Below are 59,038 nucleotides of genomic sequence, written 5' to 3' on the forward strand. Positions count from 1 at the left end.
ACACAGATAGACTATGACTTTGAGGCCAGCCTGGGTTACCAAGTGAATTCCGGGTTAGCCTGAGCTAATGAAACCCTTTCTCAAAAACAAAATACCGGTCAGGGAGAAGGGCTCAGTGTGTAAAGTGGGTGCTACACATGTATTGAGGACCCAAGTTTGGGTCCTCAGCACTCATGGAAAATCTGGGCCCTGAGGCGCACCAGTGCAGCCTTGAAAACACAGCCTTGGCATGGGGGCAGAGACGGGTCAATCTTAAGGAATTTCTGACCACCAGCCTGGCCAAATAAATAGTAAACTCCAGGTTCAGTGAGAAACCTTGTCTCAAGAAAGAAAAAAGAAGATGAAGGAGGAGGAGGAAGAGGAGGAGGAGAAGGAAGAGGAGGAGGAGGAGGAGGCAGGCCCATCTCTGAGTTTGAGGCCAGCCTGGTCTACAGAGTGAGTTCCAGAATAGCCAAGGTTACAAGGTGAGACCCTCTCTCAAAAATGAATTTTAAAGAAAGGTATAGAGCAATCAAAAGAGACACCTGGACTCTACATGCACATGCAAAGACACACACACACACACACACACACACACACACACACACACACACACACACACACACACACACACACACACACACACACACACACACGGCTTACAAATAAGTTGATTTAGGAAAGCAAAATTCCCAGGCAGGTCAACAGGTTCAGCCAGTGCAGGCTGCCTGGCTCCTGAAGCCCTTCCCTACAATTCACAATGCGGCCTGCTACAAGTTCCTTGGTCTCTCCGTGCTTCATTCCCAGAAATGTCAGATGGTTAGAACAGGGCTTGCTGCTGAGGGAGCTGCTGCAGATGGGGGCTTGGGGGGGGGCACTGCACTGTGGGTATGGGGTTAAATCAGCTGGTGAGGCCCAGAGAGGTGAGGTATGCTGTCCCAGGAACTTAACCGGGGACTTAAATTCACCTGGTACCTGCTGCTCCTGTCTGGGAGTCCTAGTGTCTAAGACCATCGAACAGAGTTCACACCACATGGTGTTTCTGCATTGCAGCACCTTGCTGCTCTGAGCCAGTGGAAATCTCTAAGAAAATAATGTCAAATCTCTAGAGATTGAGAAGCTGGCCAGGTGTTCCCATAGTGTAGACCAGCAGTTCTCAATCTATGGGTCTTGACCCCTTTGGGGGTCAAATGACCATTTCACAGGGGTCACCTGAGACCATCAGAAAACACAAATGTTTACATTATGATTCATAACTGTAGCAAAATTACAGTTCTGAAGTAGCAACAAAAAATAATTTTATGGTTGGGAGTCATCACATGAGGAACTGGATTAAAGGCTGGCAGCATGAAGAAGGCTGAGAAGCACTGGCGTAGATTGACAAGCAAGATGAAATGGCACCTGGGCTGGCCACCCTCTCATGTACCACATACACAAGCCAGAAAGAACCTTGGGAACTCCTTTGGGATGAACTCTCAGGGAATTGAGTCTCTGGGTTCCTGTCTCCATGCCCAGGTTTCCAAAGATGCCTCCAGGGATTGAGAAAGGGAAGCAGGTGGAAGAGGCTGGGCGTGGGGACAGACAACGGGTGGGAACAACCCCTAGAAACTTCAAGGACTGAAGAGCCTCTCTCTGCTTTGGAGACAAATCAGTTGGAAGCTCTCTAGTGGAGTGTGGCGAACGGGCATGGAAGTTAGAGGTTAAAGGTGGCTTCAAAGAGACAGGTGCTTTTTCTCTCCTTGTTTCTGAGAAGTGAGAAAGGCACTTTGCACTTTAGACAGGCAAAGTTTTTTCTTTTCTTCTTTCTTTCTTTCTCTCTCTCTTTTTACTTTCTTTCTTTCTTTCTTTCTTTTTTTTTTTTTTTTTTTGGTTCTGAAGTATATCTTTCTTTATACCCCAGACCACACCAGTGGGTTGCCAAAACTCATCAAAAAAAAAAAAAGAGGAAAAATTACTTTTAACTCCCCTCCCTCTTCTGTTCCTGCAGGGAGAGGTAGGAAACCCTTAAATCAACGCACTCACCAAGCTTGCCTTTTGCACCCACTTGCCCCTTCCCTCCCCAGAATTTGGCATTTGGTGGATTCTGGATCCCTCTGAAGGCTTTTTCTAAATCCAAGACTTGGAGAATTTTGTTAACAAGGCAATAAAAATAACTATTGTGTTATGGAAGGCACTCAAAGAGCGTGTGTGTGTGTGTGTGTGTGTGTGTGTGTGTGTGTGTGTGTGTGTGTGTGTGTGTGTGTGTGCTATGCATGCACCCACTCTCTCCTTAAAAAAAATAAAACAATGTTTCTTTAAAAGTCTATGTCTGCAAATGCCATTAGAAGTGGGTATAGGGTTTCTGATGACAATGTTGCCTGCTCGGTTTTGGTTGGAGGGGACCGTGTGTGAGTGGGTTGACCCCTCCCTCTCCTCTCTCACATTTCACTCCAGAAATTTGTCACTCTCTCACCACCGCAGGATTTAAAAGTGTGTCTGGGCAACCGGGTCCAGCCCTCCGCAGGCATTCCACTCAGGGTCCCCGGGAAGAGAGCTTGTCAGTGTGGGTGGGTCAGAGATAGGACAGTCAAAATGTTTAGCGCCATAGGCACCAAATACATGCACAAGGGACCCCGATAGTCAGCGTGTGTCAGGGAAAGAAAGACAGGTGTGGGCATGCACGTGTGTGTTGCTGCCCACGTGTTTGTAGACTTGGAGGCAAAATTTTGTTTTGGTTCCTAGAGTAAATTTTCCATTCAACATTTTCCTCTACTATTTAGTTGGGCTTTTGTTTTGTTTTTAATTACAAAACTCTGAATAGAAAAAGTGCAGTGCAAATACCTTTGAACGGACTGAGGCGAGCAGCAGACAGCAGATGGATCCCGTGGCCAACAGCTGCGTGAGGAACCCCCACCCCCCAGCCCCGCTCTGGGGCTGCCTCCGAAACCCCCACTCGGAAAGCAGCAGCACTTCAGGGCTGTCCCATTATCCACCAACCCCGTTTTCCTTCCACCAAAAGTCAGATTTCCCAGCGACAGCAGCATACCCCGACTTCTCTGCTTCCTGCCTGGCAGCCACTCCACACAGCCTGCCCCGGGCCGAGCGCATCTTCAATGAGCAACATCCTGCCTTCCCACAGACCCCTGACTGGCACTTCCCCATCTCTGAAGCTGGGCAAAGGCTCAACCCAGGCCCAGCTGGGAGCGCCAGAGAGATGGGGGCCGGCAGCCCAGGCCTGGTGGAGGGCACGGGAGGATCCGGTGAGGACTACATGGTACTTCGGAGCACTGCCAGTGAGCCGGAGAAGAAATCATCTAGAAGGAAAAAAGAACGGTCAGGTAGGTGGTGGGAAGGACTTACCATTCCTTGACTGTGTCACCCTGGGCAAGTTGTTTGCCCTCTCAGAGCCCGGGGGCCCTTACTGTAAACTTCAGAAAGTTTTGTCTAACTTACTGAAGTGTAGGAGAAGGCTTATACTGTAGGAGTTCTAGAATTCTCTGGTGATGGTTTTTTTTTTTTTTTCCTCCAGCATTTCTGGGTCTCTGCAAAGAATGTGTGTGAGAAAATGGCATTATGGGGTGAGGGAGGTTTTGGAGGATACATGAGATGGAGCTAGGCTGCCTCAGACTCACCACCACCACACTCTAGTAGCCTCCAAATGGTCCCAGAGTCATAGCTGAAGTTTATCATTCAGCCAGGACTGAGGCTTGGGGGTCAGGACTGAGGCTGGGTCTGGGTGTCCACCGAGAGAGACCCAGGTCCCTATATCAGGAGCCCAGAGGCAGAGGAGCAGGTCTGTGTCGGGGATGGGAGAGATGAGGGGGAGAGTGTGTGTGGTTTGGAGCAAACTGCCCAGAGGTATCACCACACAGAGGTGGTGCCTGTACTTAGCAGACAGCTCACCTTGACAAGGTCTGGTGGGGCCTCAAGGAAGTCTGTGCAGCAAGGAGTTCTCTTTGGGGACCACATCAGACTTGGGAAAATCAGAGAGGCAGATGGATGGAGGCAAGTGTCAAGTCCAGCCATGTCAGGGAGTATGAAAAAGATGGCCCCAGAGGTCAGAGATAAAGCATTTCTTTCCTCCCTGGGTTCTCATATTCCCATAGAGCCCACCCACCCCCTAGTCACCTTTTGTCTGGTCCCCTGCCTTCTCTCCGACCTTGCCCAAAAAGCGAACTGCCCCTGCCCCCCAACACTCCTGATGGGTATTGCCCAGTGACCTGACGGCATAAAGAAACACTCTGTGCCCAATCAGATTGGGGAGGCACAAAGGAGAACTTGCTGGGTTTCCCTTCGTCAGCCCCTTGACCTAGTGGACATATCCGGAGTGTCCACTGTTTGCCAGAGCACTAGATCCTAGAAAAGACATCTTGTCTTTGGAAAACTCAGGCTGAGAGGAAGAGGAGGGTGTGCTCTGAGGTGAAGGGGGGGGGCATGGAGTGAAGAAAGGAAATTCCAAGCGGTGGGAACTACGTTCAGCAGTTTTTTTGTTTTTGTTTTTGTTTTTTGTTTTTGTTTTGAGTCCCACAAGTTTGCAAAATGGGGACTTCAGGTTTTGTTGGCATCTCCATTCCACACTGTGAAAAGGGAGACAGCGTTTGAAGGAACACAGTGTCACAAGACCATAATCCCAGGACTCAACAGACTGAGGCAGAAAGATCTTGAAGTCCAGGTCAACCTGGACCTTTCTGTTTTGGAGGTGAAAGTCTCTCGTCTGGGAAATCAGACAAACCAGATTTGGTCCTCTAAGAAGTGAAACGAGCTCCAAACTGCACACCTTCAGAAAAGTCCCCACCCAGCTCTCACATGGTATCTGATCCCGAGGTTTGAAGATCCTTCTAGATGTACTGACAGTGGGTGGGGATGATCACCGTGCATCCTCGTGGCTAAGGGAAGGGACCCTTTAGAGCCCCAGTGGTTAATTAAACCTAGCAGGTGGGATCAACCATTCTAACTCAGCTGAGCGAATCATTCGGATGATACCGGTCCCACCTGGGGCTACAGGTCTCTCCTTGGCAGTGCCTGTTACTCTTGCTCCTCCAGTTCTGTTGGCATCTTGCAGCATCTAGCCACTTTCCAGTAGACTGAGGGCCAAGGGTGTGGGGAAAGGAGCTGGGAGATTTCCGGGCTCAAGCGAAGTCTCCGAAAAACCCAATGGACCATCTTCCCTTCTGGCAGGTAGCCAATAGCAGGGCTTTAGAGAGTGAGCATGTGCGTGGCTCATCAGAAAGTCAGCCTCTGACTTAGAAAGATTGTCATTCAAGGATACGATAGACTCTGATGACACCCTATGGAAGGTCTCACCAACCAGGGGGAGCAGAAAGGATATGTGATAGGTAGGGTTCTAGTTGAGGGGGGGTGTTAGGTGAGGAGGGGAGGGGGAGGGAACTGGGATTGTCATGCAAAACAATCTTGTTTCTAATTCAAATAAAAAAAATCTGCAAAAAAGAAAAGAAAAAGAAAGATTGTCACTCATGGGGGCCCTGGGTCCTCTCACTTGGGCGTCTTCCAGATCAGCAGTGGAAACAGGCAGCAGGAGTGAGGCGGGGTGGGCTGACTTTCCCTCCATCCTATGTGGCTGGTCAGTGGGGAGATCTTTACTACCCAGGTGCTTGTGTGTCTGCTGCTGGAATTTAACTGCAGAGGAAGGAGGAGGCAGGAGGGTCAGCTTCCTAAGGGCCTCACGGGCGGGGGTGGGGGTGGGGGTTTGTCACAGGCAAGGCTCACAACTGACTAAAGAACCTGGAAATTTCAAAAGAGACAAACCCACAGAAAAGCCCCCAGTTACCCCAGGATCTGACGTCATCTCAGATCCTTTAATTAATGCTTTTTGTTGTTTGTCATAGATTACTGTTCCGGGCCTGGGAACCCAACCTAGAGCCTGGTGCATGTCTGGCCAGGGTTCTACCTACGAGCCACATCCCCAGATATTTAATTTTGATTCTCGTTTGTTTTGTTTTGTTTATTTGAGACTGGGTCTCAGGTAGGTCAGGTTGGCCTCAGACTCACTACGTACCAAGGCTAGCCTTGAACTTCTTGATGTCTCTACTTCCCAATGTAGTCAAGTATTGCTTATATTGATTGCTGGGGTTTGGGGTGCCAGTCCAGGGAAGTTGACCAGCCTGGACCACTGTGCTTCATTGTCAGGTAGCTGGAAGGATAGGGTCATTGCAACTTCGGGAAAGCTGTTACCTTCTTGCAGTCTCTTCTTCCGGATCTGAGAAATGGGACTGTAACAATGTTACTTAACACCTAGAGCAGCTGGGAAGGTTAAGTGCAGCGATCTAAACAATTGACATTGCTTCTGGGGCATAATGAAAGCCCCATGGCAGCTGTGGCTGGTATCAAGTCCATATTTCCTGAACTTAAGCCTTTAGAACAGTGGTTCTCAGCCTGTGGGTTTCGACTCCATTGGGGTGTCAACAATTCTTTTCTTAGCAGTCACCTAAGACCACCAGAAAACACAAACATTTACATTACAATTCTTAATAGTAGCAAAATTACAGTTACGAAGTTAGCAATGAAAATAATTTTAGGGTTGGGGGTCACCACAACAGGAGGAACTGTATTAAAGGGTTTCAGCATTAGGAAGGTTGAGAACAACTGCTTAAGGATACAGGATGAGAGCTGGGGGTGGAGCTCAGCCGGTAGAGTACAGGAGCATGCCTGAAGGTTTGATCCCCAATACCTTCATAAATAAGATGTCATAGTGAATGCCTGGTATCCCAACACCTAGGAGGTGGAGGCAGGAGATTCCTGGGTCGGTGGGATATATGAACTTCTTGCAATCTTTTTGTTCTAAACTCCAGTAGTGATCAATTAGTGCTTCAATCAGAGCTGTGGAGGTAGGGGTAAGGTTGGGTGTTAAATTGTGTCTCACACTGGCTGGCCCAGGAGGCTCCAGCCACAGACTATGCTCCCATGTCTATCACCAGAGCCCCCCCCCCCCTCACCTTGCTCCCCTTGGAAGCAGAGGCTAACTCTGTAAAAGACAAGAAAGCCCCTCCTCCACCCTACGAGGTCTCTGGAGACCCGCAGTGCAATCTTATCTTACTTACCCCCAGCCCTGGCCTGGGTTGCTAAAGTCCTCTACTGGCAGGGACAGCTGTGAAGCCACTGTGCTGTTTTCCCCTAAACTGTCAGGATACTACTGTAATCGTCTTTAATTTATGGGAATGAGAGATTTCTTGGTGGCTTCCTGACAGGGTTCAAGGGAAGGTTGCGTGTGACCAGCGCGGCTGCCTCTCTGCCTGGGAGCAGCACTAGGCGCCCTGAGTCCGAAGGCCACCATCTTCAGTTGGCCACGCAGCGCCTTTGTCAGCCTCAGCTTCCTTCAGCGCCTGGTCCTGCGGGTCCTGGGACCTGGTCCTGCCTGGAACTCTATCCTCTAAGGGCGTCTCTCCAACCTTCATTATTCTCTCTCTCTCTCTCTCTCTCTCTCTCTCTCTCTCTCTCTCTCTCTCTCTCTCTCCCACTCTCTCTCTCCTCTCTGCTCCCTCCTCTCTCACTTTCCTCAGTCTTGTCTCTCCCTTACTCCCTCCATTCCTACCGAGTCACACCTTGTGCTGGCCTCACCACACACCCTGCCTTTTCCTCTTTCCTCCCTGACTTGGCCCCTTTGCCCTGGTGTTTCCTGTCCCCCAGTCTACATATTTTAATATCCAGCTCAAAAGTGAGCCTTTCTGATCATATTTTCTCTCTGTTTAAAACCTGTGGCTATAACTGTACACAGCATCATGTCAGTGACTATGATACCAAAAAGTATCATAGTTAGAAAGCTTCAACTTTGCCACATGGTAACCACACCTGAAATCCCAGCAAGCTGGGATAGGAGGATGGCAAAGTTGAGGCTAGCCTGAGCTACACAGAACTGTTTCAAAACAAATAGGGAAGCTTTAGATTGTAATGTGGTTCTAGAACCTGAGCCAGTTTCCTGGCTGTTGCTTGCAGCTTTGTAAAGGGACTTGACTGAGATTTCTTAACGCGGACGATGTTTTGGAAGTCTTTTTTAATTCTTGTGGTCCAAAACACACAACAGAAAATTTGGCATCTCTACGATTTTGAAATGACCTTGTATAGCAACCAACCACAGATGGATTCTTATTTCCAGAATCATTTCTTCTTGCAAAATGGAGCTTCTCTTTGGATTAGATTCCCCCAAACTCCTGGCGGCTACTTGACTCCCAGTAAGAGTTTGGGAGTTATAGGTACCTCATACATGGACTCACGAAACAGTTGTCTTTTTTGTTACTGTCTTATTCCACTCTGAGGCTAGGACTCATATGGGGTCCATACTTGCTGAACTGGTCAGTCCTCAAGGTTTCATTGACATTGTAGCACATGCCCAGAGTTTCTTCCTTTTAAGAACGAGTAGTGTTCCGTTGTGTGTTCTTGCCACATCGCCCTTATCTGTTCGCCTGTTGGTAGACTTTTAGGCTGCTCCCATCACTAGGCAATTATGAATAATGCCTCAGGAAACGTGTACATGTATCTCTTTGACCCTGTATTTTCACTATTTTTTGTTTTTCATTTCAGATGCACACTCACAAGTAGAACTGTTGGGAGATATGGTTTTTCTATATTTATTATTAAAAAAAATCTGTGTGCATGTGTGTGTGAGTGCACATATGCGCATGTACCTGTATGTTAGGTAGCCAGAAGGGGCGGTCAGTTCCCTCAGACCTAGAGGTCCAGGCATTTGCAAGATTCTCGGCTTGTTATCTGGCTGCTGGGGTCCAGACTTCAGTCCTCATGGCTGCTCAGCAAGTACTGCTGAGCCATTTCTCCAGGCCTGTGTTTAATTTTCTGAGGACCTTCAGACTTTTTGTCCTAGCAAGTGTGCCATTTTGTAGTCCCCTCAATAGTGCATCTCGAGAGTTCTAGTCTCTTCACATCTTAGACAACACTTTTTGCTTTCTGGTTTTGTTTGATTGCAACCCTCCTTCCCTATGCATGGGGTGGTGGTGGGGTAGGGGTGGGGGCACAGGTGTGTCACAGAATGGATGCGGGAGCTGGAGGACAACTTGCTGGAGTCAGGTCTCCTTGACCATGTAGGTCCAGAGGATGGAACTCAGGTCCTCAGGCTTGGCAACAAGTGCCACCACCCCCTGAGCCATCTCCCTTACCGTGTTTTATAGGTGGACTTTTCTGTCCCACCAGCCAGCTCTCAAATAACCATACAGAAACTTATTATTAATTATAAGTGCTCGGCCAATAGCTTAGGCTTGTTACTACCTAGCCTCTTGAATTAATCCATTTTTATTCCTTTACTTGCTATATCCCATGGCTCGTGGCTTGTCACCTCATTTTGTACATGTCCTGTTTCCCCTGCATCTGCCTGGCCACTTCACCCTTCTTATTCCCATCGCTCTCTCAGTCTGGCTCTCATGCCTGACCTCTTCCTGCCTAGCTATTGGCCAATTGTCTTTTTATTAAACCAATGCGAGCAGCACATCTTCACAGTGTTCAAGGATTATTCCACAGCACCGGGGTTTTTGTTATTGTTGTTGTTGTTGTTATTGTTTGTTTTGTTTTTGCTTTTGTTGCCTGTGTTTTGGGGATCTATCAAAAAAGACATGGCCAAATCCAAAGTCATAAAGATTTGGCCCTCACCTTCCCCCAGGGAGTTTTATATTTGTAGGAGTTGCATTTGGGTCTTAACCCATCTTATTCATTTTTATTTGATGTGGGGTAAGGCCTCAGCACCATTTTTTTCTCTCACTGCAGTCATTTTTTTAATTATTATTTTTATATCCTGACTACAGTTTCCTCCCCTTCTTCTCCTTTCAGTCCCTCCCCCTCCTACCTCCCCTCTGTCGCCCGTATCGACTCCTCCTCCATTTCTCTCCAGAAAAGGGCAGGCCTCCCATGGATATCAAACATGGCATATCAAAGTTGCAGTAAGATTAGACACCTCCCCTTGTATTAAGGCTAGATGAGGCAACCCAGCAAGAATAAAGGGTCCCAAAAGCAGGCAAAAGGGTCAGCCCTGCTCCTGCTATTAGGAGTCACAAGAAGACCAAGTTACACAACTGTAACATATATACAGAGTGCTTAGGTCAGTCCCACGCAGGCTCCCTGCTTGTCAGTTCAGTCTCTGTGAGCCCCTATGAGACCAGATTAGTTGATTATGTGGGTTTTCTTGTGATGTCCTTGATCCCTTTGGCGTCTATAATCTTTCCTCTCCCTCTTCCACAGGATTCCCCAAGCTCCACCTAATGTTTGGCTGTGGGTCTGCATCTGTTTCTGTCAGGTGCTGGATGAAGTTTCTCTGATGACAATTGGGCTAGGCACCAATCTATGAGTATAGCAGAATATCATTAGGAATCATTTCATTGACTTTTTCTTTGTTTTACCAGTCCTATTTGGTTCTATCCTGGGCCTCTGGACTTCTGGGTCCTGGCCCAGAAATATCAGGGGTGGCTCCCTCTCATGGCATGGGTCTCAAGCTGGACCAGTCATTGGTTGAACACTAGCACAATTCCTGCCCTACCTTTACCCCAGCACATCTTGTAGGCAGGACAAATTGTAGGTCGAAGGTTCTGTGTCTAGTCTGCTTCCCGATCTTTCCACTGGAAGTCTTGTCTGGTTATAGGAGATGGCTGGTTCAGGCTGCATATCCCCCGTCGCTAGGGGTCTTAGCTAGGGTCACTCTGGTAGATTCCTGGAAGTTTCCATTGCACTAGGTTTCTAACTCTTTCTTAAGATGCCTCCCAATTCCAGTCATCTCTTCTAGTACTCTCTCCCCCCATCCTCCCCTCACCTGGTCCCTCGTGTTCCCATCCCCACCTTACCCTATCATCCACTTGAGATGTCTATTCTATATTGCCCTTCCCAGGGAGATTCATGTGTCCCGATTGAGCTCTCTTTGTTACCTAGTACCTAAGGGTCTGTGGATTATAGCATAGTTACCCTTTACTTTATAGCTAATATTCACTTATGAGTGAGTGCATACCATGTTTTTTTTCTCTGGGTCTGAGTTACCTCACTTGGGATGATTTCTTTTTCTAGTTCCATCCATTTGACTGAAAGTTTCATAACATTTGTTTTAGTAGTTGAGTAATCTTCTATTGTGTGAATGTACTATATTTTCTTTATTCGTTCTTCAGTTAAGGGGCATTTAGGTTGTTTCCAGTCTCTGGTTACTATGAATAAAGCCGCATGAACATAACTGAACATGTGTCCTTGTGGTAGGATGGAGCATCCTTTGGGTATATGCCCAGGAGTGGCATAGCTGGGACTTGAGGTACATCAATTCCCAATTCTGAGATTCTGCCATATTGGTTTCCACAGTGGGTGTACAGTTTGCACTTCCGCCAGCAGGGGAGGAAGTTCCCTTTGCTTCACGTCCTTGTCGGCATGAGGTGTCACTTGTGGTTTTTACCTCAGTCACTCTGTAAGATGGAATCTCAAATTCATTTTGTTTTGCACTTCCCTGGCAGATAAGGATGTTGAACATTTCTGTAAGTGTTTCTCAGACATTGGAGATTGTTCTGTTGAGAATTCTGTTTATATCTGTACCCCATTTTTAATTGGATTATTTGGTTTGTTGATGTCTCGTTTCTTGGATTCTTTATGTATTTTTGAAATTAGCCCTCTGTCAAATGTGGGCTTGGTGAAGATCTTTTTCCAATCTGTAGGCTGCCCGTTTGTCCTAATGACAGTGTCCTTTGCCTTACAGAAGCTTTTCAGTTTTATGAGGTCCATTTATTGATTGTTGATCTTAGTGCCTGTGTTATCAGTGTTCTGTTCAGGAAGTTGTTCCTGTACCAATGTGTTCAAGGCTATTCCCCACTTTCTCTTCTATCAGGTTCAGGATATCTGGATGTATGTTAAGGTCTTTGATCTACTTGTACTTGAGTTTTGTACATGTTGATAGATATGGATCTATTTGCATTCTTCTACATGCCAAAATCCAGTTACACCAGCACCATTTGTTGAAGATGTTTTCTTTTTTTCCACTGTATAATTTTGTCTTCTTTGTCAAAAAAAATAGGTATCCATAGGTATATGGATTTATGTCTTTGGTTCCATTGCATTGATCAACCTGTCTGTTTTATGCCAATACCATGCAGTTTGTTTGTTTTTTTTTTCTATAGCTCTGTAGTAGAGCTTGAAGTCTGGGATGGTGATACCTCTGGAAGTTTTTTTATTGTGCAGGATTGTTTTAGCTATCCTTTCTCAGCCCATCTATTATTTGTTGTTTGTTTGTTTGGTTGGTTGGTTGGTTTTTCAAAACAGGGCTTCTCTGTGTAGCCTTGGCTGTCCTGGAACTCGCCCTGTAGACCAGTCTGGCTTCGAACTCACAGAGATCTGGCTTCCTCTAGCTCCTGAGTGCTAGGACTAAAGGTGTGCAATTTGTCATTTGCATATAGGAAGGCTACTGATGTTTTTGAGTTATTCTTGTATTCAGCCACGTCACTAAATGTGTTTATCAGCTGTAGGAGTTCCCTGGTAGAATTTTTGGGGATCACTTACGTAGACTATCATATCATCTGCAAATAAAGATACTTTGACTTCTTCCTTTCCAATCTGCAGCCTCTTGATTTTCATTTGTCTTGTTGCTCTAGCTAGAACATCAAATACTATATTGAATGGATACGGAGAGAGTGGACAGCCTTGTCTTGTTTCTGACTTTAGTGGAATTTCAGCACCATTTGTGTGTGTGTGAGCATGTGTGAGCTCGAGAGTGTATATAGTTTCCCCCTTACCATTTGTTGCAGAGCTGTTATTACTTCCCATTGCTTAGCCTTGGCCACCTACTGAGGATTAACTTCCAGCCTCCCTTCTCTATCCCACTCTGCTGTCTTAATTTCAGTTGAGCCTCATAGCTTTATAATATGTTCTGAAATTAGAAGGCCCAAGGCCCCCAGTTCTCTTTCCTTCTGAAGATTATCTTGGCAATTTGGAGTCCTTTGACATTCCATTTTCATAAGAATTTAAGATTTGGGGGCTGGAGAGGTGGCTCAGAGGTTAGGAGCACTGACTGCTCTTTCAGAGGACACAGGTTCAATTCCCAGCACCCACCTGGCAGCTCACAACTGTCTGTAACTCCACTTCCAGGAGATCTGACACATTCACACCAATACACATAAAAATAAAGTTAAATAAACTATTTAGGGCCATGTTAAAAAATGAACTTAAGATTTGTTTATGGTTCCAAATGTCATTGGGATTTTGACAGGCTTTATATTGAATTTGCTATGGTGCTCTGCAGAGTGTAGACATTTTAACAATATTGTCTTCTAGTCTGTGAACACAATGTCTTTCTGTTTATTCATGTTTAATTTCTTCCAGCAACATCTCATGGCTTTTGGGATATAGTTCCTTGGTCTCTTTAGTTCAACTTATTCCTAAGTACTTTTGATGATATTACTTTAACTTCCTTTTGGGGTTGTTCATACATTTAGACACAGTGACCTCACTATTCTCTTTTACAACCTTGATGAATTTATCAACTCTAAGTTCTTGCTGCTTGTGGGACCCTTAACATTTCCCACCATGCAAGGCTGTGGCATCTGTGAAGATAATTTTACCTTGCTTGTTTTTTTAAAAACATTTTTTTAAATTTTTACTTTTTTGTGTATGGGTATTTTGTCTGCATGTATATCTGTGCACCATGTGTGTGCAGTGTGTGTGTAGGCCAGAAGAGGGCGTCAGAGTCCCTGGATCTGGAGTTACAGTTAGTTGTGAGCCACCACGTGGGTGCTGGGAACTGAAAACAGGACCTCTGCAAAAGCAAAAAGTGCTTTTCATGGCTGTGTCATCTCTCCAGCCCCTTGTTTCATTTTACATTTCTTTTCTGGCCTGATGTCTTTGTCTGAGACTTCCAGTGCTATCTTACTGGATGTGGCACGGATGGGTGTCTTTACCCTGCTCCTTATCTTGGAGGGGAAGCTTGAGTGTTTTCACTGAGTATGATACTAGTGGCGAACTTTTCATCATGTAGGGACTTTATTGGGCTGAGGTCATTTCCTTCCATTATGAGCATCCAAGAATTCTCTCTCTCTCTCTCTCTCTCTCTCTCTCTCTCTCTCTCTCTCTCTCTCTCTCTCTTTAAGATAGGGTCTCATTCGGTAGCCCTGACTAGCCTAGAACTCAGAGATTCCCCTGCCTCTGCCTCCCAAGTGCTGGAATTAAAGGTGTGTGCCACCACTCCCAGCAAGAATTTTTTCTTGACCTCCCTCGTTTCACTCTTGGACTGTGCCATATTCCTAGCTCCATGGTGTCATCATGTCATCAACCCCAGTTGGCCTTGCATCCAGAGTCACTTACAGACGCCTGTGACTCTACATCTTCCCTCAAATGGAACGATCCAGAGGGCCAGAAGGAGGTCAGATTCCACTGTTAGGCCTTCCTGGTGACAACGTTTGCACACAGGAGGCGCTCTCTTAATGCCTACTTAACTGCAGCCTAGCATTCCTTCCTTCCTTCATTCAGTCATTTACTCTTTATTGTCTTGCCCTCTCTCTGAGAGCATGCCGTGCTGCCTGGCATGAAGGAGTCCATCCTGTGTCTGAAATGTGTCAGGACTCTGGGAGTCTCGCCTATGAGGGTGTTTTCCAAAGCAACAAACTTCAATCCTAAAACCGACCCAGAGTCAAGGTGCATAAATATGTGAGCTGGGCTGACTGAAGGACCCTCCATGGGGCTGAGGGTCAGATGAGCCAAAGCACCCTTCTCTCTTCACAGTCTCTCCCTCGGGCAGGCTGCATCCTGGGTGACTGTGTACAGTGACCTGAGCTGGGTCAGAGCCATTGCCATCTGCTCTCAGCCAGGCCCACTCGGTTCTTGGGTTCACTGGTGATCTGTCACTGCAGTGAACTGTGCTGAGCAGGAAGAGTTTTGCGGGATGTGTAGCTTTTGCTGCTCCTCTTAATCCATCTCAGACCCAGAACCCCCAGCAAGGAGAAACCTTAGGGCCCTGCATGGCCAGTGTGGGAGGAGAGAGCAACTCTATACTTTGCCAGTGTCCCTCGGGGTGTCCCTTGCTTCTTAGTTACAGTTACTGCCCTGTTCTTACTCTGAAAAACAGACCAGGATCCAGACAGTGCCCTCCCTCACCCCCTGTCTGAACTCAGAGACCTGAGCACAAAATCCTGCACCTGACCCTGACCAGGCACAGCTGCAAAGTTCTAGAAAGAGTAGGTTCCTGCTGAGGCAGTAGATCCTGCTGACCATCTAAGATGGGAAGGTCTAAAGAACCCTTAGGCCATGAAAAGGCCAGCCAAAGGGCGGCCTTAGGGCTGTCCACCATCGTGGCAGGGTAGAACTCAGAGGCTGCTTGCTTACTGGCCTGTCACTCTGGCTTGGAAAAACCAGGGACACCTGGATGCAGGGAGGAGGGACTGATTTAGAAGCAGCTCTTATGTTCCTTGCTGGCGCTGGAGGCAGCCCCTTACCCTACCTAGTTCCCTCTTTACCCTCACACTGGTCCTCCCTACCCATTTCTCTGCCTCTGGCCTGGACACACCCCATCCTTGACTGTTTTGTGGTATTTTCCTGTTTTCTTTGCTCTCAAGTGTAAAGGAACTGTGTGGGCAGTGGCCCTGGGTCCTGAAGCCCACACTTCCTTTGGTGACAGCAAATGATGACATCTGAAACTTAAAAACACAAAGCCCAGCACTGCCTGTGCCTTTCCAGTTCATCTCAAAAGCTGTTCCCCAGGCTGTGGATGTAGCTTAGTGACAAAATGTTCACCTGGTTTGTGAGGACCTGGGCCTGTTCTCTAGAAATATGCTCAAGGTGGTGGGGTGGGGAAGATACATACGCACAACGCACGCACGCACGCACGTACGCAGTACACACACACACACACACACACACACACACACACACACACACACACACACGCGCGCGAGTGATGATGCTCCCACCTCCATTGCCATCACCGCCCCCTGCTGCACCCATCCTTCAGCTCACTGCACTTTGGGCTCTTCTATAATCTCCACAGCCCCTCACAGCCTACCTGGTCCTCCTCTCTCCATCCCAGCAGGGACTCTCAGTGAAGACTACCCTGGCACCAGACATTCGGTCCCAGAAGGATCTGATGCTCCCTCCCTGCTGTAAATTCCCTGGCCCCACCACCTGGTTTCATGTCTTTTCACGCACCTTCAGGGTTATGGTGGGGCCTAGACATTGGGATGGTGTAGCACTTGGTGAAAAAGCCAAGCTGAGCTCAGGAAGACAGGCAGGTCCCAGATGTGAACATGTAGCTGGCCTCTCACTGTCTCTACCTGCTTTGGGGGACTTTCTATTCTCCTTCTGCAGCTAAAGGTATCAGACCCGAGGGGTGTGGCCAATTATCTGCTTTGAGACAGCCCAGGGAACCACAGACTCCTCTTCCAGAGGGCTTGCCCAGGTATCACCCCAAATAGATCTTTCCTTTCTCCTCCCTGGGGAGTCCCACTGAGGCACACCTAGACCCTGACCCAGACATTGTCCCCAGAACACTTTGAAGTACACAGCCTCTCTGCTCATCTTTCCCTGAGATAATGTGACAAATGACTGTCGCCTTAAACTGACCCCTGAGACAAGCCATGTGGTTTTGGGGCCTTAATCTCTTTATCTGTTCAATGGGCTCATGTATATCTTTCCTGCCTCACAGAATAACTAACAGGAGAGGCTGGGGTGTGGCTCAGTGGAAAAGCACTTGCCTGATACATATGAGCTCTGTGTTCTGTCCATAGCACTACAAAAGAAAAAAAAAATAACATTACCAGTGAGAGACTATAACAAGAAGCAGACTGACCTCTATGTAAATGACTTCCTATCAAGGAGACCTGAGTTCTGGGCCCCATGCTACCACTAACTTGCTGTGTGTCCATAGGCAGACCCCTTTAAGTCCCTCTGCTCATCTGTAAAATCAGCAAATGGCATAAGATCATCCCCAAGTCCCCTTTTCTTCCTGCTCCACCATTCTGTGATCCAGGTGTCCATTTGAAAGCCCAAAAGAAGTTTCTGTCTGGGAGAAAGAAATCCTTTATTCACGGAGAAATGCTATTTGAATATAGAGCATAATGCGTTCTGCCTGACCTGTTAGAAATTGTGCAAAATGGTGCTGTAGAGTTGGGAGCAGAGGCGTGTTCCCCTGAGTCTGTCTACCCTCTCGGTCACCCTGATAAGGCCGTCTGCTGGCTTCAGGAAACACTGCCAGGTCTGACAGCTACTTCTGAAATGATCTCCCCAGGCTGATGTAAAAGCCCGTGGTGGGAGCCGCAATCACACATACATCCTGTTTGCATTTCTTTGGGCACTACTGAGTCTCCCCTGTGGTTCTGCTTGATCTGAGAGCTGTGCAATTGGTGGGGTGGGGGCAGCTCCTCACTACCACAGAGGAAGCTGGCAGTGTGCTCACCTCCTCCCTCCACCGTCCTGAACAGTGGATAGTTACTCTGTTACAGTGCCTGAGTCCCATGGAAGGCTCTAGCAATAGCAGCTGATAGTGGCCACAGCTGCTGACCTATGGAAAAGAAGTGGAGATGGGAAAAGGGGGCTCCAAAGACAGATGTTTGAAAGTCACCCTTAGCTTCTGCCTGTATTTCCCATTCTTGGGAAGCTGAGGTGGAAGGTTCAACATAAATACAAGGACAGTTTGAGATACATAGTGAGCTCTGGGACAGCCCATGCCCTGTTTCCCGTCTTGAAAAGGAAGGAAAAGAAGGATGGAGGGAGGGAGGGACCGAGGGACCGAGGGAGGGAGGAGAGGTAGGCAGGTATGCATGAATGCATTCTTTGTACACAGATCTGGGGATGTGGTACCCCCTGATCACCTTCTCTAGGCCTATGAAATCGTCTTGCAAGCATCATGTCCAACAGGATGTCTCCTGCCAATTCTTTCAGACAGGCTCAACTGTGTGCCAAGCATCATCTAGCTGGATAACTTGTCACCAGTCTCATTTTGCTTTCTGAGAAGCCTTATGCTCATGATGGATGTAGCTATTCTCTTTTTTTTTTTTTTTTTGAAATGAGGAAACTGAGGCTTGAAGAACTGCAAGGAGTCTCATCTGAGGTCAGGATGCTCCTCCCTCCCCTGGGCCAGGAGCAGAAGCTCTGCATGCAGAAGAGAAACTCCCTGGGGTATTCTGATCTTTGGGCTGAGGGCCATGGAAAGATGAGAATGTGGTTTGGGACAAAACAATGAGCAAAACACCAGCTGTGACTCAAGGGGGCAAAAACGACAGGCTAAACAAGAGTGTCTAAGGCTGGAAGGGCCTCCAGTTCCTCCAGGCCAGTGAGGAAAAGGAAAGGAATTAGGGGAAGCGAGCTCATGACTTGGGCAAGCACGCTGACATCAGTTCTTCATTAGAATGAGGATCCCATCTAATCCTATTATTTTATATTCAGAGAGACAGATCCAGAAAGGGGAAGGCAGGAGACTCTCAACAGAGATACACTGTCTAGGGGCTAGAGATGGATTAGGGGCTATGAGCAGAGGACCAGAGCTCGTTTCCTAGCATCTACATGGAGGCTTGCACCCTCCTGTAACTGCAGTTCCAAGGAATAATGTCCTCTTCGGGCCTCCGTGGGCATCAGGTACACACGGTACACAAACATACATGCAAGCAAAACACCCACGTATACAACATTAAAAAAAAAGAATGCTGTACTCTATGACCAGGATGCATAAGTTCCTTGAATGCAGTACTGTGCACATGAACTGTGTGTGAATCTGAGCCTGCCAACTGTACCTCAGGCTGGGAGAGTCAGGGGAGGTCTCACACATCTTGTCATGCTAAAATGTTGCAGGCTTTTTCATACTGTTGCAACACAAATTCCCACGCTCTTGCTCCTACTTCTGGCCATCTTATTATCTGTGATAATGAAAAGAGTTTGTCCTGCTCTGGGAAATTGATCAGGGACACAAGCGTCCTCATTGTGGGAGGAATGATGCATTGAAATGTCAGAACCCAAATTTGAACAGTGAGATGCAGGAGAGGGCCTGTCTCCATTGCAATCTGTCCACAACAGCTTCAAAGGGGTCCCCTCCCTCTCTCCCAGATCTTCTTTCTAGGAAGGGTTGTGTTCAGGACTTAGGGGCATAGGCATTGTTCCATGAGGTATGGTGCACTCAGAGGCAGGCCTGGGGAAAGGTGGATGTGGATAGAAATAAAAGTAGTGACTTGAGGAACCACAGAAGTGATGACAGGCTATGCTCCGTTTCCAGGCCCTGCCCTGCCTGGGTGTATCCGGCCTGAAGATGGAGACCTGAGGTCAGGGTTGAGAACCTTGGCTTTACTCAGGGGGATCTGGATTCAAATCTCTCTTCTCTCACTTAACCACTGCTAGGTAAGCTCTCAGGCCTCTTCTATGCTTGAAAAGTGGTCACAAGCTAAAAGAGAGCATTGACAGAGAATCTGGGCTAATCCACACAACCATGCCAAGAAACAGGGGTGATCAGAGTAGCCGCTGGCAGTGGGGCTTTGATGGAGATTGAGGGCGTGGGCCCATCTGACTGCAGAGAGCATGCCAGCTGTCAGCCACACATGCTGGCACTGAGAAGGCTGAAGCAAGAGAATCACCATTTTGAGACAAATCTGGGCATCGTGAATTGACCCTGTCTGAGAAAAATAAACAGATGAGAAAAAGTCAACTTTTATTAGTCCCATCCCAGATTTTTTTTCAATAACAGCGTCTCATGGAACTGAAACATTGGAACAATTAATATCTTGATGTTTGCCCTATAACTTAGGTTTTAAGAGCATTCCCACACACATTAGTTTATCCAGGTCTTCCCGAAGACATGGAAACCAAGATTCCTGTGTTGCGTTTTTTGAGAGTATAGCCTTGGCAAGCCAGGCATGGTGCATTGACCCAGCACTTGAGAAGTGGAGGCAGGAAGATGAATTCTTCCACTGCCGTTCAAGCTTGAGGCCAGCCCGAACATGAAATTCTGTCTTTAAAAAGATTAGCTTTGAAAGTAGGTGCTTTATTTTCTCCACTTTCTTGGGAAAAAGATCAGTTGAGATTGAATCCCCATTAAAACTCCCCTGGCCCATCCACTCCCTGCAACTGCGACAAAGAGGGGCTGGGAAAATCCGTGGCCCCGGGACAGGGGTTCCCCAGCTTCCTGGCCTCAACTGGCTGAGATGTACTTGGGGAGGCCTTCGCATCCGCTGCTTCGTGACCGACACTGCCGGGCTTGCCGCCAGGAGGGTTAGTGGCGCTGGCAGTGGCCAAGGCCAGAGGACTCCTAGGGGACCCGCCCCGGGGCTGCACATCCTTCCAGTCCAGACCACGCTGCGGCTGCTCCAGCATCCATGACGGGTCTGGGCCCACCTTTTCTGGCCAGGAGCCAGTGGCTGGCTCACCCCCTCCCTTAGCCTGTGGGGGGACTCCACCGTGGACCCCATTGGGAGGTGAGCGCCCTCCCCCACCCCACTCCTGTGACTTCCAGCCACCCTCCTGGTTTCTCCCCAGCCCAGACAGCCGGATGAGGAGATGACAGCTAAAAAAAAAAACCTAAAGTACAAACAGGTTGCCTGAGAGGGGAAGCAGCCAGGATCAGAGTTACAAATGGGATCTCAGGGTTCAAGTGGGGTCCCCAGCCATCTCCACAAGTTGGCTTCGAAGCTGAGGGTGTAGTGCTTTCCCTTGCCTGACTCATCGGGCCTGCATCCTTTCCTGCAGGTGCTCAAAGTCTCTGAGGACTAAGGACCTCAGCTAGGTGTGTACCAATGTAATTAGATAGAGCACAGCTCGCATAAAACATATTTCCTGACCCAGGGTCTCCAAGACTAAAAAGAGGTATGGAAGAGAAAGCCCGATGTCTTATGTCCCCCTGCCCAGGCAGGAAGGGTTCCTGTGGCAGTTGACTGTCCAGTCTTGTTAGTTGTTAGTTAATTCTACAGATGTGTTCGTCCCCTGCCTATGGCCTCTGTCACTACAGCTGTCAACGGAGAGGCACAGCCAGCAGCCAGTTCTTGAAATAGGAAGGCCTTTTCATTCTAGATGCAGTCTGTCCATCTGCACCAGACTTCACAGTCTGTGAACTGTGAACAAAACTATCTCATACTGGGACAGTGTATGAATCAAATCGCCTGGGTCCTCCCCCACTTAGCAATTAGGTGAATTCATTCTTGTGTTTGGTCTGTAAAACATGATCAATACTGAAACCACTCAGTTGGATTAGTGTGGAGAGGATGAAGCAAATGCAGGTAGGGACACTGTTTCCTGGCCCTGTCATGGGTCAGGACTGAACCCCTATGTCTAACAGAAGCCCAAGAGTTCCAGAAGGTTCTCCAGACTTGCCCTTCTGGAGCAGACTCCAGTGTGTATGACCAGCTTCCCTGTCCCGTTGACACTGCTGGGGCCCAGGGAATATTCCAGCAATCTGGTCTTAAAGCAGTGGTGTATAACCTTGACCCTGCACCGGAATGATCAGGAGGGCTTGTCAAAACAGGTTGCTGTGGGGTTGGGGTGGGCGATGCTTCAGCTTTTAGCACTAACTGGGTACAGAGACTTCAGTCAAGCCCAGTTTCATGTGCCTTGGAGAAATCTTGTGGGTGTGTTAGGGGGAGGGGGTTCTGAATGCACCTGAGACTGGGACTAAAAATATTTCTTGAGCATCTTAAGAATGACAGAGGCTGGGGCTGGAGAGATGGCTCAGAGGTTAAGAGCACTGACTGCTCTTCCAGAGGTCCTGGGTTCAATTCTCAGCACCCATATGGCAGCTCACAAACTGTCTGTAACTTGAGTTCACACCAATGCACATAAAATAAAGTTAAATAAATCATAAAAAAAAAGAATGACAGATGCCACAGAATGCTGCCCAGCTATTTAACGGACTAATGGAAGGGAACTGAGTCCCTGGCGGCTCATTCATGTCTCCTCCATTTGGGGCCTTCTCTTCACAGACAACCAGGAGAATGGAGGAAAACCGGAAGGTAGCAGCAAGGCCCGGAAGGAAAGGACCGCCTTCACCAAGGAGCAGTTGCGGGAGCTAGAGGCTGAGTTCGCCCACCATAACTACCTGACCAGGCTGCGTAGATACGAGATCGCAGTCAACCTGGACCTTTCAGAGCGGCAGGTGGGGTCCCTGGCTTGTCAGAGCTTCTCTGCTGTCCATTCATCTCCCGTTACATGGCCCCTGCCTGAACACCGTTCCTTTCCTCTACCCAGCCAGTGGTTCTCAACCACTACTGTGCCTGACAATCAACCATCTCAGGGAGAATTATCAGAGTTCTACTCATGGAGGTGACTGTAATTGGTCTGGGATGGAACTTAGGCAGCCCAGGTTTTCAAAGGCCTCCCAGGTAACTCTCATGTGACCAAGGATTAGAACAGCTGAGATCTGATTTCCCCCAAACTTGAACCAGCATTTGCCTCCGATTCACCTAGGCAACTGTTCAAATGGAGATTCTGAAAACCAAGTGTTGTGGCACCTACCTGTAAACCCCAGCACTTGGGAGGTAGAGACAGGAGGATTGTGAGCTCAAGGCTACCCTGGGCACAGGGCACTGAGTCCAGCCTAAGGAACTATCTTCAAGGAAATCAAAAGATGTGCTGGGACCGGACGTTGGTGGCGCACACCTTTAATCCCAGCACTCGGGAGGCAGAGGCAGGCAGATCTCTGTGAGTTCGAGGCTAGCCTGGTCTCCAGAGATAGTGCCAGGATAGGCTTCAAAGCCACACAAAGAAACCCTGTCTCGAAAAACCAAAAAAAAAAAAAAAAAAAAAGATGGGGCTGGGGATGTAGCTCACGGGTAGAGTGTTTGCCTAGCATGCAGGAAGCCCTGGGTTTAATCCCCACATCACAAACAGGGCATGGTATCATGTCTGTAATGCCAGCACACTGGGGAGGCTGAAGTTAGAGGACCATACGTTCAAGGCCATCTTTAGCTGCATAATGAATTCAAGGCCAGCCTGAGCTACATGAGATCCAATTTAAAAAAAAAAAAAAGGGTAAAAATCTAGATTCCAGGGAACAAATTTGCAGTAATAATGAGTAGAACTGAGAATCTGCATCTGAATTAGTTCCCAGATATACAGCTGGGTCCTGGGACACTGAGGACAAGTTCACTGGCCCTTGGCTTGGGCATTTCCTTGAAGCATCACACCTGCTTTTGTGTGTCATGACACAGGTAATAACAGCATTTAATGGCAGTCTCCAGTTGCTAACATGCTCTGCAAGGGTGTTGGGTTTTGAATCAGAAGGCTTAGATTCAAATCCTGCCTCTGCCAGCCACATCCTGGCCCCTGTGACCTCTGGGTTTCCATCTCTGCAATGGGATCATAATGCTAACATCATGTGATAACGAAGGTCAGATCTTTTTTAAGAAATGTGTTAATCAGAGCTATAGAAACGAAAAGGTGATTTGTCAGTGTGGAAGGATGAGGCCGATAGTTCTGTTCTTAGTCCTTTGGGGAATAGAGGCTGGGAGATTGGGGGCCTGTGGTCAAGGAGCTGGCAGGACACATAAAAGGAGGGGCAAAGCAGAGCAATTTTCAGAGACTCCCCCGCTCTGCCTGACATCTGGAGACGCGGGAATGCCACATCTGGGCAGATCTGTGTGTTCTCTCTTCCCTCTCCCTCCCTGGATCCATGGCAGGTGGAGAGCAACAGGTGAGGACTCCAGATCTTGGACCTACTTGAGCTACAGCATGGAGAGGGGTCACCCTGGTCCTGGAGTGACCCTACTCCTTTCTTTCTTCCCTCAGGTCAAAGTGTGGTTCCAGAACCGGAGAATGAAGTGGAAGCGTGTGAAGGGGGGTCAGCCTGTGTCCCCTCATGAGCAGGACCCAGAGGATGGGGACTCTGCAGCTTCTCCAACTTCAGAGTGAGGTGCTCCAAAAACCAAAACGCAAGAGAGACTGAACCCCCCTCCTCCTCCCTCCACCCAGCCCCACCATCGCCTCTTCTGGACCAATCCAGAGAAGCCTCCCAGCATGTGGGACCCTTGAATTCCCCAGAGGTTGTAACCCCTTCCCCAGGACTTCAGCTTCCCACAGTCTCTTGAGCTCCACTGTGCCTGCTGGTCTGGGGAAATCTAGGCACAGCATTTGGGACACACTTTTTCTGGGTCTCTTGGCTGCTACCCACACCCCCTGCCATCCTCCTCCTACATCAAGGTCTCCTCTGGGTCTGGCCCCCATCTGGCCTGTGCAGAATTCCTTCCTTGGTACCAGCTGGTGACTTGTGAAAGAAAAACCCTCTCCAGATGTTCACACCATTGAGCTGAAGGCTAGAAAGTGGCGCCTGTATCTAAGGATGCAGAGGATAACACAAGAGCTGATGGATGGGCATGACCTAGACATGTGGACCTCAGGGAGAGAAAGTCCTAAGGCTGCAGTCCCCTGTGCTCTCCAAGGACTCTGAGTACAAACGAGGGCAGGAAAGCAGTCCCTCTGCCTCCATGGGATGCCTCTTGGCCTATCCTGGGTGTTCCCAAAGGCTGTTTTGTGAGAAGTCCCAGGTTCACACACATGCACAGCTCAGACCTCAGACCCAGCTTCTAAGGGTGCTGCTGCAAGGGTTGGTGGGCAAAGAGCCTTGGGCAACAGCAGCCTTGGAAGAGACTCCTATGTGCCTCAGCATGAGATGCTGGGTCTCCCAGTCCCAGCTTATGTTGCAGGAGGTCAGCAAGTATTTTAATTTCTTGCATATAGATTTGATCATGAATGTTGAAAAATAACCCCCAGTCCCCCCCCAATACAAAGCTGTGGAAAATGATTGTCAACCGGGATGGCAGGTTAGAGCGTGTATCATTTTTCCTCTCAAGTATACTTCATGTTTTTTTCTTTTTCTTTCTAAGATTACATCAAGCTAATTGTGCAAGGTCGATTCACGTTGTAAGAAAATCCTCAGAGAAATAAATCAACAAAAAATGCAAGGTTTCCAGACTTTTTATTTATAGAATTTGGAGCCATGGATCTCATGTGTAATCCTGATTCCCATGTAATGATGACCCAGACAGTGTCTAGGAGGAAAGAGAGAAGTCACTTAGACCAAAACTCCTCCCACAGGTTCTTCAAAAAGTGGGTGCCAGGCTGGAGAGATGGCTCAGGGACTAGGAGCGCTTGCTGCTCTTTCAAAGGACAGAGTTCAGTTCCCAGCACAGACATCAGGCTCAGGTAGTGCACAGCTGCCTTAACGCCAGCACCAGGGGATCTGATGTCCTCTTGCACACCAACATGCATCCATTCTCCCCCTCCCCCTCCCCCTCTCCCTCCCCTCCCCCTCTCCAGCTCAAGCTATTCTACTTGGTGATTTTCCAGACAGTGAGAGACTTTGTTGGAGGAGAAAAAAAGTGGGGCTGGAGAGATGGCTCAGTGGTTAAGAACACTGGCTGCTCTTCCAGAGGACCCAGATTTGATTTCCAACACCCACATATGGCTCACAGCCATCTGTAACTCCAGTTCTGCGGATCCAACACCTCCTCTGGCCTCCTTGAGTTGTCACACAGTGCACACACATACATGCAGGCAAATACCCACACACATAAAATAGAAATTAAAAAGAAATTTAAGTGGATAGTGCCCAGGAAATGACACCTGAGGTTATCCTCTTGTTTCCACATGTGTGTGCACCTACACACAGGTTCACATACATACACCTGCACACACACAGAGAAGAATTAGAAATTATAGCAAAATAGGCTGGTGATACAGTTCAGTGAATGAAAGCCCTTGCCACCAAGTCTGACAATCTAAATTTGGTCTCCAAGACCCACATGGCAAGAGGGAGCTGACTCCTGCAAGTTGTCCTCTGACCCCCCACATGCTCACTATGGTACATGCACGTGTGTGTGTGCGCGCGAGCGTGCACACACACACACACACACACACACACACACACACACACACACGAATAAATAAATGCAATTGTGTAAAAGTGACCCAACTACTTTTCAATTGGAGGGCAATGCCCAATGTTGGCCAACAGCATTCATTTCTGAAACAGAAGAAATAATCAATCATTGTGAGAGTTGTAATTCCTCAAAAACCCTCACAGTGACTAAGTCTATGGAGTCTGACAGTGAAATCAAGGTTTGCATACACATCACACAAATGCTCTCCAGGTTCTTTTGCACACTCCCTGTGCCCATCTCCTTCTCCATCCTTTGATTGATCAATGCAGGATGAACTGTAGCTGGGGCCAACTGCTCTTCATGTTGGTAAAACCACCCACTGAGTATGGCGGCATTTACCTGTAATCCCAGCACTTGGGAGGCTGAGGCAGGAGGATCAGGAGTTCAAGGCCAGCCTCGGTTACATCAAGAGTTTAAGGCCAGCTGGGCTACTTGAGAACCTGCCTCAGAGAAGAGAGAGAGAGAGAGAAAGAGAGAGAGAGAGAGAGAGAGAGAGAGAGAGAGAGAGAGAGAGAAATGGGATGCTAGAAAAGCTGAGAATCCTGTAGCTACCCCATCCACAAAAGCCCCAGTCTTGCACTGAAGGTGCAGAAGATTCATTCAGTCCATGAAAGACTGAACTGATGTCAGTGGAGGATGAGGGTGGCAGCAGCAGCAGCAGCAGCCATAGATACACACTCAGCCAGACAACATGACCCCTCCCGGCCTTTCTATATTTGATCTATCCATTGGAAGGTGCTGTCCACTCTCAGGGTGGGTCATCACGCCTCAGTTCTTTTTGGAAACTCACTCACAAACATGCTCCATGTTCTCTAGATGATTCCAGATCCTAGCAAGTTGACAATCAAGATAATCCCTGGTACATGGCTTGGATCTCTACTTTTGCATGGAAATCTTGTCCATTAAGAGCTATGTTCTCTCCAGCCATGCAAAGGAGCCTGTGCCAGCTAAGACCTCCCTGCCAGTCACTAGTGAGGTGAGTGTCCTTGCATACTCTCTGGGCCACCTCACATGTTTCTTTGTTCCTTGTCTGCCCCTCCTCAAATCCATTTCCCACAAACACCAAACCTATTCACATTTTTATATACCTTCAAAATGATCCCAAGCCCACACCCCCCTCTAATGCTGCTATGCCATCTGTAGCTGCTCTTCATCTGTGTCTTCCTGTCTTGTGTCTGTGCATTTATGGTCACTATTTCAATCTATCATTCTTTTATTTGGAAGGAGGGGAATGTATTTCTCTGACCATTTTATCCCTAGCTACTGGTGTGATTCCTGAAACACACTGCATCAAAATATAGGAGTGGAATGGATGGATGGACAAACAGATGGATAAATGAATAGATGATGGATGGACAGACTGATAGATGGGCAAACTGTATACGAATGGACAGATGGATAGACAGGTATAGGGACAGATAGGATGATGGATGGATGGATGGATGGATGGATGGATGGATGAGGGATGGATGAGGGATGGATAAGCCAATGGATGAATAGAGGAATGGATGGATGGGTGGGTGTGATGGGAAACGTCCTTCTGTATATGTGTTTCTCTTATTGGTTGATGAATGAAACACTGTCCAGTAGAGGCAGGAAGATAGACGGAGCTAGAAGACGAGTAGGATGCTGGGGAGAGAGACAGAGAGGCACAGAAAAAGGAAGCCATGTAGCCAAAAGAGGAGTAACAGATCTGGGCATTCTCCAGTAAGCCTAGACCATGTGGAAATTCATAGATTTATAGAAATGGGTTAATATTTAAGACAGAGCTAGCCTATAAGAAGCCCTAGCCATCGGCTAACAGTTTAATAATTAAACTTTTTAATCATTTTTGTGCTTATTTGGGGCTGAAGTGGTAGCTGGACCAGGCTAGGACAAGAAACTCCAGCAACATGGGCGGATGGATGGATGGATGGATGGATGGATGGATGGATGGATGGATGGATGGATAAATGGCTATGTGACTGGATAGATGAAGAAACTGTTAAATTAGTGTTAGTTCTTGGCTTCTTGGCTCCAAGACAAATAGACCACTAACTGGAAGCTATGATCTGAAGATCAGTTAGACAATGAGACACAGTCCAGGCTTTCAAGGATCACAAATCTGCAGACCAAACCCTTAGGGAGGGGACACCAGCCTGATTCTACAGCCTAGGAGAACTCTTTCTTACTGTAGTCATGGGACCAAGAATCTCTGCCAATAACTTGTTCACCTTCCCATTGCTGTCTGAAGTTAGGACAAGACTTTTTCCCTTTGACCCATGCTTGGCAAAGAATCAGCTTCCAGGGCCTGACCCCTGCCACCGACAAGCCTCAGGAGCAATGCCTGATAAGAGGCTTGTCAACCATTTCCACACATCTGGAAGGGTGATGCTTAATAACTTAAAGGTGACATCAGGGTTGGGAGTCATATCCGATTGAACACAGAGAGACATGACCTAACTCGTCTCTCACCATGGTTCTGGCTGCGAGAGCTTGTCTTTATTAATTTCCTCACTGGAGCTGCTGGCTCAAAATTCCAGGCTGTCCCTAGAGCTGGGGCCTGCGGCTGGGCTTAACTCCAGCATGACTAGGAAGGCAGCAGGCTGAGCTGGGACTGAGAAGGGCACCCACCATGGAGTCAGAGCTCTCCTTGGCTGACATTGGTTTCTATCACCAAACAGATGTCATGCTTGAGGGAAGCAAACCCATGTTTTCTGAAGGGTTCCTGGATCACATTGCAGGTTCCCTGGTGGCTACAAGGATGGTTTTCTTTGTGCTCTTAAAGGTGATTTAAACCCAGTTTTCCAGGAACACAAATCCTTTCTAAAGCACCTAGTGCACCTGGCTAGAGAGCTGCAGGCTTGTGTCTGAGCCTGTGGCTGTCTGGGGGAGCAAGCTGGCTTCAGTTATTTTCCTTTCACATTCTGCGCTGTAGGCAGAGAAACCCAAATACTTCTTTGCCTTCCCCCTCAGCTCCCACCTTTCATGTACACATGGACACACACACACACACACACACACACACACACACACACACACACACACACACAGAGGCACACACACAGAGGCACACACACACACACACACACACACACACACACACACACACACACACACACACGCTCGAACCTCCAGACTGACAGGCTTAGGGACCAGCACAGGCTCTGAATGTACTGAACTGTGTGGTCTTCATAAAGTCATCTACCTTCCCTGAGCCTCAGTTTCCCTATCTGTAAGCCCGTAGAGGTTGTGGTACTTAGAGGTCATACTGTATTTATGGCAATGTGAGGATGAGAATCAATAATTTCCCGATAGTATTTCCCTAATATTGACTGCCTGTAAGTCTTGGGTACAGTGAATGGAGGCAGACAGATAAGTGGAAGCAAAGCCAGGCTGCCTCAAGGATGGCAGGGTCACATCTGTACAATCTAGCACAGCACCCGGCTCAGAGAGGGCCTTTAGTGGGCATGAGCTCTGCTCCTTGCCTCTCCTCATTTAGACTTACAACCAACCAGTGAGGCCTAGGGAGAGGCAGCTTCTTTGGTGATGGCCCTTGGTAAGAAGGAGAGAGTAAGGCAGAGGCAGGTGGATCTCTGTGAGTTCGAGGCCAGCCTGGTCTCTAGAGCGAGTGCCAGGACAGGCTCCAAAGGAGAGAGTAAAGGCCCCAAAATGCTGACTAGCAGCATCCTCCCAAAAAGTCTGTCAGCTGCTCACTCAGTCACTGTCGTCTCTCTCCAGGCCGCTTTCCCTTCCCTCTGTCTTCCCAGGGCTCTGCTGTCTGGGATCCCATGAGTCTTTCCCAAATAACCACCTTGTAATAGATCTCGACAGTGGTGTAGAGACCTTGCCACGTGGGCGAGTCTCCCCACAGCTGTGGGAAGTAAGTGTGAAGCTTCCGTCTCTTGTGGGAGAGCATGGGACTCAGCCTGTTTTGAGTTAATTTTTAGGGCCTCTCAGGGCTCCGGTCAGAGCCTTGCAGTGCCTAACAGGACTATGAGAGGATGGAGAAGGATGGAGGACCCTCAGCCAGGACCAAGCTCTTTCAACTCAAGAATTTGTGACCCTTCTAAGGGCTGTGGCACAGGATGCGGGGCCTTCATCCCCCAAATCCCCTCCCCCGAGTCTCCCAGCGGATGCCAAGGGTGCAGGGGAGGATACAATGCCCTTCTTTGTGGGGGGATCCGGGCCGGCAGTCAGGGAGGAAATTAGACAGTGCTTTTGACAGCAGTTCTGTCTGGGGTATCTGTGAAATATGGGCCAGAGGGGCTCCTTCTCGAAGCCAGTCATGGCTGCAGACCACCCCCATCCCACTCTGGGCAAAAAGGACATTGCTTGTTTGGAGAGAAATGATATATGGCACTCACCTTCCTCTCCTCCTCTCTTAAGGGCTGGAGGGAGCTCATGGCTGATCCTGGTAGGTATATGTCTATGTGCATGTGCTTACACACGTGCGTGCGCACTCGGGTGTACTGCATGGCTGCTTTTGGTGTTTGTTTGTTTCTTCTCACTCTGTGGTCAGAGAAAAGGGTTATAAATGTTGGGCCAAGTAGAACAAGGAGGTGGGGAGATAGCTTACCATGCAAGTATGAAGACCTGAGTTCGAATCCCCAGAACCCATGTAAGTCTGGAAACGGTAGCATATGTCTATAATCCCAGTGTCTCTATGGTGAAGTCAGGGGCATAGACAAGAAAGTCCCTGGAAGCTCCTGGGCCAGCTCAGTGATATACTGAGTAACATACTCAGTGACAAAAAACAAAGAGACTGTCTCAAACAAGGGCCAACACCTGAAGTTGTCCTCTGACTGCCACGTGTGTGCCGTAACACAGGCATGGTTTATATGCACTCTACAGTGATGCATGAGAGTACATACATGCACATACTCATATGCCTGCACACATAAATAAATAAATATATAGCAAGATGTCACCCATTTAGCATCCATGCCTTTACATAGACTTGGCTGACGACACACAGGAACTGGGGACTATACAAGATTATTTAGAGAGCTGTGGCATGAGAGGATGAGGAGGCACTCAGGCCTCTCATTCTGTCTCCTACACCCATCCGTCTCACAAGGTAGGAACTGTTTCTAGGGTTGGAGCAAAGCTCTGACTCAGGAAAGCTCCTGGGGCAGCTGTGGCCTTTGGCACCTCCAGTAGCCCCTGAACCATTTATCTTCAAGGGAGGAAGTGAGAGATGTTCCCACACACACACCCACCTCCTTTGTGGCCAGCCGGGTCTCCACATCTGGGCCACAGCTGGCGGCTGAGCTGCCCATGTAGACCCACTCTCCCCCAAAGGACCAGAAGAAAGAGCTATCAATAAATATGCTCCAAGGGCACCTCGGTTTCCCCTCACACTTGAACTCTCAAGGGTCAGCCTCAGTTTCCATGTGGCTGAGCTGGGGCTGAGAGTAGGAGCAGCCCAGTCTTCCAGGAGAGGTGATGAAAGAGTCGAGGTGTGGAGATGTTGAGTGGTCCAAAGATTGGCAGCTGGGGGCATCTCCACCATTGCTGCAGATGCCAGGGATGCTGTGAGTGCAAAGAAGAAAATGAGTTCTGGACATGGCAGCCAGAAAGGGTCCTTTCTTCCCACCCACCCACCCCCACTACCCACCCACCACCACCACCACCACCCACCAAGCCCCTGCTGAGATGGGCCGGTAATCTCAGGCTAAATAGCCAAGAAGCTGAGAGGGGGAGGGACTTGCACAGGGTCCAGTCTGTGTGCTGGAAACGGGGCTTGATGTTGTATCCCTTTAGCTATTGTGCAGCTCAATTCCGGCTTCTCGGGAAGTCATGTGGAGCTACGAAACTGTAAATCGGAGCTTGCTTTCTGTCCATTTGTTTGCTCTCCTGGCCTGGCTGCCAGAAGATTGGGTCTTTTGAGCAAGTCCTTCACTTTTCTCTGTCCTTGTTGCCATCAGTTTTTCCTGTACTGGGGGAGCTGGAATTCTCTCCCAGGAGCAAGACAGTCCCATGAAGAACGCAGACGGCAAGCCTGTGTCTGACAAACAGGCTTGAGGTCCTTAAGAGGAACAAAGAAAGCTGCTTCTCAAAAAAAGTCGATGCCAAAGCAGAGTGCAGTGATTTGTACGTATACTCCCAGCAATGAGGGGGACAGGCAAGGGGATCTCAAGTTAAAGGCAGCTTGTGTTAGACACTAAGTTCAAGGCCAGTTTGAACCACACAGAGCGATCCTATCTAAAAAAGAAAGAAAAAGGAAAAGAAGTAGGGGCATGGGGAGATGGCTTAGCTGGTAAAGTGATTCCTGTGCAAGCGTGAGGATCTGAGTTCAAATCCCCAGCCTCCACTTTAAAATCCAGGCACAGAAGCTCGAACTTGTAATCCCATGCTGGGTAGGAGGAGACAGAGGGATCTATAGGGCTTGCTGGCCAGCCAGGATAGCCAAACCGGTGAAGTCGAGGTCTGGTGAGAGACCTTGTCTTTTAAAATCGGGGCTGGAGAGATGGCTCAGTGGTTAAGAGCACTGACTGCTCTTCCAGAGGACATGGTTCAATTTCTAGTACCCACATGGTGATCAACAACCATATGTAACTCAAGTTCCAGAGGATCCAATGCCCTCTTCTGGCTGCCAAGGGTACTGCATGCACACAGTGCACAGACATACACACATGCAAGACAACCACACACATGAAATGAAAATAAATAAATCTCAACAAGGTAAAAAAAAATCAAGCAGAAGGAACTGAGGAGATGGTTTGGATGATAAATGTCCTAATCACATAAGCCTGGTGACCCAAATTTGATCCTCAGATTCCCACCGCACCCACAATAGCTGGGTGTGTGTGTGCTGGAGATAAGGCTCAGCAGTTAAAAGCATGTACTGTTCTTGCAGAAAAACCAGGATGGGTTCCCAGCACCCACATCAGGAGGCTTCACAATCATCTGGTACTTCAACTCCAAGAGATCTGAAACCACACAGAGACACACATACACATAATTAAAGGCTGGAGGCTGCAGAGACGGCGCAGCATTAAAGAGCACTGGCTGTTCTTCCAAGGGACCCAGGTTTGATTATTCCCAGCACCCACATGGTGACTCACAGCCATCTGTAACTCCAGTTCCATGGAGTCCATGAGTGTGAGGCACACATGCAGTTTTACACAGACATGTATGTGGGCAAAACACCCATACACATAAAATAAAAATTAAAAATAAAAGCTTTAGGCTCCTATAATTTTACTGCTCCTACATGATAACAGTTTAAAAATAAAATAAATTCCCTTTTAATAAAAATCCAGATGGGAGGGCACACCTCTGTAATTCCAGCACTCCTGTGGCAAGATGGGAGATGGAGAGACAGGAAAATCACTGGGAAGCCTGCAAGTCAGCTAGCCTGGAAAACAGAGCCCAGCAGCAGAAACAAGAGTCCCCAAGGCAGAAGGTAACAACTGAGCCACTGAAATGTTTCTCTTACTTCCCCACAAACTGCTGTGGCCTGTGCCCACCTAGCCATGGAAACTTGCACACACACACACACACACACACACACACACACACACACACACACACACACACTTTTGTTTGTAAATCTGGAAAGTGACTGAGGAAAATAACTGATAAGAACCTCTGACCTCCACATGTACACTCATACGTGAGTATACATGACCGAGCACACGAGTGCACTTACATAAATGTGAATACACACATAGCAAAGTCTGTGTCAAGAAAAACACAATTCTCTCTGCCTCCCAAAGGAATCTAGGAGAGGGGAAAAACAAAAACAAAAACAAAAACAAAAACGCCACTATGCAGAGTGGAAAGGACCTTGGAGATCATCTCATTCAGTTCCTCTGACTCCTGGGGAAACTGAGGCCCACAGAGAAAGACTGGTTTATGGTCACACAGGGCATTCAAGATAGACTTCTGACTGTCCCCAGACTCCATACCTCTCTACTGTGGCCTCGTTTGGGCCAGAAAAGGGCCTAAGTGCAGTGGGGGACCCTGCTCCTACCAGTTGGAGGACAGAAAAGGACATGAGAAAGGGCTGGATAACAGCATCTAAGGCCTGACTGAGCTCCCACTCTTCTGAGCAGGGTCTGATGTCCTAGCGAGCAGTCTGATCCGCCAGCAGAACCAGGCTGGCTGGCGCTGAAGGCCCCTATCTGTCTAGACTGTACTGGCCCATTCTGCAGAGAAACTAGACTCAAAGGGGGGCTGGGGCAAGCAGGATAGCCTCAGAGGTCCCCGACAGCTCCGGAAGTCTGCACATAGTCTCTGGAAGACAGAGAGGTGTTGTCTGTGCAGAAAAGCCATTGGACATTTCCGTGTGACGGTGACACAAACCATTCCTTCCTCCATAATCACCCCTCACTGCTGCACTGGCTCGGGGCAGACAGCCTGCAGAGAGTATGGGCTTTATTTTAAAATCCCTCTTGATTTTTTTTTTTTATATCCCTGTGAATGCCTGAACTCCCAAGCAGAGGAAAGCATTTGAACCTGTCCTTGAGTGTGTTGCTGGTGATGTGATGTCCCAGACGGGACTCTGGCTGGACTCAGCTGCAGGAACAAACCCCCACTGATGTAATTTGAAAGAATAACCTCCCAATTTCCCCATCTCCCTCTGCTGGATGCACCTTATCAAATGACAGGAGAAGCCAATGTTTGGTTAAATGGTTCGGAGGTTAATTCTCAACAGATGGGAAGAGAGTTTTCCTTTATCCCCTTCCCTTCCCTTCCAGAGGATCTGGTCAGCTCTCCTTGCTGGATACATGACGCTGGTGAGAGAGGGTGGGGAAGGACTTCTCCTCATCATGCCCTTAGCTCTCCAAGGCCATCTATTTTCCACTCAGCCACCATTGGCCCCTTATGTGGTCTCTGTGGGACCACACTGTAGACAGGGCCAACCAGGTACAGATTTCAGCTTTTCCATGGCTCCAGAAAGTTCTATAACCTCCAGGTACCACCCACGCTTGCTTCCTCCACCCTCTAGCATTTCACTGATCTCTTTTCTGTCTGTATGGGTTATGAATTTGCCAATTCTGGATTTTTCATATAAAAGGAATTAATTATAGGGTTAGGGGGAGAGATCAGTTGATCAAATGCTTGCCATACAAGTGTGAGGCCCCGAATTCAATCCCCAGAACCCCGTGTTTAAAAAAAAACAAAAAACAAAAACAAAAAAACCTAGGTATACTTGTAATTCCAGTGCAAGGGAGTTGGAGGCAGGTGGACATCTGGGGCTTGCTGGCCAAGTAGTCTATTCCATATGGCAAGTGAGAGACCTTTTCTCAAATAAGAAGGCAGGGGCTGGAGAGATGGCTTAGCAGTTAAGAGCACTTGGTGCTCTTGCAGATGATTCAAGTTCAGTTCCCAGCACCTACCTCAAGTAGTTCACAACTGTCTGAAACTCTATTTCTAGGGGATCTGATGCCCTCTTCTGGCCTCCTAAGATATCAGCATACATGTGGTATGCACACACATGTACACACACACACACACACACACACACACATATAAATAAAAATGCTTTTAAAACAAAAGGAATGTGGACAATACCTAAAGAGCAGCATTCAAGGTTGACTGCATGTACGTGAACTCACACAGGCACACACACACATGCATACATACACGCACACACACAGAGAGAAAGAGAGAGAGAATTATAAAACATGTAGTCGTCTGTGTCTGGTTCCTTCTGCGCGTGTGAGTGTGTGTGTGTGTGTGTGTGTGTGTGTGTGTGTGTGTGTGTGTGTGTCACAAGGTCTCACTAAGATGACTTTGAACTTATGATACTCCATTTCTGAGTAATGAGGATGAAAGGTGGGTGCCACCACTCCTAGCATTTTACATGGTTCTGGGGGTCACTCACTCTGTAGCATAAATTAGCACTTCATTCCATTTTATGGCAAGGTAATATTCCATTGTGTTTACATACTACATTGCATTTATCCATTCATCTGCTGATGAACACAGGTTGTTTCTAGTCTTATTTTATTAAAAAATTCTTGTACAAATTCTGGTATGGACATATTTTATTACTTTTAGGAATATATTTTAGAAGTAGAATTGTGTGCCAGATGTGGTGGCACATTCCTTTAACCCCAGCATTTGGGAGGCAGAGGCAAGTGGATCTCTGTGAGTTCCAGACTAGACAGGTGTACATAGAAAATTCCAGGATATCTGGGACTGCACAGAGACCCTATCTTTTAAAAAGAGGAAGAAAAATAGAAGGAGAAAAAGAATTGTGGGTAATTTCTCTCTTGGATATATAATTTATCACAAACAATTTTATGTTTAAGTTTTTTTGGGGGGTTTCAAGACAGGGTTTTTTCAAGACAGCATTGGAGGCTGTCCTGGAACTAGCTCTTGTAAACCAGGTTGGTCTCTAACTCACAGAGATCCACCTGCCTCTGACTCCCGAGTTCTGGGATTAAAGGCGTGCACCACCACCACCCGGATCATGTTTAACTTTTTAAAGAAACCACCAAACTATTCTTCAAATCAGCCACCATACTTTCTAGTCTCACCAGAAGTGCCAATTTCTCCCTATCCTTGCAAGCACCCTCTTCTTCTTCTTCTTCTTCTTCTTCTTCTTCTTCTTCTTCTTCTTCTTCTTCTTCTTCTTCTTCTTCTTCTTCTTCTCCTCCTCCTCCTCCTCCTCCTCCTCCTCCCCCCTCCTCCTCCTCCTTCTTTTTCTTCTCCTTCTCCTCCTTCTTCTTCTTCCCCTTCTTCCCTTCTCCTCCTCCGTCATCGACAGTTGTTGTATTACTCCTTTAGCAATCTCAGCAGATGTGAAGGGGTTTGCCATTTTCCTTCTGTGGCAAAACACCTGACAAGGAGCAACTCAGGAAGAAAGTATTTATTTTTTTTCTCACAGCTTCCTGACAGGGAGACACTCCGTTTTCCTGGGGGTAGGAGTATATCTTGCTTATATCTTGGCCAATCAGAAGAGGGAGGGAGAGAGATAAAGGCAAAGATTAGATTGTAGCACAGTCAGGTTATAACCCCTAAAATCTGCGCCCCCAGTAATCCAATTCCTCCAGCTAGGCTTCACCCCCTAAAGATTCCCCTGTCTGCCACATCAGCACCATGAGCTGGGACCAAGCTGTCAGAGACATGCACCTATAGGAGACATTTCACACTTAACCGTAGAGTGCACTGTCGTTGACTATTTCTTCATGATCTCACTATTTGTGTATCTTCTTTGAAAAAAACATCCATTCAAGTTCATTGCCGTATTTTAATTGGATAACCTTTTTGTTGTTGAGTTGTAAGAGTTCTTTATATTGTCAGGCTCTAAACCAATATCAAAGCACAAACCCTGCCTCCCATTCTGTAAGTTGTCATCTCACCTTTTTTTTTTAAGATTATTTATTTAATGTGCATTGGGGTTTTGCCTTCATGTATGTCTATATGAGGGTGTCAGATCCCTTGGAACTGGAGTTACAGACATGTTCTGCATGGAGTTGCTGCCATGTGGGTGCTGGGAACTGAACCCGTGTCCTTTGGAAGAGCAGTCAGTGCTCTTAACTGCTAAACCATCTCTCCAGCCCCAATCCTCTTACTTCTTGATGCTCTTTGATGGACAAATGTCTCTAGTTGTATGATGTCTCATTTATCCAAATTTTTGTTGCCTGCGCCTTTGGTGTCAAGTCTAAAAACCACTGCCAAGTCCAATGTCATGAACACTTGCCCTTCTATTTTCTTCTATGTTTTGACTTTTATGTAGGCTACATGTCTGTATAGAGTTAGTGCTGCACAGGGTTAGAATTCATCCTGCTCTTCTGTGTGTAGTTGTCCCAGCATTACTCACTGATAAGACTATTTTGCTCACCGAATAGTCTTGGGAACCTTGCTGAAAATCAGTTAAAATATACATTTTCCCCCGGTTTTTCAATATTTCATTGTTGTCAAGACACAGTCTTGCTATGTATCCCTGTTGGCCTTGAATTAGACGAGGCCCTTCCACCTCAGCCTCCCAAGAGCTCAGATTCCCAGCATGTGCCCCACGCCCAGCCAAAACTCTCAGTTGTGTCCCATTGGTCTGTGTGTCTTTCAACTTTTTTCTTTCAATATTGTTTTCATGACAGAAAACTTATCACAATTTCATGTGAAGTCAAGAATTCAAATTTTCATTTCTTTTTTTAAGATTTATTTGTTATGTATACAATGCTCTGCATGTGTCCCTGTAGGTCAGGAATGGGCAGCAGATCTCATTACAGATGGTTGTGAGCCACCATGTGAATGCTGGGAATTCAACTCAGGACCTCTGGAAGAGCAGCCAGTGCTCTTAACCACTGAGCCATCTCTCCAGCCCTCAAATTTCATTTCTAATGAAACAGCTGTTGAGATTGTGATAGAAGTAGCATTGAATCTTGTGTTTGTCAGTGTTCTTCAGAATCAGTAGGCAACAAAGATGCATGGGTAAATGGAGGGATAGGTAGGTAGACAGATAATATAGATGAAGATAGATAGATAGATAGATAGATAGATAGATAGATAGATAGATAGATAGACAGACAGACCGGTGGATGAGAAGGGTTCATTAGGTGATTTTTACCATGTGATTCCAGAGACTGAGAAGTCCCACTACATGCTATACACAAGCTGGAGAACCAGCAAAGCCAGCACTATGGCTCAATCCAAGTCTAAAAGCATGGCCTGACATGTGACCCCCATGCCTAAGAACTTGATGGGGGGATGAACTGGTGCAAATACAAGTCCAAAGACCAGAAAACCTAGAGTTCTGGTATCCAAGGACTGGAGAAGGGTGTCCTGGCTCCAGAGGAGAGAGAACTTTCCTCCCCTCCTTTGTTTATCTCAGACTCTCAGCCCAGTGGGTGAAGCCTTTCAGATCTGGTGGGGGCCGTGCGTCTTCCTTACTCAGTCCACAGATTCACAATCCAAACTCTTCTGGAAACATCTTCACAGACGTACCTAGAAGTAACTATGTGCTGGCTAGTTTTATGTCAAGTTGCCATAAGCTAGGGCCATTTGGCATATGAGAAAGCCTCAACTGAGAAAATGTTCCCATCAGATTGGCCTGTGAGCGAATCTGTGATGTGTGTCCTTCTTCCTTTCTCTCTTTCTTCCCTTCTTTCTTTCTCTCTTCCTTCCTTCCTTCCTTCCTTCCTTCCTTCCTTCCTTCCTTCCTATCTTTCTCTTTTCCTTTTTTAACATTTACTTCTTTATTATGTACAGTGTTCTGTCTTCATGTATCCCTGCAGGCCAGAAGAGGGCATCAAATCTCATCACAGATGGTAGTGATCCATATGTAGTTGCTGGGAATTGAACCCAGGACCTCTGGAAGAGCAGCCAGTAACAGGGTTTCTCTGTGTAGCTTTGGAGCCTATCCTGGCACTCACTCTGGAGACCAGGCTGGCCTCAAACTCACAGAGATCCGCCTGCCTCAGTCCTCTGCCTCAGTCCTCCGCATGCTGGGATTAAAGGCGTGCGCTACCAACGCCCAGCTCAGCCAGTACTCTTAACCGCTGAGCCATTTCTCCAAACTGTGATGCATTTTCTTAATTAGTGATTGATGCTGATGGGACCATCCCACAGGAGACAGTGCCACCCCCCACCTTGGGTGTTAAGAAGGCAGGCTGAGCAAACCATGGGGAGTAAGCCAGTAAGCACTTCCCTCTATGGCCTCTGCTTCAGTTTCTGCCTCCAGGTTCCTGCCCTGACTTCCTTTTATGAAAGACTCTGATGAGCACGTGAAAGCAGGAATAAAACCAGGCATAGCAGCACACACCTTTAATCCCAGCACTTAGGAGATAGAGTCAGGTGGATCTCTGTGAGTTCAAGGCCAGTCGGTCTATATAGCCTGTTCTAGGACAGCCAGTGGTATGAAGTGAGACCCTGTCTTGAAAAATACAAACAAACAGGGACTGGAGAGTTGGCTCAGTGGTTGAGAGACTTGTTGCTCTTCCAGAGGACTTGGGTTTGATTCTCAGAACCCACAATCATCTGTAACTCCAGTGCCAGGGCATCTAACACTCTCTCTGACCTTAGCAGGCATCAGGCATGCAAGCCAAATACTCGTACACATAAAATAATGAAATGATTTAAAAACAAAACCAAACTGAAATAAGCCCTTTCCTCTCCAAGTTTCTTTTATCCATGCTACTCTATTGCAGCAATAGAAACCCTAACTGAGACTCCAGGTATCCCAGTCAACTCATGCCTAAAATTAACCATCACAGATCTATAGACCACTCAGCGAGAAGGTCGACATCCGAATGATAATAAGCCATCCAATCCATGAATGTTGGGGACTTTAATATGTATGTATGTATGTATGTATGTATGTATGTATGTATATGTATATGTACATGTATATATATATTTTTTCCTTTAGGAATATGTTTTTAGTTTTCACTATACAAACCTCCTACCTACTCATGGCTGGTTCTTACACACAGACCTCATCTCTGACAGTCTACCAAGTTAGGACTCTGCTGAATTTTGTTTGGAGGGGGGAGGGTGGGAGACATGAACAGAGAGAGATTAATTTATGATGTGGCATTGTGATTTAGGAAAGAATCTCTCCCTTTGAAAATGTATGACCAAGTTGATTTTGTATGTGTATGTGATATATTCATGAATGTGCATGTAAACATGCGTGTGTGTGTGTGTGTGTGTGTGTGTGTGTGTGTGTGTGTGTGTGTGTGTGTGTATAAAGGCCAGAGATCAACGTTGGGTGTCTTCTTTAATCACTGTACTCATATTTTGAGACTGGTCTCTCATGTGGCTGACTTATGGGGTTGGCTAGATCTATCTATCTAGCCATGCATACATCTATCTCTGCCATCTGTTGGTTTTCTCTCTGGAGAACACTGGCAAATGCAAGATGGTTTCCACCAAAATCCTAAATGGCCATCATTTAGGATCCCCAGGAATCCTCCTGTCTCTGCCTCTCAAGAGCTGAGATTGTAGGTACACAGCTGCACTCTGCTTTTTATGTGGGTGCTGGAGATCTAGACTCAGGTCCACATGCTTGCACAGCAATCACTTTATCATCTGGGCTATCATCCTAGGAGCCAGCCCCTAGGAAAACAGTTTTAGTTCACAGAGCCAGATAGCCATTTTTTACCAGCACACTATAGTGGGTTGACCCTTGGTATTTTAGTCCATTACAATAACTGAGACTGGGTTGATTTATAAATCACGGAAGTTTATTTGACTCACAGTTCTGCAGACCAAGAGCCCTTGCGGGGCTATGTCTGGTGAAGGCTTTTCCACTGCAACATCCCATAGTGGAAGGCAGAAAAGCCTAAGAGCATGAGAGTTCACAGGAATGTGCCAGCTCATGTTTTCCTTCCTCTTCTTACAAAGTCACTCATGCCATCATATGGGCCCCATCTTCATGTCCCCACAAAGCCTAGGAGCTAAAGGGATGGTCTCTAGGATGGTGATATTGGGGAATAGTAGAACAATTAGGAGGTGGGTCTTAGTGAGAGGTCCTTAGATCCACGGGCTGTACCCCTGAGGGGAATTTTGAGATTCTGGTTTCTTGCACTTCCTGTCACTTCCTGGTTCACAAAATGAGCAGCCTTGTTCTATAACAGGCTCTGCCTTTGACAAGCATCCCTTGCCAGAGACTTCAGCAGTGAGACAGTTGTTCTTGGAACTGAGTCTCCAGTACAGTGAGCCAAAATAAGCCTTTTCTTTTGAGCTGTGTGTGGTAGCTCACACCTGTCATCCTAGGACTCAGGAGGGCTGAGTCATGAGGTCTAGGCCAGCCCAGGATTCATAACAAAACTGTCTCAAAAATTACTTATATAGAGTGTGTGTGCATGTGTGTGTGTTCACCGAATAAGTAAATAAATAGTTTTTCTGTGCACAAATTTATTGCTTGAGGTATATTGTTATGGAGATGGAAAGCTGAGTCACATAACTCCCTACAATTATGCAAAATGTCATAGCCCTTCCAACGTAATGGATTCTTCTCATTAGTAGACCTGTGTACAAAAAGGTCCCCAATTGTTTTTATGTTTCCAACTTTGTTAATGAAGCATTTGTGGATAGCTGTTGCTTTTTTCCGTTGTCATGTAAGTATATAATATCCTTGGTTTTGCTCTTGGCTCCCAAATCTAACATATATATTTAGACTTCCACAGAGAAAGCTTACTTAACCACTGTCTGGCTGTGGATGATAGTTCCTTTTAAGTAACACTTGCTTAGAAACCTTATGTTACCTCAAACCTGGAGTGAATGTCTGCCCAACACACACCAGCCCTGTCAGCAGAACTCTGGGATGGGCAGAAGCAGGTGCTTAGGCTGGTCTTGAACTCATTCTGGAGCTGAGACTGGCCTTGAACTTGTGATCCTCTTGTCCCAGCCTCCAAAGCAGACAGGATTACAGGCCTGAGCCACCAGACATGGCCTTCCCTGGATAGCATTACCTGAACGGATCCACCTGGGAACCTTATTCCTCTCTCACCAGGAGGATAGCACCTGAGTTTCCAAGGTATGCACAGCTTGGCACACATGGCAGTATTTAACAAACCCCGATGAGTGACTAAACTAATTATTGGGTTTAATTGACTTTAGTGATGAGCTCAGTGTTCCAGCCCCTTCCGCTAGCTACTAGGAAGTGGATGCTTTGGGGTGGGGAACACTAAGTGCACAGGATAGAAGTAAACACGGTATGGGAGTGCTGAGAATGTAGTCCAGTTGACAGAGTGCCTGGGTCTGATCCCCAGCACCACATAAACCAGGCATGGTGGTACACAGCTATAGTTCTAGCCTTTAGGAGGTAAAGGTGGGAGGACCAAGAGTTCAAGGTCACCCTCAGCTACATAGCAAGTTTAAAGCCAGCCTAGGTTACACAAGACCCTGTCTTAAAAGAAAAGAAAAAGAGAAAGAGAGAGAAGAAGAAGAGAGGAGGGGAAGAAATGAAAGGAAAACAAGTACAGGAACCCAAGAAGTAGTAGACTACTGTGTGTGTGTGTGTGTGTGCCTCTATGTGTGTGCCTCTATGTGTGTGTGTGTGTGTGTGTGTGTGTGTGTGTGTGCCAGCACATATGTGATTTCCTGAAGGAGGCAAAACAACAGGATCCATACTATAGAAGCCAAGCCAGTGCCAGAGGATCCTGGGGGTACTGGAGTTACAAGAGCTTACGACCAACCACTGAGTTGGAATGAAGGAGGGGAAAGACCAGGAGGACTTTGAGTGCCTTGCTGGAGCCCAGGCTTCATTCTGTGGCTGCTGAGAAGTAGCCCGGTGAATACTTGCTGGGTGGAGTATGGGTCCATGACAGACACATTGGGCTCTGGAGGCCGCAGCAGCAGCTGGAGTAAATCCTGCGGGACATGAGGAGACCTGCGCTCAGGCAGCAGTTATCGATGATGGGTCACAGGGGACAGTCAGGAGGCGAATTCAGTGTCCTGTGAGCCAGAGAGCAAGCAAGGGGAGAAAGGCCTCCTGGAAGTCTCCCAGGTTTCCAGTTGTTGACTCTGGGGAGAGGATGCATTTACCCCTCAGCTCTTCTCTCCTGCCCAAAGCCCCCGGGAACCCCCAGAAGCCCTGCCTACTGCTCTGCCCCACTTTCCTTCCTCCCGCTGCTTGCCTGCAGCCCCTGAAAAGAGCAGAGATGAAATCATGGAACAAAGGGATTAGAGTCGCATTTCTTCCCTTCTCTACAATGGAAAACTCTGCTTGTTGGGAGAAGGGAGCTTTGGGAGGGCCAGTGAGGTTATGGATTTGAAACCTGAGCTGTCAGGACCTGCCACTCTGATGGGCCACAGCCTCTGAGTGTCCTTCCTTCCATATAGGCACTCTTCTTGGATTTCTCCAGCATAGAGCCCCATCCATGTCCCCTTCCATCTGACTGACCACAGAAGTCCCACAGAAGGACTCCCACAGAAGTCCCTCCTAAAAGAGACAGAACCCTTCTGGCAAGATGGGGGGGAGGAAAAGGAAAGGCCAGATAAATGTTGAAGGCTATTCTTCCAGTTATCCACACCTAGACAAGCATCGAAACCTCCCAAACCCTGATGTTGTCATGCATCTGTTGTTTGGATACAGGGTCTCATGTAACCAAGCTGGCTTTGAACTTGATATATAGCCAAGGTTGACGAACTTCTGATTTTTCTGCTCCTGCTGTTCCACGGTAAGGATTACTCATATGTGCCACCATGCCCAGGGTGAGTATTTCCTCATATATGAAAATAATTACAATCATCTCTAGGTATCAGTTACCCTTGGTCAGCCATGATCCAAAAATATTAAGTGAAAAATTCCAGAAATAATCCTTACGTTTTAAATAGCTTTTATAATAGTACATTGTTATGACTATTGTATTTTAGTTATAGCTTCACTGTCTTACTGAGGTCCATTTATAAATTGAACTTTATCATTGTTGTTCGCATGTAGTAGTAGGTAGGACATGGCACTAGGCACTGCTTCAGGTGTCTTTGGACACCTGAGAAAGAGTCCCCTGTGGATAAAGGACTATTGTGTACCTAGCTTGTAGGTGTAACTGTAGTGACTAAGGGAAGTTGTATCTTGGTGGGAAGATATGGATTAAGAGGGGTCTGGAAACTAGGACCCCTCAACAATTGCAGCCCCTGGAGGGAAGAGAACACAGATGGAGAACTGTCTACATGCATTTAAGCAAGAACCAAAAGTCAAGTTTAACAGACATTTAATATGTCTTGGAACCACTACTTACCAGAAGCGTCGGGATCAACTAAAGCAGTTCTCAGAAGAAAGTATAGCAGTAGGTACTTACACTAAAGCACAGAAGGAAGGGAACGAAACTATGAACAAGTAGAAATCAGAAAGACTTCCAGCCATCTAAGGCTGCATCTCAAAGTTCTAGAAAGACAAGAAGAATCCAAATCCCAAAGCAATAGATGCCAAGAAATAATTAATATCAGGGAAGAAATAATGAAATGGGGGGGAGTGCATGGGGCTGAAGAGATGGCTCAGTGCTTGAGAGTGTTCTGCTCTTTCAGAGGACAGAGTTCGATTCCCAGCACCCCTGTCCATGGGTGACTCACAGTTGCCTGTAACTCAACTCCAGATGATCCAATGCCCTCTTCTGGTCTCTGTGGGCACATGCAATCACATTCACATACCCTGTCTCCCCAGTAAAGTCGTATACATATAATCAAAATAATAAAATATTATAAGAGTCAGTTCTTTGGGAGATTATATATATATATATATATATACACATATATACATATATATACATCTATCCTCCACCTTAAAAGATAGCTATTTTAGGGTACTTGGAAAGCTAGATTTGGATCTGTGGGAGAGAGCAGCATAAGGTACCACACACTGGGAAGGGGCATCCTTGGCTCTGTCCCATGCCCACTCCTCTCTTCTCTTCACACCCCACGAGGACATTGTGAGGGCTTCCTGAAGATGAACAAGGCAGCTCTAGCCACCCCAGCCCCGATGTCTAGACACACACACACACACACACACACACACACACACACACACCAAACATCTGTCGGCCAGAGATGCACTCCAGGGCATCTTGGGAAGGTGGGTTTGAGAAGAAAAGCCCTTATAGCTTCCAGAAGAGGTTACAGGGCTCCCCAGGGCAAGAAAGGCCACAGATCTAAGATTGCGTAGTATAGGGCAGAGAGAGCTACCTCAGCAGGTCACATCCTCTCAGCCCCATGGGCTCCACATCCTGTGACAGATTGCCTGTGTGGGGCCTAGACAAAGACTGCACACTGTTTGATGCTATAAAGTTCCTGAATGGGAAGGATTATCTTAACTCATCCCTCCCCCAGGTTGTGGTCATGGCCCCTCCCCCTCCCCCAGGTTGTGGTCTTGCTCCCTCCCCAATTCCCCACTCCTATTATATTTCCTTTAGGGAAGATCAGGGATAATTTACACAGCAGCAGATCAGAGGCGTGGAAGAGTAGAGGTCCTTGGGGACAGATGCACCAGGATGCCAAGAACGCTTGGGTCAGGTTCAAGGCTCCTCAGACCCAGGAGCTGCTAAGCCTCTCCCTTCCCTCATTGCTGGAAGACTTAGAAACTTGTTATTTATTATCTGAGAGCAGAGAATCTTTAGAGCCTGAGCCAAGCACATATCCAAAGCCTGTGGGGAACAGATCCAAACCCAGTGAAGAATGAGTGTTGGCCAAGAGGACCTGGAGAAAGGAGGTGCTGCCTGCCTGGGCACCCCAAGGCCTCCTGCACTATGAACCCAACACCCAGAAAGACTGCACACTCAGGCCAAATGAGATCACAGAGAGCCAGTCACATAGAGATGCCTGAGGTCTGGGCCAAGAGCTGAGAGCAGGTGCCCGGACCTGGCTGAACCAGTGGTGTGCATTCTGGGAAACGAGATCATTTGATGCCAGCTCCCAGCCATGGGGATTGAAAATCTTCCCTTCTCTGACCCTCTGTTTCCTCATCTGTAAAATGGGAATAGTGGTATGTTCTTTTCAAAGTAAAGATTTAGTTATATAAATCCCTGTACCTGGGACAAAGAAAGGAGTCAGTCAATGGTACCCTGTGGTGATTATCACCATGGTAACAGTGCCTGGAAGATGTCTCTGAAATGATATTTGAGGGCTGGAGAGATGGCTCAGTAATTAAAAGTGGCAGCTAGCTATGGATATGAATTACTTTTCTTTTGTCATGATAAAACACTCTGACTAAAGACAACTTATAAAAGAGATAGTTTACTTTGGCTTGTGAATCCAGAGAGATACAGTTCTCCATGGCTGGGAGGCTTGACAACAAAGAGCAGGCATGGTGGCAGGAGCAGGAAGCTGAGCGAACACATCTTCAACCACAAGCATGAAGCAGACAGAGCAAACCGGAAGTGGAGAGTGATGTGTGAGGTGTGATGGCTAGTCTTGGTTGCCAACTTGACTACTTCTGGAATCAGTTAAAACCCAAGCAGCTGGGCCTGTCTGTGAGAGATTTTCCCCAGTTGGATTATTTGAAGTAGAAGACTCACCCTAAGTGTGTGCCACGCCTTCTGGTGGCAGCCCACAGAAAAGGAAATGGAAGGAGGAAGCTTTGGGTTTTGCCTGCTTGCCTTCATTCTTGCTGGCAAGCTCATCTACCCTGAGGCACTCCTTCACTAGAGTTAGAACCTACGCCTTCAGGACTCCAATGTGGACTCAACACTGGCAGATCTCCAAGACCTATCTGGGACTCCAGCACCTGGAACTGCTGAGACATCCAGGCTCGTGGAGTGAACAACTACTGGATCCTTTATCTTTCTGTCAGGGGGACAGCCATTGTTGAACAACATAGACTACAGCCTGTAAACCCCTCTAGTAAATCCCTTTATATGTATTAGTTTGGTCTATCAGTCTGCTCCTTTAGAGAACCCTAACTAATACTTGGGGCAAGGCTATAAACTCTCAAAGCCCGCTCCAGCAATACACTTCCCCCAACAAGGCCACACAACCTTCCCAGACAGTGCCACCAACTGGGAACCAAGTGTTCAAAGATCCAAGTCTACAGGGAACATTTCTCAGTCAAACCACCAGACCATGTAAGCCTGATGACATGCGTTCAATCCCCAGAATTCACATTTAAAAGAAAAAAAGGATGTGGTGGCAACCAAATGCAATCCCAGCTCTGTTGCCCAGATGGGAGGCAGGAGGAGGAGAATCATGAGGAAGCTTTCTGGCCAGCTAGCCTAGAGTACATTGCACAGGACAGCTAGGCTAGAGTACACTGCACAGGTAGCCTAGAGTACATATCCTCAGCCTTCAAATCCCTTCTGAGGGGGATTCTGTTGCTTCCTACACAGCAATTAAAATCCTGGCACTCGGGCTGGAGAGATGGCTCAGTGGTTAAGACTACTGCCTGCTCTTCCAAAGGTCCTGAGTTCAATTCCCAGCAACCACATGGTGGCTCACAATCATCCGTAATGAAATCTGGTGTCCTCTTCTGGCCTGCAGACATACATGCAGGCAGAACACTGTGTACATAATAAAGAAATAAATCTTTAAAAAAAAAAAGATGTTCCATTAAAAAAAAAAATCCTGGGACTCAGGAGGGTTCTAGAATTTGACTCATCACACAGCAGGACTCAGGGAGTCTGGACCAAGCCTGTCCCTTCCACTTTTAATCTCTCTCATCTTCCTCACACCTACAAATCCCTGCAGCGGTGACCATGCAGCTGAATTGACTGAACCTCCTCCAGGCCCACCTATGTAGCTCACAGTCCACTCTGGTGCCCCCTGCCTTTGAGCCCATGACCCTGTCTCAACATGTTTAGACTTTGTGATGGGGACAAAGTCCCTCTAGGTCTAGATTTGCAGGAATTTGTGGCAGGAAACAAGGATAAACAAAGTGACCATTCCTGAGATCATTTCCCTTCTCTTCTAGGACACTGACACACTCACCCCCTGGCACCCTTGTAACCCTGCAGTGACAGCCTCTAGACTGGAATGGCTGTCCCATTTCCCATGAGAAGCCAGCTACGCATACAGGGACCCACAGACTGTGGCCGAGGAGACAAAAGCAGGGCTTGAACCTACATTCACCAACCTCTATAGACCATGCTACTTGGACCCATTTCATCAACTACACCAACTGAGGGGTCCTCAGCCCCACCTCTGCCACTTGGGCCATCACTGGAATGTTGGGACCAGTGCATCATTTGCTCGGGGCTCCTATTTGCTCTGCCTCTTGGCAGGGGTCTGCAATGCTACATTAAGCTTTCTTTTCTAGCTTATTTGTGGGCAGTAGAAGTCTCCAAATTGCCATGAACGGAGGCACCTGGCTCTCCAGGGACAATTTCTGAGTCCATCTCTCCACCTTGCTTATTTGTGAAATGGGAGCACAGACACAACGGGTATATGTTTTACATTAAGCTGAATAGGGGCTTGTGGCATTTCTGTCTGCACTTGAGACATGTTTATACTGCTGGGTCCATTATGAATCTGGTTAATATCCTTCGAATTCTCTGAGTCCTTCCGTCCCTCCAACCAGGAAGTGGGTAATGTGCGCATAGGGAAGAAATTTCCAGGCACTTAGACCTTTAAGCAAATGAGAACTTTTTTCACTTTAAAGTGGGAGGAGGGGGGTGTTTGTTGGGGGAATAAAGAGAAAGAAAGAAGAGAGAGGGGAGGGAGGAAGGGAGGAAGAGAGGAAGGAAGGAAGAATGGAAGGCAAGAAGGGAGGATGGGAGGAAAGAAAAGGAGAAAGGAAAGGAAAGGAAGAAAAATTAAACTCTTCCTGTAAAATGATTGTTTCCACTGACCTTTTCCTCATAGCACATTGCCCCCAATTCCAGAGAGATGCAAAAGGAGGGAAGTCACCGGTGGGCAGAGAATAGAACCATGACAACAGCATCCCTTTGCCCTGGAGAGGCCTGAATGGGGACTTGAAGCTGACACCCCCTTTCCCCAGGGACAGGAAAGACAGGGAAGGTCTGCAGCCAGGAGTTCCAGGTCGTCTGAGGGCTGCCTTTGTTGGCTCCTGTAGAGTCTAATCCTAGCGGCCAGGGAACAGGCTTCCCACAGGACCGCTCCCTGCTTGTTGGCAGAACACACAGGTATTATTTTAAGGAGAAAAATGAGATCGCTGTTATTGCTATACTCCTCCTGTAGAAATGGTAGCTTGGCCCAGCCAGGACTGCGCTGAGAGGCAGTCAGTGCCAAAGACGGGTGAGCTCATCTCATGAAGGGATGTGGGTGTTTCCAGAAAGCACAGTGTGAAAGAAAGGTTCCACGCGTAGGATCCCAAGTCCTTTGTTGAAGCAGAACTCTTCATCACCTCTTCCAAGGTCATCTGAGGCCCCTTCCGTTTGGCCCCCTGTCTTCTTGTGTCTCTGACCAAATGCCCACCACTTGCCATATTATCCTGCAGCTAGATTAGGGAAAAAAATGGGTAAATACTTGGCCCCCTAGTAGGTGTTCATTTAGTATTTCCTTCCTCTCTTTATGTGGAAACAAAGGATATTATATAATTAAGGAACTGTGAGTGGGGCTTGGTGGTACACACATGTAATCTCAGTATTCAGTCGGGGCCATGTGGGCTACATAAGACCTGTCTCACAAAAGAAAGAGAAAGCTAGGTATGGAGGCATGCAATAATCATAGTGTCAGCACTGGGGAGGTAGAGGCAGATAAACCCCTGGGGCTCACTGGCCAGCTATCCTAGTCAACCTATCAGTGAACCCAGGCCAATAAGAGACTCTGCCTCAAAACAGAAGGTAGGAGCCAGTGAAAATGCTGTGTTTGAGTAAAGGCACTTGGCATCAAGCCTGACAACCTGTGTTTGATTCCTTAGATCTACATGATGGAAGGAGAGAATCAGTTCCTACAAGTTATCTTTGACCTCCTCATGTGCAGCATGACACCTGTGTGCCTACACAGATGCATACACACACACACACACACACACACACACACACACACACACACACACACACTAATATAAATAAAGAAATATAATTTTTAATTTATTTTCAAAACAAAAGCAAAGGGCTGGCTCAGCAGTTAGGGGTACTTGTGCCCCCCCCCCCCCGAGGACCTGAGCTGGGTTCCCAGCACCCATGGCAGGAGCTCACAAAGTCCTGTAACTTTGGTTCCAGAGGATCTGACACTTGTGGCCTCCTTGGGTACTCACACACACATACACATACACACAGAGACACACACACATACACATAAAAATAAACCTTAAAAAAAATCAAGGTGGGGGCTGGAGAGATAGCTCAGCAGTTAAGAACACTGACTGCTCTTCCAGAGACTCAGGTTCAAATCCCAGCATTCACAAGGCAGTTTAAAACTATCTGTAACTCTGATTCCAGGGGATCTGACACCTTCATACCAATGCACATAAAATAAAGTTAAATAAATTATTTTTTAACACCTGAGGTTGACTTCTGGCCTACACACACACTTATATGCTATTGACACACATGCTCATACATCACACACATGCATTAGCATCACACACACACACACACACCACACATGCTGTTGACACATATACAGTCATACACACACACATACATACATACACACATTCAACACCATTGGTACACACAAATGCACACTTGAGCATGTATACACAAAAAGAAAGGAGGTGGGGAAAGAAAAGAAAAATGAAAAGAAATTGTGAAACCTTGAATTTGCAAATGTCAAATTCCCACAGGGCACTGGGAAATATGGAGACATGGTTATTTATTGGTCTCGTCCCCAGATTCCTGGCAATAGCCTAGGAATGACACAAGCCATTCTAAACTAAGCCCGGAATTGAATTAAGAGGTTCCAGGGCGTTGGGGAATTTTCCTGCTCCTTCCCAAAAAAGGACTGCTGTGGCTGGCAGCCAGGTCACAGAGAGCAGGAAAGCAGGTGACGTTGGCTGGAGAGGAGCAGCCTAGGAAACCCAGAGCAAGGGACTCCAGGAGGTGGCCACCGAGCTGCACCAGTTGGAAGTTCTACAAGGTGACTACTCCATAGAGTGAGTCACCTCTGCAAGGCACAGAGCTCTGGCATTTGGCTGCTTCAGGCCAGGCCCTGAAACACCCTCCAACCAACTCTGATTTTCCAGCTATGAATCACAAGGCGGGTGTTATTAACAACAGACCCTCTGGAAGCTTCCTATGGAAGAGCCAAATTTCTCAGCTTCTATGTCAGTGAAAAAAATGAATATGCCATCGGTATGTCACTGTAACTTTCTAAACACTGTCATTCTTGAGCCAATGAGAAGGCTCAGAAAGTAAAGGTGATTGCTGCCAAGTCTGATGACTTGAGTTCAATTCCAGGTCCTTCACAGTGGAAGGAGAGAACTGACTCCCACAAGTTTTCCTCTGACCTCCATGTGTGTCTCATGGTTCACAAAATTCATTAGATGTAATTTTAAATTTTTTAAAGTAATTTTAAAATTTTGTCATTCTTATGGGGCATGATGGTGCACACTTTTAATGCCAGCACTCGGGAGGCAGAGGCAGGCAGATCTATGTGAGTTTGAGGCCAGCCTGGTCTATATAGTGAGTTCCAGATCAGACATAATGATATTATATCTCAAAAAATATCACTATTATTGTCATTATTGCTCTAGATTTCATATTCCTCTGATTTCCAGTTCCCTGGGTGGAATGTCCCATCAGACTGCCCTGGCCATGTCTACTGGGGTACACACCTGGGCACAGCTGCTTTGGTACATAGTGGCTATACAGTATGAACTTGAAGGCTTCATTTCTTGACTTCCTTGGACTACTAGTTGCCATTCATAAATTTTCCTAATCCATCTCATCTCAACTTTGCCAGGGAAAAATCAAAAGAGGCTTGAGGCCCCACTTCAGTGAATGGGGACAGAAGAGAGACTAGAGGTCCTCGTGGGTTGGAGCAGGGATGTCACAGAGTGGCAAAGGAGTGACTTGAGGGTCAGAGGCACAGGCTAAGATCCAGGAGCCAGTGAGAATACAGCTCAGGGGAGGTTCTGCCATCCTTTCACTCGGATCTGGGATGGGCAGGTGAGCAGGCAAATTCCAAGAGCTCGTGTGGGCATTTTTCTATTCAACTGTGATCTCCCTCTACCCTAAAGTGTTATCCTGGGGCCAGCAAGATGGTTCCATGGGTAAAGGTGCTTCCTACCAATACTGACAATCTGAGTTGTTTTCCAGGCACCCACATAGTAGACACAGAGAACTGGTTCTCTCAAGTTGTCCACTGACTCTCCCACATGCTCACCATAGCACTGGTGTGTGTGTGTGAGAGAGAGACAGAGACAGAGACAGAGACAGAGACAGAGACAGAGACAGAGACAGAGAGAGCATGTACAATATGTAAATGCAACAATAATAAATAAATGTAAGAAAATTCAAAAAATACAAAGGAGTGGCTGAGCAGTGGTGGAGCACTCCTTTAATCCCAGAACTCAGGAGGCAGAGACCGGTGGATCTCTGTGAGCTCAAGCCAACCTGGTCTACAGAATGAGGACAGCCATGGCTCTTGCACAGAGAAACCCTGTCTTGAACCACCACACCCCCAAAAATAAATAGAGCTGGAGAGATGACTCAGTAGTTAAGAGCACTGACTACCCTTCCAGAAGACTTTAGTTCAATTCCCAGCATACACATGGCAGCTTACAACTGCCTGTAACATAAGTTCCAGGGTATCTGATGCCCTCACACAGGGTATATATAGGCAAAACACTGGTGCGCATTAAATAAATAAATAAACCTTAAAATAAAAAAAGAAAAATTTAAAAGATTAAATTAAATAAAATAAAGTGACAGCCTCACAGTTCAGTGGTTTTTTTTTAATTTTTTGCTACATTTTATTTATTTGGCTTGTGTAATTCCTGCTACAGTATACCTGTGGCAGTCAGTGGAAAACCTGTGGGAGTTGGTTCTTTCCTTCTACCATGTGGGTCTCAGGGATCAAGCTCAGGTCATCTGCCTTGGCAGCAAGCACTATTACATAATAAGCCAGATTACCAGCCAGTCTTCATCTGTATAGCCATGGCCAGGGCCATCTCACCAAGCAAATTTATGTTCATTCCAGGGCAAGGAGCTTGCCATATGGTTTTCATCAGAAGGTGGTTGGTCCATTTCTCCATCATCCCATGGGCCACAGCTGAGCCACTTTGATGGGGGAAGTCCTTCTGTGTATGTTTCACTTATTGGTTGATGAATAAAACACTGTTTGGCCAATAGAGGCAGGAAAATAGGTGGGACTAGGAGACAAGGAGAATTCTGGGAAAGGTAGGCAGAAAGGGATACCATGGAGGAACTGGGAGGCTAGGACGCTCCAGGTGTTCTCCAGTAAGATAAGGCCATGTAGAAATGCGTAGATTAGTAGTTATGGGTTAGTAATTAAGACAGAGATAGCCAATAAGAAGCCATAGCCATTAGCCAACAGATTAATAATTAATGTAGCATCTCTGTGTGTTTATTTGGGGCTGAAAAGTGGCAGTGGGACCTGCTGCCACTTTTATCAACACCACTTGACCAAACCCAACTGCAAAAACAGCTGGGGAAATGTGGTCCCTCATGTGTATCATGTTAAAATATTCTACTTCTAAAAAAGAAGGTAGCAATGGAAAAAACTGGGGGCCTTTGGCACTTCTTGCCATAATCCCCAAGAGGAGAGAAAGGTCAGGGCCCAGCAGCCCCTCTCCCTGAGATTCTAGATGGAGAAATTAAGGAAGCTCTAAGCTTTGTTCATAGATGGTGTGATCTATTGCTGTTCAACTCTTGACTCTCACTTATCCAAGTGACCTTGGAGTAGAAAAATGAATGGAATATATTTCCCTACTCCAGTGACATTAGGCCTGGTCATCTGACCCGTGGTGATATGAGCAGAAGTGACAGACTGTGGTGCTAGGCCAAGCCTGAAAGGCCATCATATGTTTCCACTTGAATCACTTACCATGAGAAAGCCATGTCCCAAATAGCAACTTGCTCAAGAAAATGAAGAAATATCTAGAACATACCTGAACATGGTCTAGAGTTATGTGCAGCCAGATCCTGTAGAGCCAGGCAGCCCTCAGGCTCATGAGTGGAGAAAACACATGAACGCAGGTGTTGCTAGCCATTGTTTTGGGCTGATTGGCTATGGAGTGTTGGTGCAGTTAAAACTGGTATGAATGACACTATGGCATTCTCCCAATCCTGCACACAACCTTTGACCTCCACTTGAGTTCATTAACTCACATAGTCACCAATCATTTACCAGATGCCTGTCATGTGTCAGGAACTGGTAAGGATGCTGGGCTCCAGAATATTTGAGATCCTTTGGATCAAAGGAAGAAACAGACTCAGAAATACACACTACAGTAAAGTACGTTCTGCAGTAGGAATCAGAGGGAAAGCTCAGATTGTTCCTTTCACTCCCAGTCCCCATGCACAGCCCTCCCACCCATCCAGAAACTTGAGGCTAGGTCCCAAGTAAGTACCAGACTTCAGGAACTGCTACAGAAGTAGCTGGGAGTGACAGCCTGAAAGGACAGGTAGTGTTAGTTGGGCATTTGCTAGGTGACCTCTAGAGAAGAAAAGTACATGGCCCTCCATGCAGAGAACAGTCTCCTGGGGACAGTGCTATATCTCCCAGCAAAGCAGATGAGCCTGGGTTTCTAACTCTACCATCTTGGGAGTTTACTCAGCCCAAGTGTCTTCTGTAAAGGGTGATGTGACTTCTAGCAGCCACCATTTTTCTCTTCCCTTAACAACAGACCCTAGAATTTCCACTGAGGACATGGAAGCCTGGCAGAGATGACATTTCCTGACTCTCTAGCAGCTATATACAGTCATGTGACTGGTGCATTGTCAACAAACCAGAGAAGAATGTCTACCTTCTGGGTGCAAGGAAGCTCTATCCATTTCCCGTTGTTTTGTGACCACCTGGAGAGACAGAATTGAACCCCATCCAAAATGTGGTTGAGATATCAAGGCAGATGATGTCACCAAAAGGTTACAAAGACATTTATTTACCCACAGAATAGAGGTTCCTAGGTTTCTAGAGAATGATCAGGGACTGGCTTGAGATCTCTGGAAGTTGGGGATGGAGCTGAAGTAAAGTTTCAGCTTCCTGCTGCCCACTGGAGGGAGCACACAGGAATGCGCAGGAAAGTGAGGGCTGGGACATAAAGATGACACAAACACCAAAATGGAGTCAGGGCTCTCCATAAACCCTTCTTCCATCTTGAACGTGAATATAGAGCTGGTATAGAGCCATCTGCAGCCACACTGACAAGGATGCCACTTTCCAAATGACTAAATGACAGACCAAGGGCAATGTTCCTGGTTGCTGAACAATAGGAGAGAGGGATGGTTGTCTCCCAGCACACTGGAACTACCGTGTGAACCCAGGTGTCTAGTCTTGGACTGTTATAAAAGGGAAAAATCAACTTGGGATCTCTGAGAAGGTAGCCAAATCTGCATTCTAACTTAGGGGCCAGCAACACCTGTGTCCTAGAGCCTAGCAGCCTGCAGGACACAATGGGGAAGGGGGTCTGGATACAGTCCAAATTCGTTCATTCACTTTCTCTCTCAGCAACCTGATCGGAACCTGCCATGTGCCAACACTTTACATACCACATAACTTCTTAAATATGGGATCCGGAGCCATCTGCCTGGGGGTAAGTCACAGCGAAGAGTTCAGCTCAGTATAGTAGACTATACTTCCCAAAGCACTGTACAGACTATACTTCCCAAAGCACTGTACAGACTATACTTCCCAAAGCAAGCACTGTACAGACTATACTTCCCAAAGCAAGCACTGAACAGACTATACTTCCCAAAGCACTGTACAGACTATACTTCCCAGCCTCCCTTACAGCTAGCTTCAGTCATGAGACTGCTAGAGGCAATGGAAGCAAGCAGAAGTGCCAAGGGCCCTCTCTCGGACATGAGCTTTGCTCACACTGCTGAGCCAGTCGTGACTGTGAGCCCATGGTGGTCTTTTCCTGTGCCTCTGTTTCCTTAACTACCAAATGAGGATAACAACAGAATCTTCTTCCAAAATCTCCCTTTGCTCCTAATGTTCCATAGCATGGTGGGGTAACTACAGCTATTGATGACAAGTTGAGAATTTCAAAATTGCCAGGATGTTCCCAACACAAAGAAAAGGCAGGCTATGACATTCGTGACCCTGATCCGAGCATTATACATTGCATACATGTATTGAAATTTCACACAGAACTCCATAAACACATACCCCATAAGTCAGACCTGGGTGATGCAGTTCTGCAATCCCTGCACTCGGGAGGCTGTGGCAGAAAGTTCAAAACCAATCTAGGCAGCATATGAGACCCAGTCTCAAGATAAAAACTACAATGGGGCTGTGGATATAGCTCAGGGAAGAACTCTTACCTGGCACACACCTAGCACACACAAAACCCTAGAATCATTCCCAGAACTCCTCTTTTCAAAGTTAGATTTTATGTGTATGGGCATTTGGATTGCGTGTGTGTGTGTGTGTGTGTGTGTGTGTGTGTGTGTGTGTGTGTGTGTATGCACGTGTGCACGCTCGCGCGCGCCCTGTGAATGATGTCCTCAGAGTTCAGAAAAGAGCATCAGAGCCCTTAGAACTCGAGTTTAGATGGTTATAAGCAGCCATGTGGGTGCTGGGAATTGAAACTGGGTTCTCTGAAAGAATAACAATGCTCTTAACCACTGAGCCATCTTCCCAGCCCCTTCTGTAATCCTCTTTTAAAAAATATACAACTATAAATCAATTAAAATGTTTTTTCAGCCATTCTGGAGGCTGACAAGATGGCTCATCAGGTAAAGGCATTTGTTGCAAAGCCCTACAACCTGAGTTCAATGCCCAGGACTCACATAACAGAAGAAGAGAACTGACTCTTACAAGTTGTTCTCTGGCCTTCATATGCATGCTGTGGCATTTTTGTGCACATGTTCAAGTGTACACATGCGCACACACAGATACACACAAGTAAATAAGTAAACAAATATTTAAAAGCTGCTCTGCTCTGGTAGGATAGTGAAGCAAGCACACCAATGGTGTTTTTGGGGTTTTTTGTTTGTTTGTTTGTTTTTTTGTTTTTTTGGTTTTTCGAGACAGAGTTTCTCTGTGTAGCTTTGGCGCCTATCCTGGCACTCACTCTGGAGACCAAGCTGGCCTCGAACTCACAGAGATCCGCCCGCCTCTGCCTTCCGAGTGCTGGGATTAAAGGCGTGCGCCACCAACGTCTGGCCAAGGCACACCAATGTTTTCCCTGGGGTTTCACTTCAACCCAAAGCACAAGAATAGTGTTTAAAAGTAAAGTGAATTAAAGTCTACAGGTCAGTTTCACAACTTTATAAATTTTGTTTTTAAGACTTTTTAAAGATTTATTTGATTTGATTGTATAGGTGTTTTGCCTGTATATGTGTACATGGTGTGCATGCCTGGGGTCTGTGGAGGTCAGAAGAGAACATCAGATCCCCTGGAGGTGGAATTACAGATGATTGTGAGCCACTTTTTGGGTGCTAGGAACTAAATGTGGCTCCTCTGAAATATCAGTCAATGCTTTTAACTCCTCAACTCCTTCACTTTCCCAGCTTGGTGGACATGGTGAAGTTAGAAAGCCAGGTGGGACAATCAGCAGACCAAACTGATGATAAGTTAAAGCCAGCCAAAACCCTGTAAAGAGTGACAGCGTGGATCGGGAGGCATGTACTATGCTCATGAAGTGAGCCCACAGGTCCCCAGGACCCTGGCCAGCTATCTCTAGTCCATATTTTTAGGGGAGATACTATACACTGAAAAGCAAGGTGTTGTGCTGGAAAGGATCTGGCAGTCTGGCAGCTACCACAGGCAAACCCGGAGGGAGTACAGTCCAGTGTACAATGTCACCAGGGCAGGTAGATCTCATGCCTGCAGTGGCCTAGTGGAGGACACTCCCCCAGACCAGCAAGGCAGCTAGATGCTACAAGTTATATTCAGGGCCACAGGCCTGAATGATGCTATTCATTCAGTGTTTGACAGTGAAAGAGACCTAGTCCACCACCTTCCAACTAGGGCCCGCTGCCTGCTTATTAGGACCAGAGAGACTGCCTTGGTCCAAGCAAGCTCACCGTCATACCTGGTGAGACAGGCTGGAGTGCCAACCCACCCACTTACCACTTCATGTCCACCTCTTTGCACCTGGATTTCCTCCCCAGCCAGGTATGAGCATCAGTAGGAATAAATGACACAATGCCTGACCTATCACAGGGCCACACAGAGTCCCACTTCCTTTCCACCACCCTGTAAACTGAGTTCTATTTTTAAAAAGGCAGAAAGTTGGCTGTTTAAATAGATTCTTTGATTGGGTAATGATTTCATTTGCAAGCATTCCTGAACTTCAAATGCCTGAGAGTCCAAATGGCAGAAAGTCAGAGGCTCTGGGTTGGAAGCACTCTGTCCAGCCTCCATCCAGAACCTTCTCCACCACTTCCCTATAAAGTTCCAACTTTTGCTGAGAAACAGCCAGTAATAGAGAGTTCCCTACCCCCCAGTAGTTCCAACAGCCTGGCTGAACGGGACCCCCCCCCGTTATTTTCTGTGTGTTCTTATGTATACATATGTACACAAGTACACTATGTGAACACGTGTAAAGGCCACAGGATGCAGTCATACAGTGAAGCTACTTCCTTCCATGTGATGGACACTGTCCACTATCACCTGACATACTCTGGGTACTTTCATGGGCATATCTATCTCATTGGTGATTTGTTCTGACCTTTGATTGCCTAAAACCCCTCTGTGTCCCCTTGGGCTACAAGAAAAACCTAATCGTCCACCATTGTGAACTTGTGCCGAGTGTGTGTGTGTGTGTGTGTGTGTGTGTGTGTGTGTGTGTGTGTGTGTGATCTGTGTAAACGCTCACATGTACATATGTGTGGAAGACAGAGAACAACCTCCAGTGTCATTCC

General features: G+C 47.1%; 1 protein-coding gene across 2 annotated transcripts; it reads left to right on the plus strand.

Moving 5' to 3' along the window:
• Positions 1-2,833: 2,833 nt before the first annotated feature.
• Meox1 (mesenchyme homeobox 1) lies at positions 2,834-24,785 on the plus strand. 2 transcript variants are annotated; one of them, XM_027427936.2, is made up of 3 exons: positions 2,834-3,296; positions 21,813-21,985; positions 23,617-24,785. In XM_027427936.2, exons 1-3 carry the CDS (start codon positions 2,834-2,836, stop codon positions 23,737-23,739), a joined length of 759 nt encoding a protein of 252 aa, XP_027283737.1. In that variant the 3' UTR covers positions 23,740-24,785. The 2 variants fall into 2 exon arrangements, with proteins under 2 accessions (XP_027283737.1, XP_027283736.1); XM_027427935.2 differs by lacking the exon at positions 21,813-21,985.
• The last annotated feature ends 34,253 nt before the right edge of the window (positions 24,786-59,038 follow it).

This window comes from Cricetulus griseus, chromosome 7, assembly GCF_003668045.3.
Source record: "Cricetulus griseus strain 17A/GY chromosome 7, alternate assembly CriGri-PICRH-1.0, whole genome shotgun sequence".
In the NCBI taxonomy this organism is placed as follows: domain Eukaryota; kingdom Metazoa; phylum Chordata; class Mammalia; order Rodentia; family Cricetidae; genus Cricetulus; species Cricetulus griseus.

Excerpts from the sequence above, each read along its gene's own strand:
- Meox1 (XM_027427936.2), top strand. The coding sequence starts at position 2,834 with ATGGATCCCGTGGCCAACAGCTGCGTGAGGAACCCCCACCCCCCAGCC. Across the intron at positions 3,297-21,812 it reads AAGGAAAAAAGAACGGTCAG|ACAACCAGGAGAATGGAGGA; the intron begins GTAGGTGGTGGG and ends TTCTCTTCACAG. Across the intron at positions 21,986-23,616 it reads TGGACCTTTCAGAGCGGCAG|GTCAAAGTGTGGTTCCAGAA; the intron begins GTGGGGTCCCTG and ends TTCTTCCCTCAG.